General features: G+C 42.4%; 1 protein-coding gene across 3 annotated transcripts; it reads right to left on the bottom strand.

Annotated features, from left to right (window-relative positions):
• Positions 1–18,378: 18,378 nt before the first annotated feature.
• On the bottom strand, positions 18,379–53,105 carry ints8 (integrator complex subunit 8). Of its 3 annotated transcripts, none has more exons than XM_020044356.2 (27): positions 52,916–53,105; positions 52,698–52,833; positions 47,197–47,371; positions 46,918–47,058; positions 46,740–46,811; positions 46,575–46,626; positions 46,302–46,484; positions 39,449–39,556; positions 38,992–39,144; positions 36,497–36,597; positions 35,694–35,835; positions 35,539–35,609; positions 35,223–35,398; positions 34,348–34,478; positions 34,131–34,241; positions 33,730–33,913; positions 25,206–25,327; positions 24,171–24,355; positions 23,283–23,376; positions 23,121–23,182; positions 22,712–22,830; positions 22,432–22,535; positions 21,026–21,076; positions 20,842–20,915; positions 20,693–20,757; positions 18,907–18,950; positions 18,379–18,562 (listed from the first exon to the last, which is right to left on the bottom strand). In XM_020044356.2, exons 1-27 carry the CDS (start codon positions 52,970–52,972, stop codon positions 18,446–18,448), a joined length of 3,030 nt encoding a protein of 1,009 aa, XP_019899915.1. In that variant the 5' UTR covers positions 52,973–53,105; the 3' UTR covers positions 18,379–18,445. The 3 variants fall into 3 exon arrangements, 2 of the variants coding, with proteins under 2 accessions (XP_019899915.1, XP_019899914.1); XM_020044355.2 differs by having other exon boundaries at positions 33,730–33,934; positions 52,916–53,103; XR_002196306.2 differs by lacking the exons at positions 18,379–18,562; positions 18,907–18,950; positions 20,693–20,757 and having other exon boundaries at positions 20,854–20,915; positions 22,432–22,494; positions 33,730–33,934; positions 52,916–53,104.
• Between the last annotated feature and the right edge of the window lie 13,270 nt (positions 53,106–66,375).

The raw sequence follows: 66,375 nt of genomic DNA, 5'->3' as shown, positions 1-66,375 counted from the left end.
AAAATTTGGCCGGAATGCCGTACTCTGTAAAACCCTCCCTCCACAATCCAACCAATCATCGTTTGTGCGGCTCTGCGTTTCACGTACGCATAGCTACGTGCTTTTAGATGCTTGAGCTGGTGCACGTAGCCAATGCAGCCTGGCTGTGTGGGCCTGTGCGGCTCTCTGCGGTGTCCGCGGATCCTATGCAGACGCGTTGGACATTGAAGCATAAAGGCTGATTTACTGTGCTTAAGTTAGTTGCATGAAGTCGAAAACACGCTCGGCGTTGAGTAACCCATTGGTTATGCAGTCAAATATTGTTATACAAACCTGATTCCAAAAAAGTTGGGACACTGTACAATTGTGAATAAAAACAGAATGCAATGATGTGGAAGTTTCAAATTTCAATATTTTATTCAGAACATAACATAGATGACCTATCAAATGTTTAAACTGAGAAAATGTATCACTTTAAGGGAAAAATAAGTTGATTTTAAATTTCATGGCATCAACACATCTCAAAAAAGTTGGGACAAGGCCATGTTTACCACTGTGTGGCATCCCCTCTTCTTTTTATAACAGACTGCAAACATCTGGGGACTGAGGAGACAAGTTGCTCAAGTTTATGAAAAGGAATGTTGTTCCATGCTTGTCAAATACAGGCTTCTAGTTGCTCAAAGGTCTTCTTTGTCGCACCTTCCTCTTTATGATTCGCCAAATGTTTTCTATGGGTGAAAGATCTGGACTGCAGGCAGGCCATTTCAGTACCCGGATCCTTCTTCTATGCAGCCATGACATTGTAATTGATGCAGTATGTGGTCCAGCATTGTCATGTTGGAAAATGCAAGGTTTTCCCTGAATGAGACGACGTCTGGATGGGAGCATATGTTGTTCTAGAACTTGGATATAACTTTCAGCATTGATGGTGCCTTTCCAGATGTGTAGGCAGCCCATGCCACACGCACTCATGCAACCCCATACCATCAGTGATGCAGGCTTCTGAACTGAGCACTGATAACAACTTGGGTTGTCCTTGTCCTCTTTAGTCCGGATGACATGGCGTCCCAGTTTTCCAAAATGAACTTCAAATTTTGATTCGTCTGACCACAGAACACTTTTCCACTTTGCCACAGTCCATTTTAAATGATCCTTGGCCCAGAGAAAACGCCTGCGCTTCTGGATCCTGTTTAGATACTATTGAGTATTAGCCGGCAACGGTGAATGGCATGGTGGATTGTGTTCACCAACAATGTTTTCTGGAAGTATTCCTGAGCCCATGTTGTGATTTCCATTACACCCTCATTCCTGTATGCGATGCAGTGCCGTCTGAGGGCCCGAAGATCACGGGTATCCAGTATGGTTTTCCGACCTTGACCCTTACGCACAGAGATTGTTCCAGATTCTCTGAATATTTGGATGATATTATGCACTGTAGATGATGATAACTTCAAACTCTTTGCAATTTTTCTCTGAGAAACTTACAAATAAACTTTATATGCACATTTCAGGAAAACATGTCCTAGCTAGCTACAGACTCCAGTCAAGTCCCACCAAGCATATTCCATAAGTCCCACCAAGCGAGCCCTCTGACTGAAACCACGCACACAAGAAATTGTCGACTGAAGGAAAATGTGTCTCAAAAATGTGTAAATATAAAATTCTGATCCGTAAATAATCTTGAAATTTGTAAACTTATATGTAAATTTATACAGATGTGTTTTGTTTTTGAAATGTTTCTACATATTCACAAATGTTCTTTATATATGTGAAACATGTTTACATATTTACAGAATTTTAATTACAAAATATTTTATTTTTGAATTGTGATGAATATACGCAGATTTTCTAGATATATTTAAAAACAAATATTGAAACTAATTTCATAGAATACCAAAACAACAAAATAAAGGGACAGATGTCATAAAAACATCACCTGGAGATTAAATAAGATAGTTGTATAAAGCCTATCAGGATATGACACTTTCCGGCCACTGGGTTGGGTCGTTCGTCAACTCTGATGGGGGCAAACTGAATAGACACTCAAGCCCTATTTCTTGAGATCTCTCTATATAACGTTGCCGATCAATGAGCAATGACATAAATAATCGTTTGCCTGACAGGCCATTGTGTTTGTGCTCCTAATAGCTAAAATGCAATATGGTTTTCTTATTTTGTATGAATCAATTGGCAAAGATGTCAGATTTTCTGCCTAAAAAGGTGCGGGAGCATGACGAGAAGGCAAAGTACCTGGATGGGCTGCTGTCATCTAGTTCATTTCGACTGAGCACCAATTGACATGTTAATTTCTACCAACTGCGGGCTAAAGACAAATCCCACACAAATTCTCAAGAAATATGTACATGACTATGAGCGTAAATACAAGACCTAATGAGAGTAAAATACGAGACCCACTGCACAAAGAGAAACCAAGCAGCTGATTAACCTGCCTGGTTCCAGCCAAATCAAAGTACAGTAACTAACAAGGACTGAGTAGAGGCTAAACCCAATAAAACTCGGTAAAACTGCACGATATAATCACCTGGTATTTACGCTTTTATTTTAGAACACAAATGTTAGCATGACAAGAAAGTACATGTTTAGCTATCCAGTTAATTACAACCTTCCGTAAATTTAAGTTGACTAACCTTAACGCATTTTTTTTACGCAAGCCTTACAATATTAGCGATGTGCTGTTAGCGGTGTGCTGACTATTGAAGAGAAGCATGCCTCCAGTCATTTTGTTAAGAGCGGCCCTCCAGTGGGACAAGGGCAGCAAAACCGCTCTTATGTTACAGCTATCGGTCCAGCTGCAGACTGCGAGCTGAGAGGTCTCCGTCTTAAGCTAAGCGTTGAATGTACTGCAGCAATTAAACATATTTAACTAAGCTAGCAAATAATTTGTATTTAATATGTGCAATAAGGTGTTGCGGGCTCAGGCGGCCAGTCCTGGTCGGGCTCAGATGGACAGTCCTGGTCGGGCTCAGGCGGTGGTGGCCAGTTCTGGGCGGGCTCAGGCGGTGGCGCAGGGGCAGCAGGGGCCGCTGGCTGCGGCTCCAGGGCAGCAGGGGCCTATTAATTCTCTCTATATCATGGTGGGATAATAAAAAAATAAATTATAATACACAAACTACAGCACATTGAAAGAGTATGGTTTGGGTGTTGTTTCGGTTTTTCAGGGAGAGGGTTTATCCATTGTAAAATATGAGACCCTGGTGAAATAAAACCCTGCTCAACTATTTTCATGAACCAGAGGTATAATGTACACACAGTACACTGAATTTAATTACGTAACAGAGGCACCCCAGATATGGTAGTTATACATTCAGGGATGAATAACCAAACAGTTACTAAATTATTCAGTCTACAGAAAATATCAGAAGTTAACTCTTTGACGCGTACGATCACACCAGTGTGATCGATCACACCACACTATGATATTAACGAGGTAGAAAGCATAAAAATCGGGACAAGAAGTGTTACTTACGTACCAACAGACAGCTAACACTAATACACAAAAACTAATTATATTAGCGACTACTATAGAGCATCTTAACATTTCCTGGAAGAGCTGACAACCGATCAAAACCATTTTTAAAAACTTCTAGAAGTTACGTTACCCGTTGTATGCTTTTTATATAGTTTATTCATTTTCACTGCACTGAATTACTGGTCACGCTTTTTTAGCTAGCGGTTAGCTGACGTTTGCTAGCAGTTAGCTGACGTTTTCTAGCTAGCTACAGTCATACATCAACCAACTTTTCCAGCTCTTAGAATTCGAGTCAAAGAGAGAAGCTTGCAATGCAATGTATGTAGTGTTCCTTACCTGGCGACTATTCAAATGCTGGAGTGAGTTCAAGAGCCGCTGCTCCTTTGCATCGAAAGGAGCCAGTTGATGTGGTTCAGGGATCTGGTAAGGATGCCCCCAGGACTTCTCCCTAGGGAGGTGTTCCAGGCACGTCCAGCTGGGAGGAGACCTCGGGGTAGTATCCCCTTGCCCCCCTTCTGGTTTCTGTGTTGTCTGTCCGACTATGTGTGTGTCTCTCTGACTTGTGACCTGTTTCTCACAAAACAGACATACTAAATCTTTCTCTCCCCGGCAACCGCTTGAACAGGGTTTCCTATTCTCCTACTTGCTCCTTCAGTTTCAGCTCATATTACAAACAATTAATATGTTGTTTCATTGGTTACAGCAGCTTACAACAGTTCACTAACTTATACAATCAATACATCTACATTGGTTACAACAGCTTACAACAGTTCACTAACTCATACAATCAATACATCTACAATTCCCCCTTTTGATCTCTCCCCAGAGAGATCACCCCTATTCGCCAAGCTCCAGTTCTCCCAGTAACCATTATAGCACCAAATGTAGCAAGCGATAAAAGAACAGACATTATCAAACCTTTCCACTGGCCGAACATCGAGGTCATCCATTCCTCCAGCGGATTATCTATCCCGGAATGCTCGTATGTGACCCCTTGACATAGTCCAATTCAATGCCCCCAAATTTCCTCAAACAGGTGTCCTCAGGTGGGGTCGCGAACCTCTTCGCTGGGGGAACAACATACAACACACATCATTATTCCACCAATGTCCATATACCACTTCATTCTACTATCATCTCCCCAGACCTTTCTCTGTAACCCTGTCATCTTGGTACGAGTGGTAGCCACTCGGTGTCATATACCCCCTTTTGTTACAGTATTCTTCAGTTCTTTCCCCTAAGAGTCTATTCCTCTGGCGTCGTCCTTTGTCTCCTTCACTCGCTCGTAGTCCCGCCGTGTCCTGGGGTCCGCTCCTGGCACCGGTCCGACTGGTGCTGGTCCTCCTTCCGTCCACACTGGGGAAAGCTCCTCCTTCCCGGTTTGGATGAGGTCCGTCAGCCACCTCCCTGGCTCCTGCGCTGGTGTACACTGGCTCCAATGGTACCACGTCTCTCCTTTGTCCCTCAGGCGGACCGCATGGCTCGTTCTTTCCACCACCTGATGAGGACCCGTCCACCTTGGCTCCGACCACTTTCGCTTGATGACCTTCAGCAACACCCACTCCGCCTGGGGCAGGTTCTGGTCCAGCGGGTGCAGGTCCCTCCGTTCTCCGACTCTATTGGTGAATTCTGAAACGAGAGCTCGCAATTCATCAAAATACACTTTATGGTCTTTGGGCCACTTTTCCCCTTCTGGGACCGCAGGCCCCGCGGCTGGTCCTGGAAACTGTCTCCCCGTCAGCAGCTCGTATGGGGTGAACCCAGCGGTCTGATTTAACGAGCATCGAATCTTCATGAGTGCCAGTGGCAGTACATCCACCCAGTTCAATTTAGTCTGTGCACATATCTTAGCCAACTTGTTTTTTAAGTTTTGGTTCATCCTTTCTACCTTTCCCTGGGACTGTGGATGGTACACAGTGCCAAAAGCATGTTTTAGGCCCAATAAGCTCTCTACCTTCTGTAAATCACTGTTCTTAAAGTGAGTCCCATTGTCTGACCTAATTTTCTCTGGGAAGCCGTGTCTGGGAATGTACTGGTTCACTAAACACTTGATCACTGTCTGACTGTCCTCCCTTCTTGCCGGCCAGGCTTCTGGCCACCCTGTGAACATGTCCACACACACTAACATGTAGCGGCACCCCCATACGGTTTCCCCCATGTCCGTATAGTCTATCACTATCTCTTGTCCAGGTCTCGTCGTCATGGGGAACGCCCCCATCTCAGGTTTGATCGTCGGTTTTGGGTTGTGGTGAACGCAGATGGTGCATGTCCTAGTGTAGTTACGTACCATGTCTACCATTAAGGGTGCCACCAAGTTCCTCAACATCTGTACTGGCCCTACATGGCCCAACCCGTGGGCTTCTGCAAATTTATCTCCCCGCATGGCTGGTGAAAGTATTACTCTACCGTCTGGCCCTCTCCAGAGCCCGCTCGTCTCTGTTGCTCCTCTCTGTTGCCAAATTGTTTTCTCTTGTGGGGAAGCCCCCTTTTGATGTCTCACTAGCTCGTCTCTCTCAGAGCCTTCTCCCCCTTTTTTCTGAAACAGGACCCCGTTCATGACTTGACCTGTTTCAGAAACATCTAGAAAAAAAAGGTTTTGTATAGTCGGGTATGGCCAGATCAGCTGCGGTGGCTAGTTGTTGTTTCAGCAAAATGAAGGCCTGGTCAGCCGGGCAAGTCCAATTGAGAGTGGCTTTAAGTTTACGCATTCCCTGCTCCTTAACTAGCGCTCTAAGTGGCTCTGTGAGCCCTGAATAGTTTGGGATGTAATTGCGGCTGTACCCCGTGAGCCCCAGGAATGATAGCATTTCCTGAACAGTAGTGGGTTTAAGATGGTGGAGGATGGTTGTGCGGTGAGCTGGGGAAAGCCCCGCTCCCTTCTGCGAGATTACTCTGCCCAGAAAGGAGACCTGCGTCACATTGCCGACCTCTATGTGTGAAAGAAAAAATATCACAAAGTTCCTCTGCTAGTGGGAGACAGAAAAAACATTAGCCAGGTCAATGCAGGTGAACCAGCTTTACGTCTTACAGCTGTGTGAGTACCATACGTTTGGCGCCTGAGTGAGTGTCCAATCAGTACATTCGACCGCCCTTTTAACCATGGGCCCCAGGTCTTTTGCTTGGTGTTTAGGATGCAGGGCCAGTGACACATGCGGGACGGACTCCTCCGCCATCACGTACCACTGATCCTGCTCCTCTGTCAATTGTACATCTGCCGCTACCCCTTCAGGGCCTACATATATGAATTTAGACCCGATCTGCCACGTGTCCCCACACACTGCATCCCCAAACCCCTCTCTATACACCTCATCGCCCTGCCGATCATAAAATAGGGTTACATGTGGGGGGTCTGGCGGAGGAAAGTACGGCTCGAGGAGGGAGATCCACGGCCTCCACTTGAAGTACTGGGACAAAATACCCTGTTTGTCCGGCTTTTCCGGTATCAATAGTCCCCAGTATATCTCTGCTATTTCACCCTTCACCAGTTGTACCAGGTACTGCCCTTTGCGTGTGGTTTCAGGTCCGCACACCGCCGATATCCCGTCTGGTAACGGGACAGTTAGTCCATCTGGAGAACATAAGATATTAGCCCCCAGTTTTATCAACAAGTCTCTCCCCAATAAGTTCACTGGTGTGTTTGTCGACACCACATACGAATGGCTGAGAGCCTGTTTACCCAGTATTGTTTTAAGAGGAAATGTCACTGGCAAAGTCTGTGCCACTCCTTCAAACCCCACAACTTCCACTGTCTTGGAGGATAGTAGTCCTGTGACGGGAGGGGCGGTGATGGTGGAAAAAGTGGCACCTGTGTCAACCAGAAAGGGGAAGTCCTTCCCATCGACATTCAGGGACAGCATAGGGTCTGCCCTTCCCCCGCTGTACCCTCCCCTCCCTGTAGACCGTCATGCCTGGTCCCACCCTCCCTCATAAGAGAGTGGGTATTGTCCAGGTGCACTAGGTGGTGGGACGGCGTGTGGGTTGGGAACTGGAGCTGCCCTTTGGTTTGGGTATCCTCTGCCCCTTGCAGTGTTCTGTGGGCACTCTCTGGACCAGTGGTCCGGGTCACCACACGCAAAGCAGGCTCCGTATGGGACTTGGGCTCCTGGAGCCCCTCTGCCTCTACCCCGCCCCCTCCCCCTACCATAACCTCCCCTCGGAGTCCCTGGTCGAAAGGGCGCGGTGAATGCCCCCCGGCCACTGTGAGGTTGGGGTGCCCATGTGGGAACAGGGTATAAATCGGGTGTGTCAGGTTCTCCTGAGCCTAGGGCTGCCATCTGTGTTTCTTTTTCCCTTCATTGAACCTCACTTTGGCTTCACCCAGCTGTAAGCGCAACAGGTTCTCTTTCAGTTCCTGTATCTGTTTGTCTTTCTCTGTCTCCTCATCTTTAGCCCTCTGTAAATGATGCACTATGTGTCTTTCCCATACGTGTGATTCACTACCCGGCAAGTCAGGATTTGCCATCATTGCCTCTTTTATTTTCTCTGGAAGTCCCTCTAAGACCGCCCTCCTAAACCACTCCTGCTGCAGACCTCCCTTCCCCGGGTGGTGCCCTGTGTGTTTGGCCCATGTTTCTTTGCATTCTTCCAGATTCTGTCTAGGGTGTTGATCTTTTTCCCAGGGTATCTTAGGTACCGGGGCCCCAGCCAGCAAGGGGAATCGTTCCCTCAAGGCTGCGTCCATGCGTCCGACCACCTGACCGAAAGGGGTGTCGTCGGGGTTCCGCCTAGTGGCGGCCCCTTTTTCTATCTCAGTCATAGCCTGGGCGGACACGGCTCAGGCGGCTACTGCCCTCCAGTCCCCCAGTGCCAACATTTGACCGGCTGTGAGTTTATCAAATTGTGACAACCATAGTCCACCTCCCTCTCCCATTGGGGGTAATTTATCTACCAGTGCCTGTACATCTCCCAGCCCCAATGGTTTATATCGCGGTTCGCCGCCTCCCACTCTAAAGAGAGGCAGCTGAAACCCAGCACAACTAGCTTCCCCTGCTTGTGACCACGTATACATTTTATTTTGAGTCCTTTGACTCAATTCTAATGCGTCATGGTGTAGTTCTTGTTCTGGTGGGGGCGAACGCAGCAGAGGGTCTACATCTGCGTCTCCCTTACTCCAATCTCCACTACTGTCTGCGTCAGGGTCTTCGTCTGAGTCAGTCCATCTCCCTACTGCTTGCCCCGTGAGTAACACCCGTCCTCTATATGAATTTCCTTTTTTCTGCCTAGTTTATGTCCGTCTCACTGTCACTATCGTCCGATCCCAACTTTGAGTCCTCACCTAACCTGCCTTTAGTATGGCCTGATCTTTTCTTTCTGGCCCCTGTAATCTCATCCTGTTTATCCTCTCCTAGTTGTCTCCCCTTCTCGCTCCTCTCATCGTACCTCCCGTACTCTCTCTCTGCCCTTGCCTTGAACGGTTTCACCTCACCCTCAGTGTCTTTCTCGCTCTCTGACTCCGCCTTCCTACTCAACTTTCTCTTATCTTGCTTTCCTGTGAATTGAGTTATGGGCTTGCTGTTGTGTGTCTAAAGACAATATCCCACTCTCTAAACGTAACGCTGGATATAATGGTACACGGTACCATGCACCACCTGGTCATCTTCATATGCTGGGGGTTCTGTCTCTCCTCCCTTTTTCTCCTCAATTTTCTGTTCCTTTTTCTCTTTGTTCAAATGGTCTACGCCCTGACACCACACTGCTAATTTACACCATTCTTTTCTGTGCTTTTCCCATTCCTTCTCCTTTTCTCTATATCTCCCTCTCTTGACCAAATTTGCTGTTTCCTTCTTGTCTCTAACTATCTCGATTTTTGGAACAATCCTTCTCCTTATTCCACAAAATAACATGTAATGGTCTCCTTTCCTCCAACCTTAATCCAGCCTCACTCACCACTTGTCGCAATTTCTTTTCTATCCCTTCTTTTTCTTTCTGAATTGGATCCATCCTGCCTACAACCGTCATTACATTTGCCACCTGTATCCCCAATTGTTTCCACTTTCCTGTACCTGGACCCCACCCATCGTCATCAACTTCTCTCTCAAACTCCCCGTCCATTTCTCCCTGACTTATGTTACTGTGAGTCCCAGACTCACAGAATGATTAACGGGTCCCTGACCCAACACTTTTGGGACTTGAACCCAGTTCTCTTATAAAAAATTTGGGGAGTTCCAAACTCCCTGGGCCTCTAACCCAGCTGAACGCGAACCTTTACACACATTAAGTATTTCGAGGTGCCCCTAAGTCCTCAGGCCTCTAACCCGACTGGTTGCCAAGACTCTAACTCGCAGTTCTCCACCGTCCCCGTCGGGAAGTGGCGTAGGGTAGTCAACCCCAGAACCAATACCAATTGCCTCGCCCTCCTGAATTTAAACCAGTCCCACTACGTTTTTCACAGGTTCACAATTTAGTTCATAGCCAATATGCAGATTTAGATATAACAGGCACTGCTTACCTTTTTTATGATGCACCGGTGCTGGAACCTGTGAGTCCCGTATAGGTCAACTGGACCGAGTCGAATTCCTTCTCCCTTTTTCCAATCCCGGACCGAGCCCCCAAAATTGTTGAAGTCTAACACTTCCCCGAGTTGGTTTGTTGGAAAGGAGAATAAAACACCAGGAGTCAGGTCAATTACCGTACCGCATATTCCGTTTATTACAAAAGCTTTTGGAGACAAGTGTCGCCGCACAATGTCTAAGGATCCACAGTCAAAACATCCTTTTTATACTTCCACTACGCCCAAAAGATAGAGGCGTTAAGTTACAAAGCAAGTGTGCCATTGGCCCAATCCCAGTTCTATTCCTTATAAGGATAACTGCAAGTATCCCCTTGCCCCCCTTCTGGTTTCTGTGTTGTCTGTCCGACTGTGTGTGTGTCTCTGACCTGTGACCTGTTTCTCACAAAACAGACATACTTAATCTTTCTCTCCCCGGCAACCGCTTGAACAGGGTTTCCTATTCTCCTACTTGCCCCTTCAGTTTCAGTTCATATTACAAACAATTAATATTTTGTTTCATTGATTACAACAGCTTACAACAGTTCACTAACTTATACAATCAATACATCTACATTGGTTACAACAGCTTACAACAGTTCACTAACTCATACAATCAATACATCTACACATGCATGACTGTTAAACCTCAAACATTTTACCAATCGCATATTTTGTCTACGTGATTACGTAAAATAGATTAACGTGTCATTATATGAACAGGGTATAGCCTAAACGTGTGAAACACAGTGGTTTTGTGTCTGTAGCTCAAACGGTTCAAAAGATACAGCCTAATAGTGAATGAATGCTAATCACGCAAATTATCATAGGTGAAATCGATGAACGTTTCTAAATTTGAAGTGGGGAAAGCTAAACTGGTGTAACAAAGTTGGTTTTGTGTCTGTAGATCAAGGAGTTGAAAACATACAGCCTAATTGCTAATGAATGCTAATTATGCAAGTAAGCATTTGTAAAATCGATAAACATTTCCAAATTTGAAGTAGGAATAGCCTAAACTGGTGTAACAAAGTTGATCTTGTGTCTGTAGCTCGAACAGTTTAAAAGATACAACCTGACAGTTAATAAAAATTAATTTCGCTAATTAGCATATGTAAAATCGATGACTGTTTCTTAATTTGCAGAAGGGATAGCTTATACTTGTGAAACAAAGTTGGTCCATGTAGTTCTTGTTCTGGTGGGGGCGAACGCAGCAGAGGGTCTACATCTGCGTCTCCCTTACTCCAATCTCCACTACTGTCTGCGTCAGGGTCTTCGTCTGAGTCAGTCCATCTCCCTACTGCTTGCCCCGTGAGTAACACCCGTCCTCTATATGAATTTCCTTTTTTCTGCCTAGTTTATGTCCGTCTCACTGTCACTATCGTCCGATCCCAACTTTGAGTCCTCACCTAACCTGCCTTTAGTATGGCCTGATCTTTTCTTTCTGGCCCCTGTAATCTCATCCTGTTTATCCTCTCCTAGTTGTCTCCCCTTCTCGCTCCTCTCATCGTACCTCCCGTACTCTCTCTCTGCCCTTGCCTTGAACGGTTTCACCTCACCCTCAGTGTCTTTCTCGCTCTCTGACTCCGCCTTCCTACTCAACTTTCTCTTATCTTGCTTTCCTGTGAATTGAGTTATGGGCTTGCTGTTGTGTGTCTAAAGACAATATCCCACTCTCTAAACGTAACGCTGGATATAATGGTACACGGTACCATGCACCACCTGGTCATCTTCATATGCTGGGGGTTCTGTCTCTCCTCCCTTTTTCTCCTCAATTTTCCTCCTCAAAAATCGATAAACATTTCCAAATTTGAAGTAGGAATAGCCTAAACTGGTGTAACAAAGTTGATCTTGTGTCTGTAGCTCGAACAGTTTAAAAGATACAACCTGACAGTTAATAAAAATTAATTTCGCTAATTAGCATATGTAAAATCGATGACTGTTTCTTAATTTGCAGAAGGGATAGCTTATACTTGTGAAACAAAGTTGGTTTCATGTCTGTAGCACGACGTTCAACAGAAACAGCCTAATAAATAATTAATGCTAATTACACAAATTGCATAAATCAAATAAATGAACGTATCATTATATGAACAGAGGATAGCTAAACTGGTGAAGCAAAGTTGGTTTCATGTCTGTAGCTCAAATGGTTTCAAAGATATCATAATTAATTAACGCTAATTTCGCTAAATAGCATAAATAAAATCGATAAACGTTTCATAATCTGAAGTGGGCATAGCTAAACTGGTGAATGAAAGTCGGCTTCTAGCATAAATTAGCATACATAACAGTTAGATCTCAAAAGTTTTATGTAGCTCGAACAGTTCAAATAATACAGTTCAAATAATAATTAACACTATTTACGTTAATTAGCATATGTAAAATGGAGCTGCTGCCCCCACGACCCGATACCGGATAAGCAGATGAAGATGAGATGAGAGCATATGTAAAATGTATAAACATTTCAATAATTTCCAATGGGGATAGCTTCTCATCTCATCTTCATCCGCTTGGGGATAGCTTAAGTGTGTAAAACAAAGTTGGTTTTGTGTCTGTAGCACGAACGGTTCAACAGAAACAGCCTAATAGATAATTAATGCTAAACAAGCAAATTGCATACGTAAAATAAATGAACGGGTCATTATATGAACAGGGGATAGCTAAACTGGTAAAGCAAAGTTGGTTTCATGTCTGTAACTGGAACGGTTTCAATGATATAGTGTAACAGTTAATTAACACTAATTATCATGTGTAAAATCGATAAACATTATATTTCATGTCTGTAGTTTGAATGGTTCAAAAGATCCATCAGTTAATTAACGGTAATTACGCTAATCAACATTTGTAAAATCAATTTCCGTTTCATAATTTGCAGTGGGAATAGTCTAAACATTTGAAATAAAGTTGGTTTCGTGTCTGCAGCTCAAACGGTCCAAGGATACAGCCTAGTAGGTAATTTACGCTAATTACGCAAATGTAATTATGTAAAACCAAATACTGTTTCATAAATTGCAGTGGGAAACAAAGTTGGCTTTGTGTCTGTAGCTTGAACAGTTCAAAAGATACAGCCTAATAGTAAATTAACAGTAATTACACAAATTTGCATATGTAAAATCAATTACTGTTTCTTAATTTGCAGTAGGGATAGCTTAAACATGTAAAACAAAGTTGGTTTCGTGTCTGTAGCATGAACGGTTCAAAAGATACAGCCTAATAGTAAATTAACGGTAATTAGGCAAATGAAGATATGTAAAATCAATTACTGTTTCTTAATTTGCAGTAGGGATAGCTTAAACGTGTAAAACAAAGCTATAGATTTTACATATTCTAAATTGCGTAATTAGAATAAGTTAGCAATTAGGCTGTATCTTTTGAACCGTTCATGCTACAGACATGAAACCAACTTTGTTTCAGACGTTTAGGCTATCCCCATTGCAAACTATGAAACTGTAATTGATTTTATAAATGCTAATTAGCGTAATTACAGTTAATTAACTGTTAGATTATATCCTTTAAACTGTTCGAGCTAAAAAACCTATATTGAAAAAATATGAGGTGTACCTTTCAGAAGAGAGGTAACAGAACAGAGCACACGTTTGTAGATCTCTAACTCATATGGATAGTGAGCTATTAAAAGAGTGGTAAATGTACTGTTCCTGTAAAAGTACTGTAAACTGAAATGGCAAATCTAAGGGAGGTACTCTTGACAAGGAAGGTCTGTAAACAAAATGCAAGCGGTTTAAGAGGTCCATGTCATCTAGATTGGAAGCTATTAAAAATAGTTCATGTGAATTAGGTAATAGAGTTGTAATAATGCATGTAATTAAAAGAAAATACAGATAATGAACTTGGAAAAAAACAAGAGGTGTACCTGTCCATATGGAGGTAAAGGAACACAAAACACTTGTTTGTAGATCTTTAACTCATATGGATGGTGAGCGATTAAAGAAAAGTCGTTTAGAAAGAAAAATTCCTGCAAATTAACCAAAATCTAAAATGGCAAAAGAAGGGGTTGTACGCTTGACAAGGAAGGTCAGTTAACAAAATGCAAGTTGTTTTAGAGGTCCATGTCATCTGGATTAGAAGCTATTAAAAAAGTTCATGTGAATTAGTTAGAGATGTAATAATGCATGCATTTATAAAATGAAATTCAGATAATGATTATTGATAAAAAGCGGTGTACCTTTCAGAAGAGTTATAGGAACAGACCACACTTGTTTGTAAGTCTCAAACTCATGTGGATATTGAGCTATTAAAAACATATTGTAAAGAAGGATAAATTCTGATATAATCACCGAAATGTAAAAGAGCAAATCTAAATGTCAGTGACCAATACATAAGTGGTTGTAGGTGTATGTCACCTCTATAAGAATATATTATAAAGGGAAAATATAAAGTCTAACAAACCAAAATAAATGTAAAACATTTGTGTTGTTTAATAACACAAAAAGTATCTGTACCTATGATTTTCCTTTACAGGGGCAGCTATTATTAGGTTGGCACAAAATAAAATATATGTTTTTAGTCACATTGAATATCAGCGGTATTTCACTTTCAAGACGGTCCCTAAACTGCTGAAAAGACATTCGACTGCATTTTGCAAAATTTTTGGCTCTGCTAAACGAAAAGTTGTACCTTGCTCTCTACCCTAATCCAGTTGTAAATATTCCACTATCCCGATATCTTTTGGAAGAGGTATTGACGATCAAACTCCGAATATCAAACTTACCCCGTCCCCACACACACCTTTATAGCCTACACATGTACACAAGCCAGGTAGACCTAATTCGTGCTAAAGCTCCTACTCAACAAATAAATGAAAACGCAAACATTAGAGGATTCTAATGTAGAGAAATTTCAATAGCTCAGACCCAATAAAACATCTGTTGAAATAACCAACTGATATAGCTTCAGGGACAGCAGCTCTACCATCAACACCCTTTAGTTTTACAATTTTGGATAGTGTTCATAGTTTTTTAAGCATCTTTTTATCACAATTCCTCAATAGCTCGGACTCACTGAAACTTACATGAAAATAATCAACTGATATAGCTTCAGGGGGAGCTGCTCTACCATCAACATCCTTTAGTTTGGCTATTTTTCAATGTAGGAAATTATTAATCGTTAATAAAAGAAAATTAATAAAAGCATTTTTGACCGTGTACATTGGAAAATTTTAAAACTAAAGGCTGTTGATGGTAGAGCAGCTTTCCCTGAAGCTATATCAGTTGATTATTTCCATGTACGTTTTATTGGGTCCGAGCAACTGAACGATATTAATGAAATAATACAGGTGCTGGTCATAAAATTAGAATATCATCAAAAAGTTGATTTATTTCAATAATTCCATTAGAAAAGTGAAACTTGTTTAGTTTATACATTCATTCCACACAGACTGATATATTTCAAGTGTTCATTTCTTTTAATTTTGATGATTATAACTGACAACTAATGAAAACCCCAAATTCAGTATCTCAGAATATTGGGATATTGTGAAAAGGCTCAATATTGAAGACACCTGGTGCCACACTCTAATCTGACTTGACAGCTGTCCAAAAGACAACCATTGACACCTTGCACAAGGAGGGCAAGACACAAAAGGTCATAGCTAAAGAGACTGTTCACAAAGCTCTGTGTCCAAGCACATTAATAGAGAGGCGAAGGTCAATGCAGCTGTCTACCAGGAAGTTTTAGAGCACTTCTTGCTTCATGCTGCTGACCAACTTTATGGAGATGCAGATTTAATTTTCCAACAGGACTTGGCACCTTTATACAGTGCCAAAGCTACCAGTACCGGGTTTAAGGACCATGGTATCCCTGTTCTTAATTGGCCAGCAAACTCGCCTGACCTTAACTCTATAGAAAATCTATGGGGTATTGTGAAGAGGAAGAAGCGAAACGCCAGACCCAACAATGCAGAAGAGCTGAAGGCCACTATCAGAGCAACCTGGGCTCTCATAACACCTGAGCAGTGCCACAGACTGATCGACTCCATGCCACACCGCATGCAGTTATTCAGGCAAAAGGAGCCCCAACTAAGTATTGAGTGCTGTGCATGCTCATACTTTTCATGTTCATACTTTTCAGTTGGCAAACATTTCTAAAAATCCTTTTTTTGTATTGGTCTTAAATAATATTCGAATTTTCAGAGATACTGAATTTGGGATTTTCATTAGTTGTCAGTTATAATCATGACAATTAAATGAAATAAACATTTGAAATGTATCAGTCTGTGTGTAATGAATGAATATAATATACAAGTTCCACTTTTTGAATGGAATTACAGAAGTAAATCAACTTTTTGATGATATTCAAATTTTATGACCAGCACCTGTATTTTATAAACTAGTAAATGTCAAAAATGGAACAATTGGAAAATTAAAGGATGTTGATGGTAGAACAGCTCTCCCTGAAGCTATATCATTTTCTTTTTTTCATGTAAGTATTATTGGGTCCAAGCTATTGAGCATTTTTGATGGATAATTTCTTCTTCAAAAGTAGCCTCAGAGGACCGACATAACATCCAGACTCACTCAAGCTTCCTACTCATGCTGGTAATTACATCAGACTCATTTGTTAAAATCTCCTCAATTTCAATGTGTCTGTGATTTTGTCTAAGTTGTAGAAAAAGAATGCCAGGTGGATGAATTGGGATTGTTGGCACAAAACATTGGAAATCTCTGTTTCAGGACAAAGCACGGCAGAGGGAGCTGGAACATAAGTTTATAACCCCACCCAACAGCACAAAGAAACCCATGACAAATGGAGCCTGGTGGAACAAGCAGTCTGAAGCTTTGAACGAACACTGGAAAGATGAACTAATATTGTAAATAGGACATCATAGAGCACACAGACAAGCTGTTATTCTAATCCAAACCACTACAGGACAGCATGTTGATTAAGCACCAACTGTTGAAATGAAAGACAGAGTGATCTGTCTGCAATAAGTCAAGTGTTTGAACTAAGCATTGCACCTGGCTGTTAAGCCAAAGAACCTATAAGCTGGTTGTCCGGTCCAGTTTTAAGAACATTTGAATTGGAGTATTATGGCTTTTAATGTCCTGTTAGTTGTAGTTAATTATTTTCAACTATAACCAGGACATTGCCTAGGAAAAGTTGTATTTCAGTATAAGATGACAATATAAATTGCAGAGTATGGCATTGACTTTATGTACTATATACATCTTCTTCCACTTCATCCAGGGCCGGGTCACGGGGGCAGCAGTCTAAGCAGAGATGCCCAGACTTCCCTCTCCCCAGACACTTCCTCCAGCTCTTCCGGGGGGGCGTTCCGGAGGGTTCCGGAGGCATCTGAAACAGATGCCCAAGCCACCTCAGCTGACCCCTCTCGATGTGGAGGAGCAGCGGCTCTACTCTGAGCTCCTCCCGGGTGACCAAGCTTCTCACCCTAAGGGATCGCCCAGCCACCCTGCGGAGAAAGCTCATTTCGGCCGCCTGTATCCGGGATCTTGTCCTTTCGGTCATGACCCAAAGCTCATGACCATAGGTGAGAGTAGGAACGTAGATTGACCAGTAAATCTACGTTCCTACTTTCACCACAACAGACCGATACATCGACCGCATTACTGCAGAAGCTGCACCGATCAGTCTGTCAATCTCCCGTTCCATCCTTCCCTCACTCGTGAACAAGACCCCTAGATACTTAAACTCCTCCACTTGAGGCAGGCACTCTCCACCAACCTGAAGTGGGCAAGCCACCCTTTTCCGACTGAGGACCATGGCCTCAGATTTGGAGGTACTGATTTTCATCCCCACCGCTTCACACTCGGCTGCAAACCGTCCCAGTGCCTGCTGAAGGTCCTGGTTAGAAGGGGCCAACCCGACAACATCATCCGCAAAGAGCAGAGACGAAATTGTGTGGTCCCCAAACCTGACACCCTCTGGCCCCTGGCTGCGCCTAGAAATTCTGTCCATAAAAATTACGAACAGAACCGGCGACAAAGGGCAGCCCTGCCGGAGTCCAACATGCACTGGGAACAAGTCTGACTTACTGCCGGCAATGCGGACCTAGTCGTACAGGGACCTGACAGCCCTTAGCAAAGGACCCTGGACCCCATATTCCCGAAGCACCCTCCACAGGATGCCACGAGGGACACAGTCGAATGCCTTACCCCGTAGAGGGTATAGAGCTGGTCCAGAATTCCACAGCCCGGACAAAAACCACACTGTTCCTCCTGAATCCGAGGTTCTACTATATGGTTTTATATCTACTTTATGTTGATATTGGATATTGTATATCCAATTAAATGTAAATGACCGAGGTGAAATCTAAACTTCAACACTGCGGAAAGGTAATTCATTGATTTGTATTTGTTAAAACAGGACATCATGTACCTCACTGAATTACCATCTGACTACAGGGAATAACACATTTTAGGTTTTCTGTGTACAAATGGTGAATTACTTATTTGAAAAAGTTTATTTGAAACCACAGAAATGCACATTTTCCCCAGAAGTTTCTCTCTTTTTATCTAAAAGTACAGCTTGGCCATAGCTTGCAGAAATTTCTTCTTCCTCTTCTGGGCTGCCAGCTGCAAAACTTCCTCTGGGTTACTGGCATTCAGCTCTGTCTGTCCAATTGCCTTGATCTGTAGAGTGATTTGATTGTTATTCAGCAAAACCCTAAAGGCAGTTCTTAAACATATACCTAGTTCAGGGCCTATAGCCACAGAAGCTCAGCATTGAACTGCTGATCTACAACCATTTTAGCCTTTTTTTTTTATCACAATACACCAGATCATAGATCAGCACTTTGATACAGGCCCCAGGGACCCATTAACTCAGCAATAAAGAATCTCTATTACGAAGGTGTTTCAGTCATTTGGAAAAATATACACCCACTAATATTTACTTGGTTAGGCTTTTTAATGCACAGCTGTCAGACGAGCTAAGCTGGCAGGTAACTACTTTTTTCAGTGGAAATATGACTTACCGCAATTAGTCTCTTCTCAGTCTCACCCCTTTTATGGTGGATGTCTGCATTTATGCAGTCAAGGTCAAAATTGAATGTTTTCATCAACTTGCCTGCTAAAATACAGTGGGTATAGAAAAGAATCACCCCCCATTAAAATAATCACATTTTGTTGCTTTGCAGCCTGAAATGAAGACAGACACAGTTTTTGTTTCATTCAGCTGTATTTACTCAGTGCAAGTGAAAGATAACACCAACATGTCAGAAAAAAATAAATAAAACAATCACTGAGTTGGAAAAAGGATCACCCCTTTGTGTCAGTATTTTTGTTGAACCACCTTTTACTTTAATTACAACCTTTAGTCTGTTGGGATATGTCTACTAACTTTGCACATCTAAACATTGCAATATTTGACCACTTCTTTGCAGAACTGCTCAAGTTCAGTAAATTTGGTGGTGACCGTTTGTGGACTGCTGTCTTCAAGTCATTCCACAGATTTTCAATGGGGTTTAAGTCCGGGCCCTGACTAGGCCATGCAAGGACATTCACTTTTTTCTCCTTCAACCACTGTGTGGCCAGTTTTGCTGTGTGCTTTGGGTTATTGTCATGTTGGAAGGTAAATCTTCTTCCCATTGACAACTTTCTGGCAGAGAACAGCAGATTTTCCTCAAGAATTTGACAGTATTTTGCCGCATCCATTTTTACTTCTATCCTGACAAGTGCTCCAGTCTCTGTTGCAGAGATACAACCCCATAACATGATATTAACACCTCCATGCTTTACTGTAGGAATGGTGTTATTTGGATGGTGAGCTGTATTGGATTTTCGCCAGACATATTGTTTGGCGTTGAGGCCAAATAATTCAATTTTAGTCTCATCTGACCATAACACCTTTTTCCACGTGGCCTTCAAGGTGCATTTTGGCAAAGCTCAGTTGTGACAGCATGTGGCTTTCTTGAGGAGTGGCTTTTTTCTCGCAACCCTCCCCATACAAGCCACATTTGTGGATAATTTGTGATATTGTTGTCACATGCACACAATGACCACTCTTTGTCATGAATTCCTGCAACTGCTTCAGAGTTGCTGTAGGCCTCTTGGTAGCCTCTCTGACCAGTTTCCTCCTGGCTCTTTCGTCCAGTTTGGAGCAACTTCCTGACCCAGGGAGGGTCTGTGTTGTACCAAATACCTTCCACTTCTTATAATACATTTCACTGTGCTTCTAGGCACTGATAAAGCCTTTGAATTTTTTTTGTATCCATCTCCTGACTTGTGCCTATTCCACAACTTTATCCCTGAGATCTTTTGACAATGCCTTGCCACCCATAGTTGATTGTTGTCTTCAGTTGCACTACCAAGGACTGAAATGCTTCAGGAAAAGCTTGTTTCATGCTGAGCTAATCAAAATGACACAGTATAGCTGATCACAGTTGAAAGTCAATTGGCTTTGTATGCTATTGAGAAGGTGATTAACTACACCTGGTTGGGTTTACAAGTCATTTTTAGGAGGGGGGTGATTCTTTTTCCAACTCAGTGATTCTGTTTTTTCATTTTTAATTTTTTTTTCCTGACAAGTTTGTATTATATCTTTCACTTGGATGTTTTAAGTTGTAAATACAGCTGAATAAAACATTTTTTCTGTCCGATTTCATTTAAGACTGCAAAGCAACAACATTTTATTATTTTAAAGGGGGGTGATTCTTTTCTATACCCACTGTATGTGCTGTTAGGCTTGTAACACCATAACTCCAAATCTTGTCACACTTGGTCAAAGACTAAGGCAAAGAAAATCACTGAGTGAAAGGATACAAGTGAGATATTCAAGGATGGTGACATCCCAGATGTAGTCATAGAAGGAATCCATGGCATCGTGACTGTAATGGCAAGATGGCACACTTAGGCCTACATTTGTCTTTCCAGGCTATTCTTCAATTAGGTGTTGTCAGTACGCACTGTACCTGTTCTGTTCTTGAAGAGCTTTGAATGCTGTCATGTAGTCCACCTCCCTTAAAAACTGGCAAAGAACTGCAACCTAATCAGCAAGACAACATGGCAAGACAACAAGCCTTTAAAAAGTTCAAAACAAAATGTCCACATGCTGAATAAGAACTGTTATGTTTCTGGAGAGGGAAAATGTCAGACCTGTGTGTGACAGTTCAGCATCGAACAGCACTTGATCATTCTTTTCAGGACCTACAGAGAAAAGACAGGGGTAAATCCAGGATTGTTTGTTGTTTCAAACAAAGACTGCACCTACCATTGAAGTTGGAAGTTTACATACACCTTAGCCAAATACATTTAAACTCAATTGTTCACAATTCCTGAACTCAATTAGTATGTGAACTCTCAATAAGTATTTGGTAGCATTGCTTTTAGATTGTTTGACTTGGTTCAAATGATTTGGGTAGCCTTCCGCAAGCTTCCCACAATAAGTTGGGTAAACCATTTTGCCACAACTTTGGAAGTATGCTTTGGGTCTATTTGGAAGACCCATTTGCAACCAAGCTTTAACATCCTGATTAATGTCTTGAGATGTTACTTCAATATATCCACATAAGTTTTATTTTGTGAAGTGCACCAGTCCCTCCAGCAGCAAAGCACCTCAACAACATGATGCTGCCACCCCCGTGCTTCATGATTGGGATGGTGTTCTTCAGCTAGCAAGCCTCCCCCATTTTTCTCCAAATATAACCATGGTCATTATGGCCAAAAAGTTGATTTTAGTTTAATCACACCAGAGGACATTTCTTTGTTCCCATAGGCAGTTGCAAACCATAGTCTGGCTTTTTTTATGTCGGTTTTGGAGCAGTGGCTTCTTCCTTGCAGGGCAGCCTTTCAGGTTACGTCAATATAGAACTCTTTTTACTGTGACTATAGATACTTTTGTTCTGGGATTGATTTGCACTTTCTGCACCCAAGTATGTTAATCTCTAGGAGACAGAAAGCATCTCCTTCCTGAGCGGTATGACGGCTGCGTGGTCCCATGGTATTTATACTTGCATACTATTGTTTGTACAGATAGCTTCAGGCGTTTGGAAATTGCTCCCAAGGATGAACCAGACTTGTGGAGCTCTACAATTTTTCAGAGGTCTTGGCTGTTTTCTTTTGATTTTCCAATTATGTCAAGCGTCACTGAGTTTGAAGGTAGGCCTTGAAATACATCCACAGGTACACCTCCAACTGACTCAAATGACGTCAATTAGAATCAGAAGCTTATAAAGCCATGACAACTTCTGAACCCCTGGAATTTTTATATGGTGAATTATAAGTGAAACTGTGTCATGCACAAAGTAGATGTCCTAACCGACTTGTCAAAACTATAGTTTTTTTTACGTGAAATCTGTTGAGTGGTAGAAAAATTTGTTTTAATAACTTCAACCTAAGAGTATGTAAACTTTCCGACTTCAGCTGTAAAATGGCACCCGATTCCCAATACAGGCATTCCCTATTTTGTCCAGCGCCCCCATCTGCCCTATTCAGATGTAGTAAACTACATAGGGACTACTAGGGTTGCATTTGAGGCTCCAGTAAGAAAACTGTTACGCTACCTGGTCATTGTAGATATCTGGAGCCACAGCCTTGGTAAAGAAGTCGGAGCAAACTACCCCAGCCTGGAGGTAGAAATGCAACGCGGCAGAGTATAGGTTGGTCACTGGGGGAAGGGTGGAATGATGGACATTATTTGACTTGACAACTAGCTATTTACTAAATCTTTACTGGGTCATGTTTGTGTCAAGCCATTCTGAGATTAACCTAACCCTAAATCGAGATACTTGTTACAACTAGCCCTAGGTTAGTTTCTTGCACCACAATTTGCATGCTGCTTACCAAAGTAAATGTCAGCCTGTGTGATGAGCCAAGACTGGTTGTTTGGGTTCAGTGTAAGTGCATGGGTCACAATCTCTTTGACGGTCACTGCCACTGCCTCCACATCCACTGCCTGCATGCTACAAGACATCTTATTAAGTCTTCATAAACTGTGAATTTACAGAATATCAGAATATATAATTTTTTTAAACAAGTGTCAAGACATTAGACGTGTTTGAATTCTGTCTTGTCTACTTGAATGACATACTGTATACTAAGAATGCTATATAGTATTTAAATCTGCTTTTAGTAAAAATATATGCAATAAGCAACACATTTCAAAATACAGATTTGTTCATTTCTATAGAACATTTCCACTATTTTGATTATTAGCTGGGTGTAAATTAAAAAATAACAGTTGTTTTTATACTTTGCCAAGGTTGATGGCCAAATGGCAAGGTGTTCTGCGGTCACTTCATTGACAATATCATCCTGTGTAGAGAAGCAAAGGGTTTCAACCATGAAGGAATGTTTGTTATAAGCAGGCACCAGTGTGAGGAAGGGATTGTAATCTGCAGGTGGCTGAACTTACCCGCACTATGCTATGGAACCTCACAAAAAGAGAGATGAGGGTGGTCAATACGAGTGGCTCCCGGAGCTTCTTGACAAAAGTGATGAATCGGCTCCTGAAGAAATAATACATGGAATATCAGTAACGTAAGGAGGTGACTTACGTTACTGATATCTACCTATATTTTCATTATGTACAAGGACAATTGCTACACGGAACAATAATTTACTGTAATGCAACAAGTATAGTATTGGTCCCATGTTTCATTATCTGAACTAAAAAATCCCAGACATTTTTCATAGGCACGAAAAGCTTATTTCACTCAGATTTTCAGCAGAAATGTGCTTATTTGCCTATTAGTGAGCTTGTGCTTTGCCAAGATAATCCATCAATGTAACAGGTGTGAAGAAGCTGATTAAGCAACATGATTAAAGGTGCACCTTGTCCTGGGGACAAAAAAATAATATCTAAAATCTGCATTTTTGTCACAACACAATGTCACTTTCCAAGCAAAGTGAGTGTGCAGTTGTAATATTCACAACATAAGTTGTGCATAAACAGTAATCTGCACTCTTCATCATACCAGATAGCATTCTATGCCACTACCTTTTTATAAGGTATATATGACCAGTAGATGTATATCGATAATTCCCAGTCATGTGAAATACATATTAACTCAGTAATATATTTAAAATGTTTACATGCTGCACTTGTATTTTATGTTCAGTACACACTCATTACTCAGAACTTCCCAGTTAAAATGAACACAACATTTTATCAGAATAAACAATGGTTTATTTACGATACTTTTCAAAACCTGGGTATCGTCTATGAGCATTATCATGTTTCTCTTACATAGCACATCTTCTGTAGTAGACACTGACTATCTCTGACTACCGTCCAGTTTACCTTTGCAGGATGCCCATGTTGGACTCTCTCTGTTTGATGAGGCTGACACGTCCATCACTGTTTCTCTTGTGTTGGTTGGAGACACTGCAGATTTGCACAACAACCTCCCACAACTCTTTGGCTGTACGCCGGCTCTCTTTAGGACCGGGCAGTTCTTTACAGGTGGAGGCCAGAAGCTGACCCAGCTATTGGTTTCGAAAAGTGTGCCAAGGGAAGAGAGAAAATGGAGAAACATTTTAAATTAAGTTTCAAGTTTATTTATCAAACGTATAACATAACACAGCATCATCCTGCACAATGAAATTATTGTGACATGGCACCCGACTTCTAGGTAGTAAGAATTAAGAACATGATTTAAAGCAAAATGTATAGCAAAAAAAATGCGATAATATACATAACTGATAAACTAGCAGAGTACTGAAAAACTCAAAGCAAATACTACAGGTAGTAGTATTAAATATTAGATACGGCAAGTATGGCAATAAAATAATATACATAAAGAAAACTAGCAGCAACTTAGGAGTAGTAGGATTGGGAAAATGTACAGTATGGGTAGAAATACTGAATATTATGGCAGTCAAGTAATATTGTCAGGTCCTATCAATAGTGATGCTCCTAGCCATCTCTATGTTGGTCCAGGGGTGCAAGATCCACCCTGAGCCTCCAGTGCCGGTCCCCCGTTGTTGTTGGTCCCCAATTAGAGGCAGCTGCTCTGCGTTGTCTCTAATTGGGGATCCTATTTAAGTTGCCCTTCTGTGTGGTGTGGATTATTGTTTATGACATGTGCATTTAGTCATTGGTTGCTGACACTTCTTTTGTCTGTTGTTTTTGTAAACCAAATTAAAGGAATGTCGTACTCCAGTTCTGCACCTTGTATCCTGCCTACCCTCAACTGTGAGAAATATGGATGAATTCTCCAAATCAAGAATCAGTAACCAATCTGGTTGTTTTGATCCATCTGGAAATGTATAAAGATTAACATATACTTTTCAAAGTCAGACAGAGAGGTATTATATCATTTTATTAGGTTCGTACCTTGATATAGGGGTTGTTCATGACTAGTTGCTGAGGAACCTGCAGGGTCAGGTACTCATTCTCTCTCCAGTTCAGCATAAAGGCAACACACTCTTCGCCTACTATCTGGCGGAGAGGGAGATCTGAAAATGTGATACCATTTTATTCAAAAAGGTATCAAATAAAAAGTAACGGCAGCAATTTCAGTATGCTCCCATGAGAATTTGTCAAACATTTCCAGAATTGCGGGTTTGAATAAATCACCAGGGGTGCATATCAGAGTTGCAGACATTACTATTTACTTAGAAACCATCACAGTAGGGACAGAGGGACCAAATTTGACACAACCCATATTGAAAAGTCAGCCTTTGCTTATGAAAAGACTGAAAGACTAATCATGTCAGACCTGTTTTACCGTTAATAGGACCGTGTAAAGACTATTAAAGTGGAAAAAAGCTGGGGGGGTGCCTTTGTTGCATAAGTGTGTACACTATAACAGGTGTTGTTACCATGTTCAGATTTTACCAACCACATGCCAAATCAAGCACAAAGGTAATTTGCCATCACCTGACATTAACTGAAATGATTCTGATTAGGCCTGTTGTGTACTGCAGATATGGCCATGGTCACAAAAAGCTAACAAAAATCGAGAAAATATTGTTGAAAGGTACAGATCAGGGTAGGGATAATAAAATAATTTCGAAGACATTACATAACACAAAACACTGAAGACCACCATGAAACAAAAAGGAGGCATCACCAGGACATTGCAGAAATCAGGATGTCCCTCAAAAAAATAATGACATGTCAAGGAACAGCTAATAAGAGAGGCTATCTAGAGGTCAACAGCAACCTTGAAGAATCAGTAGGAATTTTTGTCAGGAATTGCATTTAAACGTTAAGAATACTCTCTACCAGTCAGAGCAGTGGGGTTCTATTTCTCGCAAAAAGACACTTAACATTCCAAGCATGTTAAGTGTTTCCTCAAGATCTTAAATTTTTTTTCTGTAAACTGTTTAAATATTGTTGGTTACAAGATCTTGTTAAAAGGTGAGCAATCATCTGGCTAGGGCTGTCGCAATAACCTACAGATGCATCTCAAAAATGTGAATATGGTGGAAAAGTTCTTCATAAGTTCTCCATAATTCAAATCAAAAAGTGACACCTTCATATATTCTAGATCAATTTCACATGAAGTGAAACATTTCAAGCCTTTTATATTTCAATCTTGATGATTGCGGCTTACAGCTAATGAAAAAAAAAATACAATTTCAAAAAATATTAGACTAAAAAATGTATAATATAGAAATGTTGACCAAAGAAGAGCTCTAATCAGCTAATGCTAATGTTAACAATACACCTGCAAAGATTTCCTAAGTATGCTAATGTTTGCACTTAATACTTGGTCAGGGCTCCTCTTGAACAAATTACTGCATCAATGCGGCGTGGCATGGAGGCATTCAGCCTGTGGCACTGCTCAGGTGTTATGGAAGCCCAGGTTGCTTTGATAGTGGCCTTCAGCTTGCCTGTGTTGTTGGGTCTGGTTGTTGGGTCTCATTTTCCTCTTGACAATACAGGTCAGGTGAGTTGGCTGGCCTGTATTGGCACAGTAAGCACAGTAATACCATGGGCAGCAAACCAGTTACCAGTAATTTTGGCACTGTGGGCAGGTCCAAAGTCCTGCTGGAAAAGGAAATCAGCATCTCCACAAAGCTTGTCAGAAGAACCAGAGCATGAATTGCTCTAAAATCTTCTAGTAGACAGCTGCATTGACTCTGGATAAAACAAAGTGGACCAACACCAGCACATCACATGGCACTCCAAATCATCATTGACTGTGGAAACTTCACACTGGACTTCAAGTAACTTGAATTCTGTGCCACTCCACTCTCCCTCCAGACTCTGGGACCTTGATTTCCAAATGAAATACTAAGTGTACTTTCATCTGAAAAGAGGACTTTGGAACACTGAGCAACAGTCCACATCTTTTTCTCATTTTCTCAGGTAAGACGCATCTGACGTCGTCTCTGGTTTAGTGGTGTCTTGACACTAGGAACGCGACACTAGTAGCCCATTTCCTGGACGCATCAGTGTGACTTTTCTGGTGCTTTCCCACTGCATGGTACCGGCTCGACTCTACTTGCCTCCACCCGCTTCTACTCGCCTCGCCTCCACCCAGATCGCCTCGGAACTGCCATGACTCCACCTCCAAGAGCAATCATTGACAACACTGATTTAGTAGTCCCAAAGCCAAACAACTGCACCGCTCTGGGCATATTTTGGTTAAGCCAAACGAAAGAGGTGAGTCCAATAATTTGGAGAAGGTGAATTGCTGGATTTGCTCCAGAAAGTATGTTTGCATTTCTAGCCTGTAAAATTAAATAAGGAGGAGCAGGAGCTAGATGCTTTTCTGTGGTCTAGCTTGCCTCAGTTGCACCATCGCTTTTTTTCAGAGAACCAACTGCGGAGTAGTGTGCTGTAAGGTTTCTGCCGGAATGTGTGGCTTTTGAATCTCACACCATGCTTAGTCACATGACCAAACACTCAGTAATGTCTTAGCCAACTGTACCAGCGAGCGGTCTTGCGGTTTTCTTGGTAACATATCATACTCATACTCAATATTAGGCTAATTAATATACAATTAATCAATTTATTCCTTTGTTTGGCACATTTCCCACTGGACATTTTGGCCGTTGATATTTTCATCTACTTAAATGAAAAGCTGCATTTTCAATAAGGGTCTGTATACTTTTCATATCCACTCCACATTCTAAGAAACTGATGGGACAAAATAGAGAAACAAAGGCCTGAAAACAAAGGTTTGATTTCAAGTACCTCTTAATGAACAGTTGTGCTCAAAAGTTTGCATACCCTTGGAGATTTGGTAATATATGTACCACTTGTAAAGAAAATATGAGTGAGCAGGCAAAACATGTCTTTTATATATTATGGGATTCACATTCAACTGTAGGTCATAACAGAATGGCACAATCATAAAACAAAACATGGAAACAAAGAAAATAAATGACCTGATCCCCTGTTCGAAAGTCTGCATACCCTTAGTTCTTAATACTGTGCATTGCCCCCTAGCATCAATGACAGCGTGCAGTCTTTTGTAATAGTTGTCTGTGAGGTCCCGAATTCTTGAAGGTGGTATAGCTTCCCATTTATCTTCGCAAAGTGCCTCCAGGTCATGCAAAGTCTTTGGTCATCTTGCATGAACTACACGTTTAAGATCTCCCCAGAGTGGCTTGATGATATTAAGGTCAGGAGACTGTGATGGCCACTACAGAACCTTGACCTTTTTCTGCTGTAACCACTGGAGGGTCAACTTGGCCTTGTGCTTAGGGTCATTGTCGTGCTGGAAAGTCCAAGAGCATCCCATGCAAATTGTCTGCCAGTATTTTCAGATAACATGCTGCATTCATCTTGCCATCAATATTCACAAGATTCCATGTGCCTTTCACCCCCGCCCCCCCAAAACATCAGGAGCCATCACCATGCTTCACAGTGGGAATGGTATTCTGTTCACTATAGGCCTTGTTGACCCCTCTCCAAGCATAGCGCTTATGGTTGCGACCATAAAGCTATATTTTGGTCTCGTCATTCCAAATTAGTGTGCCAGAAGCTGTGAGGTGTGTCAAGGTGTTGTCGGGCATATTGTAACTGGGCTTTTTTGTGGCATTGGCGCAGTAAAGGCTTCATTCTGGCAACATGACCATGCAGTATCGGCGTACTGCGCTCATTGAAACAAGCCCACAGTCTTTTTCCAGAGCAGCCTGTATTTCTCCTGAGGTTACCTGTGGGGTTCTTTGTATCTCAAACAATTTGTTTCCGTTTTGGCTGAAATCCTTCTTGGTTTACCTGACCTTGGCTTGGTATCAAGAGATCCCCCCAATTTTCCACTTCTTAATAAGTAATTGAACAGTACTGACTGGCATTTGCAAGGCTTTTGATATCTTTTTATATCCATTCCCATCAATATGGAGTTCCAGTACCTTGTTACGCAGGTCTTTTGACAGTTCTTTTCTGCTCCCCATGGCTCAGTATCTAGCCTGCTCAGTGCATCCACATGAGAGCTAACAAACTCATTGACTATACACAGACACTAATTGCAATTTAAAAAGCCACAGGTATGGGAAATTCACCTTTACTTGCCATTTTCACCTGTGTGTCACCGTGGGTGTCTGTAACAAGGCAAAACATTCAAGGGTATTTAAATTTTTGATCAGAGCCATTTGGGTCATTTTTGTTATCATTAGGGTCAGTTCTCCTTCTCCACTATAAATCCTTGCATATCTAAGGAATGCATTTTCTAAATTTTCTCTGTCTCCTGCCTTACAACTCCGGAGTACCAGGTCTGAAAGACTCATTGCTGTCCCTGTACACCTGGTTATTATGCAGATCAAGATGATACCCGACGATTTCTGCGGCCACTCTGCTGAACCCTAATATTTTCACCTGGCACAGCCAGAAGAAGACTGGTCATCCCTCAGAGTCTGGTTTCTCTCTAGGATTCTTCCTAATGTTCAGCCTTCTTAGGGAGTTTTTCCTAGCCACTGAAATTCAACACTATTGTTGTTTGCTCCTTGGGGTTTAAGGCTGGGTATTTGTAAAAGCACTTTGCAACAACTGCTGATGTAAAAAGGGCTTTATAAATACATTGATTAGTTATAATTATAAAAGCCAAACAACTATGTGACGTTAAATGGCTTCATATGATCACTATCCTTAAATAAACCTTTTTTTTGCATGATCAGTCATATTTTGAAAATCAATGCCAAAATTTCACAATTTCTGCCAGGGTATGCAAACTTATGAGCACAACTGTATGTCCTGAAAGCTTAAGAACAGCGTTTCTCAACAGTTGGGTTATGTTTTCAAAAAGTCGTGGACACGCCAAAAAAAAGTAAACTTAAACATATTTTATTTTGAAGGGTTACTGCTACATATACACAGGTACTCAGTCCATTTTTTTTTTAATTGTTGCTGGAGATGTAGATGAGTCGAGCGCAGTCCATTGACTAACACAGGCTGTTAATTATGTTATTTCTTTACATAATATAATAAGAACATCTTAGTTAATTTAATTAGCCGTTGATGAAAAAGATTTTGTGTCCTGTGACGTCGCCTGGCATGGCACAGCCGAGGCCCCACCCTGGAGCCAGGCCCGGGGTTGGGGCTCGTTCGCGAGCACCTGGTGGGCCCAGCCCGAACGAGCAACATGGGGCCGCCCTCCCGTGGGCTCACCACCCACAGGAGGGACCATAAGGGGCCGGTGCAGAGAGGATCGGGCGGCAGTCGAAGGCGGGGGCCTAGACAACCCGATCCCTGGACACGGAAACTAGCTCTAGGGACGTGGAACGTCACCTCGCTGGCGGGGAAGGAGCCTGAGATCGTGCGTGAGGTTGAGATGTTCCGACTAGAGGTAGTCGGGATCACCTCTACGCACGGCTTGGGCTCTGGAACCACACTCCTTGAGAGAGGATGGACTCTTCACCACTCTGGAGTTGCCCATGGTGAGAGGCGGCGGGCTGGTGTGGGTTTGCTTATAGCTCCCCAGCTCTGCCGCCATGTGTTGGAGTTTACCCCGGTGAACGAGAGGGTCGTTTCCCTGCGCCTACGGGTTGGGGATAGGTCTCTCACTGTTGTTTGTGCCTACGGGCCGAACGGCAGTGCAGAGTACCCGACCTTCTTGGAGTCTCTGGGAGGGGTGCTGGAAAGTGCTCCGACTGGGGACTTTATCGTTCTACTGGGGGACTTCAACGCCCACGTGGGCAACGACAGTGACACCTGGAGGGGCGTGATTGGGAGGAACGGCCCCCCTGATCTGAACCCGAGCGGTGTTCAGTTCTTGGACTTCTGTGCTAGTCACAGTTTGTCCATAACGAACACCATGTTCAAGCATAAGGGTGTCCATCAGTGCACGTGGCACCAGGACACCCTAGGCCGCAGGTCGATGATCGACTTTGTTGTCGTTTCATCTGACCTGCGGCCGTATGTCTTGGACACTCGGGTGAAGAGAGGGGCGGAGCTGTCAACTGATCACCACCTGGTTGTGAGTTGGATCCGATGGCGGGGGAGGAAGCTGGACAGACTCGGCAGGCCCAAGCGTACTGTAAGGGTCTGCTGGGAACATCTGGCAGAGTCTCCTGTCAGAGAGATATATAACTCCCACCTCCGGCAGAGCTTCGACTGGATCCCGAGGGAGGCTGGAGATATTGAGTCCGAGTGAACCATGTTCTCCACCGCCATTGTCGAAGCGGCCGCTCGGAGCTGTGGCCGTAAGGTCTCCTGTGCCTGTCGAGGCGGCAATCCCCGAACCCGGTGGTGGACACCGGAAGTAAGAGATGCTGTCAAGCTGAAGAAGGAGTCCTATCAGGCCTGGTTGGCTTGTGGGACTCCCGAGGCAGTTGACGGGTACCGACAGGCCAAGCTGACTGCAGCCCGGGTGGTTGTGGAGGCAAAAACTCGGGCCTGGGAGGAGTTCGGTGAGGCCATGGAGAAGGACTATCGGCTGGCCTCGAAGAGATTCTGGCAAACCATCCGGCGCCTCAGGAGAGGGAAACAGTGCCCTACCAACGCTGTTTACAGTAGAGGTGGGCAGCTGTTGACCTCAACTGGGGATGTCGTCGGGCGGTGGAAGGAGTACTTCGAGGATCTCCTCAATCCCGCAGTCACGTCTTCCATTGAGGAAGCAGAGGAGGAGGGCTCAGAGGTGGACTCGTCCATCACCCGGGCTGAAGTCACAGAGGTGGTTAAGAAACTCCTCAGTGGCAAGGCACCGGGGGTGGATGAGATCCGCCCTGAGTACCTCAAGTCTCTGGATGTTGTGGGGCTGTCTTGGCTGACACGCCTGTGCAACATTGCGTGGCAGTCGGGGACAGTGCCTCTGGGATGGCAGACCGGGGTGGTGGGATCTCTATTTAAGAAGGGGGACTGGAGGGTGTGTTCCAACTATAGGGGGATCACACTTCTCAGTCTCCCCGGGAAAGTCTATGCCAGGGTTCTGGAGAGGAGAATACGGCCGATAGTAGAACCTCGGATTCAGGAGGAACAGTGTGGTTTTCGTCCAGGCCGTGGAACACTGGACCAGCTCTATACCCTCTACAGAGTGATGGAGGGTTCATGGGAGTTTGCCCAACCAATCCACATGTGTTTTGTGGATTTGAAGAAGGCATTCGACGGTGTCCCTCGCGGCATCCTGTGGAGGGTGCTTCGGGAATATGGGGTCCTGGGTCCCTTGCTAAGGGCTGTCAGGTCCCTGTACGACCGAAGCAGGAGCTTGGTCCGCATTGCCGGCAGTAAGTCAGACTTGTTCCCTGTGCATGTTGGACTCCGGCAGGGCTGCCCTTTGTCACCGGTTCTGTTCGTAATTTTTATGGACAGAATTTCTAGGCGCAGCCAGGGGCCGGAGGGTGTCAGGTTTGGGGACCACACGATTTCGTCTCTGCTCTTTGCGGATGATGTTTTCGTGTTGGCCCCTTCAAGCCAGGACCTTCAGCATGCACTTGGACGGTTTGCAGCCGAGTGTGAAGCGGAGGGGATGAAAATCAGTACCTCCAAATCCGAGGCCATGGTCCTCAGTCGGAAAAGGGTGGCTTGCCCACTTCAGGTTGGTGGACAGTGCCTGCCTCAAGTGGAGGAGTTTAAGTATCTAGGGGTCCGGTTCACGAGTGAGGGAAGGAAGGAACGGGAGATTGACAGACGGATCGGTGCAGCTTCTGCAGTAATGCGGTTGATGTATCGGTCTGTCGTGGTGAAGAAAGAGCTGAGCCGCAAGGCGAAGCTCTCGATTTACCGGTCAATCTACGTTCCTACTCTCACCTATGGTCATGAGCTTTGGGTCATGACCGAAAGGACAAGATCCCGGATACAGGCGGCCGAAATGAGCTTTCTCCGCAGGGTGGCTGGGCGATCCCTTAGAGATAGGGTGAGAAGCTCGGTCACCCGGGAGGAGCTCAGAGTAGAGCCGCTGCTCCTCCACATCGAGAGGGGTCAGCTAAGGTGGCTTGGGCATCTGTTTTGGATGCCTCCGGAACGCCTTCCTGGGAAGGTGTTCCGGTCCCGTCCCACCGGGAGGAGGCCCCGGGGAAGACCTAGGACACGCTGGAGGGACTATGTCTCCCGGCTGGCCTGGGAACGCCTCGGTGTCCCCCCGGAAGAGCTGGAGGAAGTGTCTGGGGAGAGGGAAGTCTGGGCATGCCTGCTTAGACTGCTGCCCCCGCGACCCGGCCCCGGATAAGCGGAAGAAGATGGTATGGTATGGTATTTTACAACTAATTAGTGTATTGTGAATCAAAGATTGAGGAAGTTTGACTATCACAACAGCAAAAAAAAAATATTTACCTGATTAATGTACTTGTTAGCTAAATCACTGCTTTAGACATTTTGAGCAGAGTAGTCTTATATTGACAGAGAAGTGACAAAAAAAGGAGACTTTAGGTCAACAATATTATGTCGTGATCAACCCCATGCTGCAGCAGTATGTGTGTACCAGTGACAGCAACTGCTACACCCCAGAGAAAAAATTCAAATCACCCACCATGTATCCTCATCTCCAGGTAGCCTCGCACCCTGCTGACCAGGTCTGATTGGGGTTTAACATTGCTACCCTCAGCTGCAGCAGACTCATGGGCCCGCACCTCCAGAAGCAGCATTTCGTTCAGCATCACCTGCCTCAGCTTTGGAGAGAACTCTGTCACAAGCTCCAGGCAGGCTGAGAAAAGCTGTCGGGCATGGGTAAAGTCCTGAGATATCAACAACATTACAAAAATTAACCCAAGTTCTTTGTGATCGCACAAGTATTACAAACACATGGTTAGTTGAAAAATAAATCTATTCTCATCTTCTACCAATTTTACCACTGTATTAGACCATGAACTTCAAATTCCCAATGCTTGTAATTTTTTAGGACGTTTTTTAAAGTGACAGGCCATTACAGACCTTTATGGCGATGCAGTGCAGCCCTTTGGCCATGAGGATGTATACTAGATCCTTGGTCAGGTTGTCTTTGATGCTGAGAATCACATTGATGTAGTCTGAAGGCACCTCCCACTGTAGATACAAGGATACAATGTTTCAGGCAAGTGCCATTCAAACAAAATTAATTCTGCCAATTACATAGGCACTGTTTGCATCCAGGTGATCTATGAACCCAGACCTTGCTGTTGATCCTCCAGAATGGTCTTTCGGCCATGCTGTGCAGCTCAATGAGGATCTGTCGGATGCGGCGGGCGTCCAGGCAGAGGATGAGCTGCTGCTCTAGCTGTCCTATATTGATACTGGCAGTGGCTGGAGAGTAACAAGGAAAACAGAAGCATAGGATCCAAGGGTTAACCACTCTGGACTCACAGTGGGACCGGACTATTTCCACTGCACTAAATTATGTTGGACTTGAGCATCTAAGTAAGAAACATTATGGACCTCTTAGAGCTGAATTACTGAAATGTAAATGTAGATAAGCATGTTACTGTACTGCTTACGTTGGCTGTATTTCGTGCAAATGACAGACAGTGACTAATATATGGAACAGACTGTCTGACGATAGGAATGTTATATCAAAACTACTAAATTGGGCTGTCAAATTGATATTCGATGTACAATTATCCTTCATCAAAACATAATGGAATTTATGATGGATTTTAAGATTTTGGTACATCAATCTAATCCAGACTTATTTATTTGATCTTATTTGATAAAACAAATAATGCAGATATTTAACTTGATGGGTAAAATACATTTAGGCTAAGCAAGGCAAGGCAAGTTTATTTGTATAGCACATATCATACACAGGGCAATTCAAAGTGCTTTACATTATAAATAATATAAATGTATCATAAAAGACAAAGCATACAGAGAAAAACACCACGTTTAAGATGGCTAAAAGATTATTAAAAGGCAGAAGAAAACAATGCTCCCAAGTTTTACAAGACCTCTAGCAAAATTCTCTTCACAGCGTTTCAGCCTGTACTAAATCAATTCTTAACATTTCTGGCACCTGTGATTAGCCAGAGGGTGGTAAAATCTGCACCGTACCTGGGATGTCATAAAAGGAGGGTAGAGGCTTGACGCTGAGGTTGATATTGGCAGACCTCTTCCTGACCTGATCCACCAGCAACTTTCTCTGCTCCTCTGTCAAAAGCTCAGTGAACAGCTTGTGGGTGGTTACCATGAACACTAGGTGGGGCTCTGCCAATCTCTCACAAAGGGTTCTGCATTAAGGTGGGAACAATGATGTGTAAATATTTGATTGTATTAAAGTCTGATTGCAACCCAAGCTACACCTACACATGAGATTGGGAGTTATTACAATCTAGCAGAATGGTTGTAATCAAACTAAACTAAATCTTACTTCAGAAAAATAGAAATGTTTCTCTTGGTGGTCTCAGATGAACAATCCTTGTCTAATGACCTTGTGCATACCTGTAAAGATTTTAGAATGATGAGTGTAAAACAATGGTGCGCACAATATTTAGTGTTATAACTGGGTTGAGTTTATTGCAGCACCTCTAGCATGAATTCCACCAAATATTTGTTTGGCTTATGGAGCAGCTGAAGAAAGCGTACACTGGGGATCTCTCCTTGCAGAGTGTCTCGAACAGCGTTGCACACACACAGCTTGTGAGACACTTCTTCCAGTTCTCCCTCTCTGTGTATATGGAGCATTAATGTAACACCGCAAGCATTTACTCCCCCTAAAGCTAATCACATTGCTAGCAGTCAAGACTGATGTTCCATACATACATACACATACACACACACACTACTGTTCAAAAGGTCACATACAAAGGTCCTTGTGTTTGAATGAAAGGCACTTTCTTGTCCATAAAAAAAAAACATTAAATTCATCAGAAATACAGTGTAGACTTTGTTAATGTTGTAAATGCTTCTTCAAATATTCAACTGAAAATCTGCAGTTTCCAGCTCCAATAGTCATTTACAAAATTAACATGTCTAATCTATGTTATGTATGTTATTTTAATGGGCAATTTTTTACATTTTCATTCAAAAACAAGGAAATCTTTAAATAGACCCCAAACATTTGAATAGTGTATATTTCCTTAATTTTGCTAAGAATGTTTATGCATTATTTGACTGGAAAGTGGTGAAAGATAATTGTTGAAAGACCAGTGGGCCTAATTAAAACCCATACTGCAGCAGTATATAGTATGTGCAACAGAGGCAGCAATTTAGACTGGTACACAAACTCAGGCCACAGCCTTAAAACCTCATTACCTAACAGTAAAGTGGTGCATGTACAAAGATTACATTTTTCTAGACAGAATAATTTAACCACCAAATGTACTCACCCTTGCTGGACTTTGTGCAATAATTCCCTCAGGACAGACTGTCTGAAGTGGTTGGGCAAACTGAGTGACACATTGTCTTTTATGAAAGCTTCTACAAGAGCCTAAGGATAAGAAGACAGGGATAAAAAATAGCTGATACTGTAAAAATCCTGTCTCAATCTTATTTTCATTATGCACTGCTCAAAAACACTAAAGGAACACTTAAATCACAAATCGGGTCTCGATGAAGGAAATAAATGTAAGTTCAAAATCATTATTGTATTCCTCATTATATAATTCATTGAGAACAAAATTACATAAAAAACAGTCAATGGAAAACAAAATCAACAACCTACTGAGGGCAGGATTTGAACTCACACCGAAAATCTAAGTAAACAACTGAAAACACAGACTGTTCCAACCTGAGTGAATTTCTTCACTGCAACTCATTGTGACTTAGTGTGTACACGACAATGTATAGGCATGCTCTTGATGAGACGGCTTATGTGTCCTGGGGGATCTCCTCCCAGACCTGGATCAGGGCATCAGTGAGCTCCGGGACAGTTTGTGGCACTACTTGGTGGCATCGAATGCACCGATATAAAATGTCCCAGAGGATCTCAATTGGATTCAGGTCTGGGGAATGTGAGGGCCAGTCAATGAAATCAACGCTTTTGTCATCCCTCTGGATGCAACATCAGTACAAGAACTGATGATGCTGTCACCCCTATCCTAAAGAAACCTGGATAAGACAACACCATCCTTAACAATTTACACCCCAACTCCAACCTCCCCTTCTTTCCGGCCAATACATAGCACAGAAATTGCACTTCTCAAAGATGTCAACGACCTCATTTTCTCTGCTGATGCCAGTTCCCTCAACTTCCTGATTCTCCTCGACATGAGTGCTGCCTTTGACAATGTTAACTACCAGATTCTGTTCACCAGACTCGAGAGGGTTGGCGCTGAGGTAACTGCACTCTCCTGGCTGAACTCCTATCTCACTAACCAAACCCATTACATTTCAGTAAAAGGCCTAAACTCAGACTCAGCCACAGTTACTCAAGATGTCCCCCAGGGCTCAGTACATGATCCCCTACTCTTCATCATCTACATTGTTCCCCTTGCTCAAATCCTAATATCTTAATATGTTCACCCAGCACAGCCAGAAGAGGACTGGTCACCCCTCTGAGCCTGGGTCCTCTCTAGGTTTCTTCCTAGATTTTGGCATTCTTAGGGAGTTTTTCCTTGCCACTGAAATTCAACACTACTGTTGTTTGCTCCTTGGGGTTTAAGGCCAGGTGTTTTGTAAAAGCACTTTGTGACAACTGCTGATGTAAAAAGGACTTTATAAATATATTTGATTGATTGTTTTAATAAACAATATCACCCCTGCCTACCTCTCCAACCTTCTTCCCCCATATCAACAAACATACTCACTGCGGCCCGCTACTCAGGGCTACTTCATAAACCCCAAGTCAAAGCTCAAAGGCTTTGGTGACAGGGCATTCTCAAGGGTTGCTCCTAGGCTCTGGAACACTCTCCCCAAAACCATCGGTGACTCTGAGACTATCAATATCTTCCAGCAACAACTCAAGACTCATCTGTTGAAAATCGCCTATCCTAGCCATGCCCAAACCCATTCCCTCAATTATTTTTCTCTTTTCTCATGATAGTTTTTGTCTGTTTCTGTTCCATGTTTCATTTTGTAAAACATCCTTGGGTCCTTGAAAAGCTATTTGTATAATATATATAAATTGAATACATTATTATTACTATTATTATTAATAACTGCATCAGGAGCTTCACGGAATGGGTTTCCATGGCCTCACATCAACATGCACAATGCGTCATCAACATGAACAAATGTCGGCTGGAGTGGTGTTGAGCACACTGCCACTGGACTCTGGAGCAGAGGAAACGTTCTCTGGAGTGATTAATCACTCTTCAGTGCCTGGCAGTCCGATTGACGAATCTGGGTGTGGCGGATGCCAGAAGAATGCGACCTTCCAGAATACATAGCGCCTACTGAAAAGTTTGGTGAGGGAGAGATAATGATCTGGAGCTGTGTTTCAGGGTTTGGGCTAGGCCCTTAAGTTCCAGTGAAGGGTCATCTTAATGCTACAGGATACAAAGACATTTTAGACAATTGGGTGCTTCCAACGTTGTGCCAATAATTTATAGATGTCCCTCTTCTGTTCCAGCATGAATGTGCTGCTGTGCACAAAGTTGGGATGTCCAACAAGCGTATATAGGGGGGATGGTCAGGCGTCCACATACTTTTGGCAATATAGTGTATTAGATTTGTTAATGCACTCCTACTGGTGCATTAACACTTTTTTGATTATTACATGATTCCATGTGTTATTTCATTGTTTTAATGTCTTAACTATTATCCTACAATGTGGAATATAGTCAAAATAAATACAGTTAATTGAGTAGGAATGTCCAAACTATCAACGGGTACTGTAGGAGCTAACTTGTTTTCGTTGCTCTAAGTTCTTGAGGTGACTGACCGGGTAGTTGTGAGTTTTTATGAGGCAGTTGATCTGTCCGTAAGGGTTGAACAGGGTGTCACTGGGGTCGGAGGCTCCAGTCAGGGCTTTGCAGGCATTCCAGTATCCAGCCAGACGTTTCTCGTCTAGGTGAACGCGAAGTGTTGAGTCCAGCTACAATAGAAGAACAAGGAATTGTGACCAAAGGAATTGTGAGAGGAATTGTGACCAAAAGACCAAAAGTCAAAAAAAGTTAAATGCTGATAGATGACTAAAATAGTTTGGCATGTGTGTAACCTCGTATTAATAACCTAGTAAAACCACAAAACATCAATAGATCATAATAACTGAGATGTAACTGAAAATATATACCAAAGGGGAGATGCTTTTATTAGATTTGGATTATACCAAAAATTGTGATAGACTTTCAAAAAAATAAGTATTTCTTGACTAAGAAATTGACAGTTCATTACTCTACCTTCAACAGCAACTCCCTGGTGTGTTTAAAATGCTCTCTGGCCTTCTTGTATGCTAGTTGGTCTGAACAACCTTGTTGAAAGAAAATACCTCCCAAATCATAATGCACCTGTTGGAGAAAAGATGTTTACAAAATACTTCAGCACTTGAGAGTTTTTACACACATTTACAGAAACAGCATGGTATGGGTGCAATCTGGGTTAATTGCCTTGCTCAAATTAATTTTCACCTTGCAGGCTCTGGGATTTGATTTAGCAAATGTTTAGTTACTGGTCTTGTGATTTAACACTAGAACCGCTAGGACAAGAGCCGAACACCATTTGGCGTCATTAGCATGTCCCTATTAGCATGGACATTCTCCTCAACGGTTGATGAATTTGAAAAATACAAGAATGTGTTTGTATTGAATATCTCATCATACAATAAAATGTAAAAAATAATACACAGAAAAAGACAAGGTCTGAAATTAATAGGCTGGGAACAGAGTGTCTTTGCACATCTCTCCCAGGTGTTGTAGTGGAGCTATCGAGTTGATTTCAAAGACGTAAATCAGAAAAACGAGAGGAGTTATTAGAAAGAGGAGCAATCGTTGGAATAATTATTTAGCCTAATACATTTGTAGAATATTAATCTTCAGTGAAATAAGCAGAGAAAATTCAAAGAGAGACAATAGTATGTGTGCGGGTTTCTCTTTCCCTCATAAAATGTCGATTTACATTTGATGAATTAGCCAACACAATAAGCTGAATCTCCAATTGAAAAACAGTAATCCATGTGATAAGTAGCCAATATCATTTGTATTATGTTTCAATAATAGCCTAATTTAGTTTTCATTCATCTGGGAGTATCACAAATTCATCCATTGACGTCATGCATTCATTGAGGGGTGATTAGTGCCTGGGTACCATTTGGGTACCAACGCTAAGAGTGGATTAAGTCGGAAAACAGGGTAAAAAAGGCAGATAAATAGTCTCTAGTTTTCTGTTCGTCAGATTAGAATTCCTACAATGGAACAAAATGTAATACATGCCTATTTAGGAAAAGTCATGGAAGGAGGAGGGTGTAGCTTTCAAAATGGCAGTTTTATTTTAATTACAAACTTAAACGCCAATTGGCATAGGCATTTGGCGGTTCTAGTATTAACCTCTAGGCTATCTGCTGCTGTTTTCTCTGGTGACACTACACTCAATATAAGATGCTTCAATTTAGAGTAATATCCCGATTTCATTAAATTAACTAGGTCCTAACATATGTATTCAAATGACCATTGAAAACAGGTTTGTTGGTCACAGATAGCATGGAAAAGCATAAGGGCAAGCATGCAACCAACACCCAGGGGCGTAGAATTGGGGGGGACGGGGGGTAAAGATTTATAAAACCATGACAAAGGTTTTATAAATCTTATTGTATCATTGTGATGGCAATTCCATCCCTTAATCTTTTTGAGCAGTGTAGTTACTCTTTAATTCACCTCATCTGCTGAAATGCGCCATTCACAAATCTAATGCAAACTTATTGCCAGGGAAAAGCAGAAAACAGTGGAATGTTACCTTTTATTTATTTACAGTACCTCAGATTGACAAAAACCATTCATCTGCGAGATAAAGGAGAAGCTAGATGAATTGCTTTATTTTCTGAAACTTAAACATTTGAAACAATTTTCTTAGTTTCTTTGTGTTTACATCATAAGATACAGTATGAACAACCTAGGGAACTTGACTTTACATTATTCATAAAATGTATGTTTTATGAATAGGCTCACAGATTAAAGTAGCTAATTACAACAACATACGATATGACATTTACATACATGTTAAGAATGGCCAAAGGGTTCACAGTTCCCAGTAAGCGCCACATCATGACTTAGTCTTCATGACTGCATGTGTAAATTAAAGATATCTTCCTTTAAAGTATCACAAAAACTACCCAAAACAGGCAAAATGTATGCAGAACTCGTTATGGAATACCAGTGCACAATTACTCCACTCCCAGCCACTACACCCTGTGATATTTTTAAAGTTATTGTGGCCACTTCGGTTTCTCTGACAAGTCTCCTTAGGTGAGCACAGAGTTCTGAGGGAAGGCCTTTCCTTGGTAGCGTCTGGTGGTGTGATGAACTCTCCCCTTCCTGACTACTGATGACTGTGCAAACTGGAATATCCAAACACTTACATACAATTTTATGTCATTTTCCTAATTCATCAATTATTACTTTCTCCAAACTCTGTACAATGTTCTTTTATTAAATGTATGATGTCTAATGATATGGGGGGGGTGGAATCTCAGCATTAACAATTACAATGTGAATGTACGTTTCATTTGAAGTGGATGTGCCTAGATAATGAGAACAACAGAAACCTCTCTGATTAGATTGTTTCTCTGTAGGATGCGCTCTGATAACCGCAGGAATGTTTACATTGACCAATTGGCATGGGGGTTACTGTCTTGGAAACCTGATCTTTGCTAGGTAGACACACCCTTCAATGTATACACTCACCTAAAGGATTATTAGGAACACCATACTAATACTGTGTTTGACCCCCTTTTGCCTTCAGAACTGCTTTAATTCTACGTGGCATTGATTCAACAAGGTGCTGAAAGCATTCTTTAGAAATGTTGGCCCATATTGATAGGATAGCATCTTGCAGTTGATGGAGATTTGTGGGATGCACATCCAGGGCACGAAGCTCCCGTTCCACCACATCCCAAAGATGCTCTATTGGGTTGAGATCTGGTGACTGTGGGGGCCATTTCAGTACAGTGAACTCATTGTCATGTTCAAGAAACCAATTTGAAATGATTCGAGCTTTGTGACATGGTGGAAGTAGCCATCAGAGGATGGGTACATGGTGGTCATAAAGGGATGGACATGGTCAGAAACTATGCTCAGGTAGGCCGTGGCATTTAAACGATGCCCAATTGGCACTAAGGGGCCTAAAGTGTGCCAAGAAAACACCCCCCACACCATTACACCACCAGCCTGCACAGTGGCAACAAGGCATGATGGATCCATGTTCTCATTCTGTTTACGCCAAATTCTGACTCTACCATCTGAATGTCTCAACAGAAATCGAGACTCATCAGACCAGGCAACATTCTTCCAGTCTTCAACTGTCCAATTTTGGTGAGCTTGTGCAAATTGTAGCCTCTTTTTCTAATTTGTAGTGGAGATGAGTGGTACCCGGTGGGGTCTTCTACTGTTGTAGCCCATCCGCCTCAAGGTTGTGCGTGTTGTGGCTTCACAAATGCTTTGCTGCATACCTCGGTTGTAACAAGTGGTTATTTCAGTCAAAGTTGCTCTTCTATCTTCTATCTTGAATCAGTCGGCCCATTCTCCTCTGACCTCTAGCATCAACAAGGCATTTTCGCCCACAGGACTGCCCGCATACTGGATGTTTTTCCCTTTTCACACCATTCTCTGTAAACCCTAGAAATGGTTGTGCGTGAAAATCCCAGTAACAAAGCAGATTGTGAAATACTCAGACCGGCCCGTCTGGCACCAACAACCATGCCACGCTCAAAATTGCTTAAATCACCTTTCTTTCCCATTCTGACATTCAGTTTGGAGTTCAGGAGATTGTCCTGACCAGGATCATACCCCTAAATGCATTGAAGCAACTGCCATGTGATTGGTTGATTAGATAACTGCATTAATGAGAAATTTAACAGGTGTTCCTAATAATCCTTTAGGTGAGTGTAAATCAGCTTGTAACTAACATTACAGTGAGAAGATAATGGAACGTTCACCGAATGACATCTGTGCTGCAATTTTCCAATAAACTTGAGCGAACTTCTCCCTCGATTTGATACAGGTTCTACATTATTTGACCGTTTGGCCTTTATAATAGTTCACCATAGTAGCCTGTTAGTAAGGTTTAAATTTGAGTGTTCAGTCTGGTCTGATCTATGGTAATTTCACCAACACAAGCATATTCAGTTTTGGGATAAACAAACATTAAGTGAAAGCTAAATATATTTTCCTCTCAAAAGCTTTAATGTTGAAATGTAGGATTTTGAAACCAACTGAAGTGAGGGTAGAGAACTAAAGTCATCCCCCATTGTTGATGATAGAACAAAGAAAAATAGATCAAAGTTGTGATTTAGGGTTTGGTTGATAGCCACTATTTGGAATATAAATTAATCAAATTCTGTGAATTCCCTAAATTTAGGAGGTTAATCAAGACAATGTTTGTGTTTGCCATGAGGTAGTTTGGCCGTTGCCTGTACAAATGTTACATTTGTATGCTGTAGCTACGCTAATACAATTGCACGGGTGGTTGCAACAGGTAAACCACTGCACATGGGCTGGGCTTTCACTCCTACAATTTAGTTGCGCAGCTTATCCCTAGGGGGCCAAACAATTTAGTGTGCCAAGAAACTACAGAGTATTATAAATGCATGATAGCCAATTTCACAGACCTGTGTGATGGTACTGTGGTACAGTCAAATTTGAGAGCTGTTTAGCTATGTTAGACAAATTTGTTAATAGATTATATGGTTTATAATGCCTACGCACAAGTGACTGTGTTGCACATTGATGTCTTTGATGGTGTTAGTGAATGTTCGTGTTTTATAACTTGTTCACTTTGTTTCGATGAATATACAGGATGCAATTACTTATCGAATGGATTATAGATCCATCCCTACTACCAATTCTCTAGTTTTCATGTCCGTCCTGAAAAGATGGCCAGTGCTGGTTCAGGATGGCACCACCTGTGGCCGTATTTGTCACTGTTCTGCATTCACTCATGATGTCACTTTCCATTGACTTAATGAAGTGAAGGCAGGGGGGGGATGTATGATAACAGATTATGATTGGAAAGAGTTGAGCTTAGGGCTCAAGGCAAATCAAACTGGTATTTATAAGGAGTTAAGTAAAAAAAAAAAGTAGTTTTTCCTATTTGCATAGTTATAACGGAGCATTGGCATCTGTTATGTTTTACATTTTCCATTTATAGGATGTTTTTAATTGGTTTATTTGGAAGTTCTTTTGTTTGATGTAATGTCTAACATTTTAATGGTTGAATAAAATACATCTAACCATTTTTGATTTGGCTAAGCAAAGTCAATTCTGACAATTTTATTCCACTGCTAGTTGCTATTGGGCAATAATATAGCACAAGGAACCTAACATCAACCAAGCCAGTTCTGGATGGAAAAGGAACTTTGACATAGATTTTTATGGAAACTTGTCTGAGTAGGGTGTACGCTTCACTCTGATGATGGAACTTCTGAGATCCACAAGTTTTCAGGAATTATCTATTGTTTTCATTGTTGGGAGTTGACGGAACAATACCCATTGGATGAAAGTCTGATGGACTGTTGAACCACACTAATCATTGTTTTAAAGTTATATTTTCAACAGATCAGGACATCACAACCCCTTTTCTGATGATACATCACTTTACTGACTGGACACAGACAACTGAGTGTGTAAGTACCAGCAACATGTTCAAGAAGGATTTCTATAACTACACTGGTTAAATCTGTTTCAAATCTTACTGACCACTCACATGGCAGTACTATGCCAGGGTCAGATCACTTGGCTTCACACTCCATTTCTAAATGAATCATCGACAGCGAGATGGACTCTGCATACTACAGGTCAGAGTACCATAGGCCAGTTGACTGGAAAGGTCACATGGTCCCAACACAGTGGAAGACACTATTGTGGTGTTAATCTTGAATTAGTGAAGTATTGGAAACTCAATGTTCCATTATACACCTACACTGAATTGTTAGGGCAACCAGGGAATTTGCTGGGTCCACATCACACTGACTGCAATAACTGATTTTGGAACTTTCATCACTGATGCAAGACAAAGAAAACTGAAGTCAAGAACTAAAGGGCACTTGATTGGTAGTTAACTTCTTTACTTGGAAGCTAACTCCTAAATGAACTGATATTGTGATTTCATTTGTATGAAGGTTTGTTTCTCGCAAGACAGGTGGGAAACTTTGTACGATGACAATACCAATATTGAACTTTGGCATATTTTGTGATGATGCTTAATGATCTACATCATGATGGCTATCATGATATGTTTGGACAGTGAATTGTTCCCTATAATAGGTGGCTCCTGTCAAAGGTAGATTTTTTCCCTATTGTAAAAGTAGAATCTGTCACAGGTACAACAGGATATGCATAAGTCTTTTGTATGATATTGTAGCATGGATCATGATACGGACAAGGGGGGTTTTGATTGTTCAATGGACTTTGGGGGGGGTCATGAGGTCATGTTGAGACAGATTATCTGCTGAACACTGATAATAACCTGTTAAAGTCAAAATGTTTCTTGACCTTTATGATCTGAGGTGGGGACGGGATTGATGTCTGTCATACACTGAGTCATGTGTCAGAGTGTGGTGTGTCAATTGTCTTGTTTACATTCATTTTCATTAGAGCAACGATAAGACCTGATTGGTTAGATACTCCTTTTGTTGCTTCGTCTTAGTCATTTGTAACATAAGTGTATGGGCTTTTTCTTTTTATTAGGAATTGAATTGTACTTGTAATGTTTTATCAAACATGTAGTTTTTCTTTAAATATTTGATGGTGGGAGTGTGGAATCTGAGCATTAACAATTACAATGTGAATGTAAGTTTCATTTGAAGTAGATGTGCCTAGATAACGAGAACAACAGAAACCTCTCTGTTTAGATTAGCTGTATCTGTAGGTTGCGCTCTGATAACCAAAGGAATGTTTAAATTGACTATTTGGCATGGGGTTTACAGTCTTAGAAACCAGATTTTTTGCTAGGTAGACATTATTTGACCACTATACGTAGCCGCTGACTTCTAACAGGGGGGTTGTAAATGTACATTTTTGTAGTTGTCTATGTGACTGCACCCACCTGACAGTGCAGCTCATCAGCACTGATCTTAAGGCCTGCTGTGGAAGATTCGGTTTCCCCATTAGCAGTACTGGGATCGGCAGCCAGCAGGTCCAGAGTCCTCATGGTGTGGATGTAGAAATCCTTCTTCAGGCCTAGAGCTCCCTCTAACACCATTATAGAGTCTGTGGCCTGCTCTTTCAGCTGTGATTAGAGACAGTGACACAGCCATTCAATAAATATCCCTCAATCAACTAATGTTTAAAATCATTGTTTGACCCCCGGAAAACTCACCACACTCAGGATATTTTCAGTCAACTCTTTTTCCTGTTGCACAACATTCAACCTGCAGAATATATGGAATGTAACAGAATATTAACTATGTAAAAAAATGTATAATGTGTGACATACCTACAGCAAGACAAATTAAGTGGTGAAAATCGGAAAAAAATAACCTACATGGTCATCTGGTGAGGCCCAGGTTTGGTCTGTTTCTCTGGAAAACTGCTCAACACAATGGTTCGTATGGCCCTTTGAAAAACAAAATATGGATATTATATGGATAAAAAAGTATATTAAATCATACTCAAATATCTTTTATTACAGTTAATTTGTGCTCTCCAGTGTCCATCCTCACCAGCGGTTGTAGATAATGACAGCCATAGTGGTGGTGGGAGGCAAAGTGGAGAGATCTAGGTCCACATGTTTCACACCAGGTGGAACCTTACTCACACACAGGAGTTCATTCAGCAGCATGTTCAACACAGGGATAGTTAAGCTGAGGAGAGCAAATAATGTTTTAATTTAATGAGACTCCTCAAAACACAAACGCTTTCCTAGCTTTCAGGATTGTGGAATAACAGCGGTTTCTCAAATAATTATTTAATGGAAACAGATGTTCCTACACCACTCTCACCCTTTCTCCAATACATCCAGATCCCATTTTAGGTGTGCTGCTGCTTTGAGAGCCAACAGCTTCAGAGTACGGTTCTTGCAGTTGTCTGCAGGAGGCTGGACTTGGTTCTGCTCATTTACAGAGGGTTTGGACGCTTGTTCAAGGAACTGGATGATCAGCTGCACTGGAACTGGATCTGAGAGAAGGGAAAGTTTTCAAATGAAATGAACTTGATTGGACTCAAACAGTTTAAAGGTTTTATTAGTCAAATGCACCGAACAACACAGCATCATCCTGTACAATGAAATTCTTATGACATGGACTTGCCGCCTGCAATGGAGCAGCTGCCGTACCAGGCAGTAAAGCAGCCTGAGAGGATGCTTTCAATGGTGCACCTGAAGAAGCTGGTGAGTTTTTACATGCCAAAAGTCTTGAGTTTCTTCAGGAAGTATAGTTGTTTTTGGGCAGTTTCACTGCAGAGTTCACTTGTCTGGACCAGGTGAGGTCATCCTTGACGAACACACTGAGAAACAAAAATTTGGAGACTCTCCACTTCAGCTCCATCAGTGTGTATGGGAGCATGGCCCCTTCCTGACATCCACAATCATCTCTTTAGTCTTAAAGACGTTGAGAAAGAGGCTGTTGTCCTGGCACCATATAGCCAGGTTCCTTATGTCCTCTCTGTAACCGGTCTCATCACTGTTGGAGATGTTGAGGTGTACGCTTATGTTTAGATAACAAAAGACCATCTGTTTATACGTACACAGGAAGTCATGGCTGAGGTCCGACCGGAAGTTTCTTTGAGATTGTGTGAGACGAGGTTAAGTTAGTAAAACTGGGTATGAAGACAAGAGTCTGTAAAATCACGAACAACATGCTGCAATAAATAACTGAATTACTTGACGACCGGGTACACGATAACTATTTCGACCACTACACAAAACATCCGATTTCTAACAGAGACGAGACCAAAAACAGTAGGGTCGTCCCCAGATTTGGATGATGTTGGAGCTGTGTGTGGCCATGCAGTCATGTGTGAACAGGGTGTACAGGAGGGGACGGAGTATGCAGCCCTGTGGGGCTCCAGTGCTCAGGGTCAATGTAGAGGAGGGGAGGTTGCCTATTCTCACCACCTGGGGTCAGGCCACCAGGAAGTCCAGGATCCAATTGCAGAGGGAGGTGTTAAGTCCCCGGCTCCTGAGCTTAGGAACATGCTTGGCGGGCACAATAGTGTTGAATGGAGAGCTGTAGTCTACAAAGAGCATCCTCATGTATGTGTTGCCTTTTTCCAGGTGGGAGAGGGTGGTGTGTCGTCAGGGCAATGGCATCATCCGTTAATCTATTGAGGCGCCATGCAAATTGAAAATTGTCCAAGGTGTCAGGAAGGGTGGAGCAGATGTGAGTTCTGACCAGCCGCACAAAGGTCAGTGCTATAGGGTGGTAGTCGTTCAGGCAGGTGATGGAATGTTTCTTCGGTACAGGGACGATGGTGGTCTGTTTGAAGCAGGAGGGGACTATAGACAGGGACAGGTTGAATATGGAGTTTTTTTTTTTAACTCTCCTCACATCAGCCGTGGTTAGGGACAGAGTGTAGTCGTCCTGGTCCTCAGCAAGCCTCACTGAAGGAATTGTGTTGGCAGCCACAATGCCGTGCATAGAAGGTGTTGAGCTAGTCAGGGAGCGAGGCGGCGGGATGTGCATCAATGCTATTTCTCCCTTTGTATTCTGAGATGTCGCAGTTATCCCCACATGTGTCTGGGGTCAGAGCTGTGGTAATTTGACTCCAATGTATCCTCTTTTTCCATCCCTGATAGCCTTCCAAGGTCATATCTGAATATCTTCAAGGCCTCCAGGTCGCCAGAGCAATTTATTACTCCATAAGACTTCTAGCGTGCGCATTTTATCCACCTGTGGGGGCATATAGACTGCTGTGATAATAGCTGAACTGAATTCCTGCAGAAGGTAAAAAGGCCATACCTTCACAGACAGTAGCTCTAGGTCAGGGGAACAACGCATAAATAGCACTGCAACATCCGTTCCCCAGCGATAGTTAATCATAATGAAGACCCCTCCACCCCTTACTTTTACTGGACTCAAACTTTCTGTCCTGCTGGTGGATAGAGAAGCCAGCATGAGTGACACAAAAGTCTGACACCGAAGGATCCAGACATGATTCCACGAACGCTAGCACACAACAGCTTGCAATATCATATTGAAAGTTAATCAGTGCATGTAGTTCGTCCACTTTATTGTCCAGGGATTTAACATTTGTGAGTAGAATGGTCAGTAATGGGAGATTGCAGTATCTCGTCCGAGATCTGCATCGGACACCGGCATTTTTGCCCCACTTCTTTCTCTTCTATCGGCGAATTGGTAAACAGATCGGCGGCAGAACAAAAGAATTGCAGCAATCGCTCCAGTGAGCAGTGTAACAGTCAGTGTTCAATGATGAACAAACATCCAAAAGCGCTTGTGGATCATACTTTGAGAGACAGTACAGCATGAACAAAAATAATAATAGTACTTTAAACAATAAAAACAACAGTAAGCAAAGAACCACGTAGTAAATGCGGCGCCATTGTCAGTGCAACCTTACTCTCTCTGGCGCACTGGTTGTCTAGTTTGATTCCAATAGTGTGTAACGCAATCATAATTCAAGGCTCGACAATAATGATGGCAGGATGATCCAGGACCGGTAAAAAGCCTAGTCGGGACTAATAAAACTAGCAAGTCACTGTCCCGATCGGGTCATTGCAAAAAAAACTTCAGATTGCAAAACATTTTTAATCACATTATAAAGTCGACATCCTCCAGTTGTTTAGTTATCTGGCACACGCACAAATAACTACCTTGCAGATCTTTGCCCGCACTGTTGGCCAGTCAAGAGTTGAGCAGTGATGTGACACGTGGCTGTCTGTTATTGTTTTCCAATAAAACATTTAAAAACTTGCAGGAGTAACTTGAAGGCAGCGAAGGCTAACTATGACTTCAAACGAAAGCAATTTTTACCTCAGTGCAAACAATAATTTACCTGTTTCGACTTCAATGGAACTCAGATGCACTGTGTCGTCTGTTGTAAGTTCCCGGCTACAGCAGAGAAGTGTAGGTCTTTTAACAAAGGCACTGACAGCTTTTGCAAACAGTCCCTGACCAGCCATGCCAATAGCAAACGGCACCTGGTCTGAATGACTGCCAAGCGGGTGGCTGACAATCCATCTTCAGGGCCCTAGACCATACTGGTCAGGAATTTAAATGTAGATGTCCATTGGGTGATTGCAAAACGTATTAAAACTGCATACAGTGAGGGAAATAAAATGTTTATCCCCTGCTAATTTTGTACGTTTGCCTACTGACAAAGAAATAATCAGTCTATAATTTTAATGGTAGGTTTATTTGAACAGTGAGAGACAGAATAACAACAACAAAAATCCAGAAAAACACATGTCAAAAATTGTATAAATTGATTTGCATTTTAATTAGTAAAATAAGTATTTAATTCCCTCTCAATCAGAAAAATTTCTGGCTCCCAGGTGTCTTTTATACAGGTAACAAGCTGAGATTAGGAGCACGGAGTGCTCCTTATCTGTATAAAAGACACCTGTCCACAGATGCAATCAATCAGATTCCAAACTCTCCACCATGGCCAAGACCAAAGAGCTGTCCAAGGATGTCAAGGACAAGATTGTAGACCTATACAAGGCTGGAATGGGCTACAAGACCATCGCCAAGCAGCTTGGTGAGAAGGTGATAACAGTTGGTGCGATTATTTTCAAAAGGAAGAAACACAAAAGAACTGTCAATCTCCCTCGGTCTGGGGCTCCATGCAACCATGAGAACAGTGAGGAATCTGCCCAGTACTAAACGGGAGGATCTTGTCAATGATCTCAAGGCAGCTGGGACCATAGTCACCAAGAAAACAATTGGTAACACACTATGCCGGGAAGGACTGATATCCTGCAGCGCCCGCAAGGTCCCCCTGCTCAAGAAAGCACATATACAGGCACGTCTGTATTGTAGTATTGTGGTCAGTTGAGACCAAAATCGAGTTCTTTGGCATCAACTCAACTCGCCGTGTTTGGAGGAATGCTGCCTATGACCCCAAGAACACCATCCACACCGTCAAACATGGATATGGAAACATTATGCTGGGGGGGGGGGGGGGGGGGGGGTTCTGCTAAGGGGACAGCACAACTTCACTGCATCAAGGGGAAAATGGACATAGCCATGTCAAATCTTGGGTGAGAACCTCCTTCCCTCACCCAGGGCATTGAAATGAGTTGTGGATGGGCAATCCAGCATGACAATGACCCAAAACACATGGCAACAAAGGAGTGGCTCAAATAAACCTACCATTAAAATGATAGACTGATCATTTCTTTGTCAGTGGGCAAACGTACAAAATCAGTAGAGGATCAAATGTTTTCCCTCACTGTACCAGAAGACGAACCAGCCATTCACCTTGTTACCCCGAAGATGAACGAGTTAGTGTTTAAAAGTAAAATGTTTTGTTGACTTATCTTTTTTATAAATTTTTATTATTATATTTATTATATAAATATTATTTATTTATATATCCAGAATGCATTTCATAAAGGATTAAACATGTTAAGTTACAAAAGTATTTGGTTCTATTGTAACGCTGATAAATTACAACTTTTGGAAGGAGGGACAGTTTAAATGTTTTGAGGCCAGTAAATTTCAGACCCACTGGCCCCATGTCAAAAATAAATGTACGTTAATGCACCAATAATCAGAGAGGATTCCATGTAATGTTAGATGTTACATCCCCTGGACTTGTCCCTGTGTTTGTATTTGTTTGTCCTTTGTTTCTCTCTCTGATCCTGCTGACACATTAGTACGCTTTGGAATCCTTTAAATACATATACAAACATTCTGACATTCAAACAATTAGACATTCAGACTTTTATACATTTAGTATTTTAGTGGAGAGAGTTCATCCTGTGTTTCATGTGGGTATGTAGTACATGTTGTCTCTGTTACTGCCACTGCATTGTGTTTACTGGCGTTTGACATCCTTGTTCTTTGACCTGTCTAACCCATCTGTGTTTACTTGTTCCTCATATGTCATACGCAAACATTTTTGTTTATCCATGGGGGAAGGGGACTGCATATAAGGAGTACATATAGACAAGACGCCCATGGGCTTACATTCTACCCCAATAATTTGTCTGTGAAAACTAGGTAAGATTCTGGAAGGACCACTCTCAGTATTATGATTATAGAGACTAGACAGTCTACAGTAGCAAAGTTAAGTTAGAAGGAATTTTCACTTATACTTTCTTTGCTTCGGTCCCGCTCAGTCCCTTTTCCCATATTACTGTGTTTTTTAAAATGAACCTTTGTTTAATACTGTACTTTTGGTGTCTGTCCTCCCTGTTGGCACTTGTGGCTCTACTGCATAACATACAAACTGTTGTGTACCAGCACCATAGCGTGTAATGATTCCCCTCCTTAGGGGATACGTAACATATGTGCTATTACAAAACTTTTAGTGTGCAAACCTGGATGGGACTTCTGGAGGTGGATCTCCAGCAGCATCTCATCCAGGAGAAACTCAAACCAGGAGGTTTGAGGGGGAGTGGTCGGCCGACTGCCACTCACAGCCACACGGTCAACTGCCTCTGCACTCATCTCGACCTGTCAGTGAAACAAAAACAACTTCGTTTCATGCATACTGGTTACATGTAGCCTAGCCCATTCATAAACGACATCTACTTTCCTCGCCTATTGAAGCTCGATGTGAAAACACGTCGTTTTGCGGCACATAATTTGACATCGGTTGAGAACCATAACAACAAAAAACCCAATGATGAGGGTATTCCTTTCAAGACCAATAGTTGATTACTGGTCTGAATGCTAACACTGCAGCAAGCTGCTGCTGTTAGCTGGCAAGCTTGGTGAGTCTCCGTAATAAAATTCTAACCAAAAATAAACAACAAGAAAGTAAGCTGGCCAAAGTAAATGCACGGTTTTACCTTTGAAAGCTGTATTCCTAAAACATAAAATTCCCCCCAAATAACTAGAAAGGTTTAATGTATTGAATAGTAAGTTAGCTACTCCATGATGCCGTCTTCCTTTATTCTTCGTTTTCTATTGTTTCGTTGGCGGTTGGAAAGCAGGGTTAATGGTGCATTACCGCCACCCACTGTGTTGGAGTAGTGTGGACCAGAGCTCTAAGTAATGTGCCTGAGCTATATACCATACCGAAAATAAACCCACACACCATTTACTAAACTGACAGGCTGAATCTCCAATCGAATACTTGCATACTATATCGTTTTTTCTGTATAGGTCAATATGTATTTAATATCCATTGAGTTACATAGTGGCCAATGGTATGGGTGGAGTAAAATGTCAGTAACAATTGCAAATTCATAGTGCCTCTTCATTTTTTTGCATATAATAACCCTATACAGTCTCCTACTGTATAGGGCAATATGTATTTCATATCCATTCAGTTACATTGGTATGGGCGGAGTAAAATGCCAGCAACAATTGCAAATACACAGTGCCCTTTGATTTTCCAGCATACTTTGAATCTACAGAGTCTCCTGAACATTTCCTACAATACATTCACTGCAGTGTGTAGAATAGTATTTTCTGTATGAGTTTAATGTACCATGTATCCCATGTACAGTATATTATAGGGTTTTGCCATGGGGGCCGAAGACGGTGTGGAAAATATTGTGTAGATGGATTTAGCACATAGTGCCCAGCAAAAACTCATTTTATTTGGTTAGTAAACACTCTCATGAAAATTTCCTACACTGCATTGACTGCGGTGTATAAAGTATTTTTTATTCTAATATGCAATGTGTATCCCATGTACAGCATATTATAATGTGTTGCAATGGCAGGAGGAGGTGGAAAGTACTGTGTTACTGGATTTGGCGCAGAGAGCTCATATATAACTAATGAGCACCAGAAAACTTATAAGAAATGACATCATAAAGGATTCATCAACTCATTTTTAAAATATGAAATGTTTACAACAGTAGTTTACTCCATTTCCATTTCTCAATGTGCTCCACCTTAGAATAATATTCATCCTTTGTTTTTATTTGTAGATATTCCTTTTATTATCTATATCGTTACAATACATGCTAAGTAAAGTGGCAAAATAAATTAATTTAATATTATTAAATTATTAAAATATCGCGTTTTACCACAGACTTTTATTTTGAAGGCAAAATCCGAAAACAGGAAGTCTTATTGTTGCTACCGAATCTCTAATGTTGCCAGCATGACGCTAATCCGCAGACGGGCACTATCAGGCACTGGGGGCTGATGGGCGGGACTTGGGCTCTGTGGAGCTTTTGATTGGGATTAATGACGATTAGCCATAACATTATGACCACCTGCCTAATATTGTGTGGGTCCCCCTTTTGCCTCCAAAACAGTCCTGACCAGTCAAGGCATGGACTCCACTAGACCTCTGAAGGTGTGCTGTGGTATGTGGCACCAAGATATTAGCTGCAGATCCTTTAAGTCCTGTAAGTTGTGAGGTGGGGCCTCCATGAATCGGACTTGTTTGTCCAGCACATCCCACAGATGCGCGATTGGATTGAGATCTGGGGAATATGTAGGTCAACACCTTGAACTCGTTGTTGTGTTCCTCAAACCATTCGTGAACCATTTTTGCTTTGTGGCAGAGCGCATTATCCTGCTGAAAGAGGCCAATACCATCAGAGAATAATGTTGCCATGAAACGGTGCTCACGGTCTGCAAAAATGCTTAGGAATGTGGTACGTGTCAAAATAACATCCACATGAATGTCAGGACCCAACATATCCCAGCAGAACATTGCCCAAAGCATCACACTGCCTCCGCCAGTTTACATCCACGTGACGTAAAAGGAAATGTGATTCATCAGACCAGGCCACCTTCTTCTATTGCTTCGTGGTCCAGTTCTGATGCTCACATGCACATTGTAGGTGCTATCAGCTGTGGACAGGGGTCAGCAAGGGAACCCTGACTGGTCGGCAGCTACGCAGCCAAATTCACAAAAAACTGCGATGCACTGTGTGTTCTGACACCTTTCTACCCGTAGCATCATTCCCTTTTTCAGCAATTTGATCTACAGTACTTGTCTGTTGGATCGAACCAAAGCAGAGGTTGGAGATGCTCTGACCCAGTTATTTAGCCATCACAATTTGGCCCTTGTCAAAGTCGCTCAGATCATTCCTTAAATGCATTCCTTAGATCTACAAGGATTTATAGTGGAGAAAGAGAACAGACCGTATTCCCCCAGCACAATAATATAGCACAGTAAGACCTTGGGGCTGAGACAGGAGGGTCCAGTGACACTGTGGCCCTATCGGGGGGAAGCCCCGGACAGGGCCAAACAGGCAGGAAATCAATCCACCCATACTGACAAGCATCAACCAAAGGGACACCCACCAACCGCAACCCTGAATGAGGGCCGAGTATTGTGAGCAGAGAACAGCCCAATTGCGCAACAGAGAGACAACAACAATTTGCAATGTTTAACAATCCCTGTTTGAGATTGGCACAGGGGGACTTGGAAACAGTGGAGGGGCAAACCAGGCAAAAGGTGGTGTGGTGTGGGGATTTTAATGCTCAAAGTAATTTGTGGGGTGGGTTGGGAACGGATGGCAATGGGCAAGTTGTGGAAGGGTTCATGGAAGTAGCTAACCTGGTGTGCCTTAACAATGGTAGTGGGACTAGGACTGATGTCAGGACAGGGAAAGAGTCGGTATTGGATCTGACGTTGGCTTCCAGTAGGGTGGCAGGAGGTTGTGTGTGGGAGGTTTTGGGGGCCTATACGATAGGGAGTGATCACTAACATAAGGTGTACAGTAGGCCGGAGGCTGGAAAAGGAGGAGTTGGAGAGTGGAGTGGGGAGGTGGATGTTTGATGGAGCAGATTGGAAACGGTTCCGGGAGGTGAGTGATCAGCTGATGGGTGCTGGTGATGGGGGCGGGGAGGTGGATAGGGGGGAGGAGTGGCTGAGGGCAGCAATAGTTGGGGCGGCTTTGGGGGCTATGGGGGGCTCTGGGAGGAGAGGGAAGAGGAAGGCAGTCCCATGGTGGACAGATGAGTGTGGGAAGGCAGTGAAGGACCGTAATAGGGCGTTTAGGGTGTTAAAAAGGACACACAATTTCCAGAGTATGATTAGGTATAAACAGAGTCAGGCCCTGCTGAGGAGTACTATTCGGCATGCCAAGAGGGCTTGTTGGAGGAGGTTTTGTGATTCTATTGGGCGGGAAATGTCGGTGGAGGAGGTATGGGGTATGATCAAGAGGGTGAGTGGGGTAAGGAGGGAGTGGGATTATCCAGTGCTTGGTGATGGGGATGAGGTTGTGGTGCCTGATGTAAAAAAGGCAGAAATGTTGGCTAAAGTGTTTGTACGGGTCCATAGCTCATCTCATTTATCTGGGGATGAGCAACGGGAAAGGGATGAAACAGTGAGGGACTATCCAGGGGCAATGGACAGGAGGGTGGATATGAATACACTGTTCACTGTGGCTGAGGTGAGGAAGGCTTTGTATAAGGTGGGGAATACGTCACCTGGGAAAGATCAGGTGTGTTATGTAATGTTGGCCCATCTCAGTGATGGGGTGTTGGGCAAGGTTTTGAGCCTGAGTGTGGGTAGAGGGGAAGTTACCGGTGGCATGGAAGGAGTTGGTGGTGGTGCTTATTAGGAAACCTGGGAAGGATCCGACAAGACCTTCAAACTATAGGCCGATAGCACTGACATCACATCTCTGTAAGGTTATGCAATGGATGATTGTGGGGAGATTGGTGTTTTTCATGGAGAGCAGGGGGTTGGTGGCTCCATTTCAGAGCGGATTTAGGAAGGAGTACTATGGACCCTGTTCTGTGTTTAGAGGCAGAGGTCAGGAAGGCACGTGAATGGGGGGCAGTGGTGGCTTGTTATTTTTGACGTGGAGAAAGCATATGTTGTGGAAGGAGGGGCTGCTGATTAAGCTCGGAATCATGGGGGTTGGAGGCAGGATTTACAATTGGATTAGAGACATCCTGTTTGGTAGGTCAATTCAGGTGAGGGTGGGGACGACGATGTCCAGGAAATTTGATGTGGAGAATGGAACCCCTCAGAGGAGTGTGATCAGTCCGGTGCTGTTTTTGATAATGATTAATGATGTGTACTGTCGGGTTCAGCAGGGTGTAGGTAGGTCACTGTATGCTGATGATGGGGCATTGTAAAAGAGGGGTAGAAATGTGACGTATGTTGTCAGGAAGGTTCAGGAAGCGGTAGATGGGGTAGAAAGATAGGCAAGACAGTGGGGTTTTAGGTTTTCAGTAGAAAAGACAAAGGTGATAATTTTCGCAAGGAGGAAGGTGGGTGACGAGGTCAAAGTAAAATTGTATGGGAGGACTGTGGAGAAGGTTTAGGTTTTCAGGTTTCTGGGTGTCGTCTTTGATACCAGAATGACATGGGGAGAGCACATTGAGAGGGTGGTGGTGAGGTGTAAGAAGGTTTTGAATGTGATGCCCTGCCTGTTGGGGAAAAATTGGGGGGCTGGTAGAGCTGTGATGAGAACCATGTATTTGTCATTAATTAGATCAGTGGTGGACTATGGGTTTATAGTTTATGGGTCAGCAGCAGTGAGCACTCTGGAAAGGTTGGATAGAGTGCAGGCACAGGGGCTTTGAGTTTGTAGTGGGGCATTTCAGACATCTCCTGTATCAGCACTGCAGGTGGAGATGGGGGAGATGCCATTACACTTGAGGAGAAGGCAATTGTTGATTAATTACTGGGTTAATTTGCAGGGACATGGGGGTTTGCACCCTACAAAAAAGGTGTTGTTGGGGTGCTGGGAACATGGTGGGAGGGAGATCATGAGCTTTGGGTGGGTAGGGGATGCCCTGGCCAGAGAGGTAAGTTTTGGAGGGAGGAAATGTAGTCCTACAGTGACTACATTTGACATTGAGAGCTCCGTGGGTGCTTTTGCCTCCAGTGGTGGATCTTGGAATACTGGAGATGGTGCGAGAGGATCGGTTGGGCCTCTGCTTTGCCAAGGTGGTTAAGAGGCACCTGGAGGGTGGGTACCCGGAGTGTGTAGTTCAAAAGACCCAGGGACGGGGGCAGCTTTTGTAGTTAGGGGAGTTAGGGGTGTGAGTGTCACTAAAAGGGTTACGGATCACTTGGCGGAGCTTCTGGCGGTGCAGTTTGCATCGAGGTGGGTGGAGGACACGAAGCTGGATAGGGTGGTTATTTGCTCTGATTCATGTGAGGTGTGTAGATATATTGATTGTATAAGTTAGTGAACTGTTGTAAGCTGTTGTAAGCAATGAAGCAAAATATTAATTGTTTGTAATATGAGCTAAAACGGAAGGTGCAAGTAGGAGAACAGGAAACCCTGTTCAAGCGGTTGCCGGGGAGAGAAAGATTTAGTATGTCTGTCTTTTGAGAAACAGGACACAGGTTAGAGACACACACACATAATCGGACAGACAACACAGAAACCACAAGGGGGGCAAGGGGATACTTGTAGTTATCCTTATAAGGAATAGAACTGGAACTGGACCAATAGCACACTTGCTTTGTAACTTAACGCCTCTATCTTTTGGGCGTAGTAGAAGTATAAAATGATGTTTTGACTGTTGATCCTTAGACATTGTGTGGCGACACCTTGTCTCCAAAAGCTTTTGTAATAAACGGAATATACAGTATGATAATTGACCTGACTCCTGGTGTTTTATTCTCCTTTCCAACAAACCAACTCGGGGAAGTGTTGACTTCAACAGGTGTCAATTAGTTTGCAGTCTTTCAAGTCCACTAGGCGGCAGGACATTTTAAACAGGGTGTTTGAAGCACAGGATAGAGTAAGAAGAGATGGGATGCAGGTCTCATTCATGTGGGTTCCGGCTCATGCTGGGGTGGCTGGAAACGAAGTAGCCAATAAATTAGTGAAACAGGCCCTAGTGAGGGGGGTGGTGGACGTGGTGGTGTCCTTGAGCAGGGCAGAGGCTAAGGTGGTGGTGTGGAATGAGGTGAGGAAGGTGTGGAAGGACCAGTGGAATGTGGACACCAAAGGAAGGCACTTGTTCCAGATACAGGGTGACATTGGGGATGGAAGGAGGGCAGTAGGACGGAGGAAAGGATTTTGACTAGATTAAGAACTCCTAAGAGGTCTTACATCATCTGGACAAACAATAGATGCAGATTTACGAGTAGCCCTATAATCTGCTGATACCAGTCAATAATGACCCTAAACACCAGATCCCCCTCTCCTATATTCCTTTTCTTATCTAAACATGGGGACTCAGTACCTTTAACTAGTAACCCATTTATATATGTATAGAACTAAGTAAACATCAGTTCACAAATTTCCATAACAATCCATCCTCTTGATACAAAATAAACCCATGGTATCAATCCTGAAACAATTTACTCATTAGGATATAGACTGTAACAAAACAGTACTCTTTAACAACATGACCCTGTCGATATCATTACCCTAATGATTAGAGAACGGAACAAATCTGAAATGTCTGGATCCTCATTTACATGCTTCTAGACCATTACCTTCGTTGTAACTCCAAGACCACACATTTTCATTACACAGAACTATAACACAGTACAGCAAAAGCTTTTATGTCAAAAACATTGGTCAAAGAAAGTGATTTCATGTGACACATATATAGACGGTACGGGGCAAGTTGCATCGACACGTGGGTGTTGTGGAATCTGAGCATTAACAATTACAATATGAATGTACGTTTCATTGGAAGTGAATGTGCCTAGATAATGAGAACAACAGAAACCTCTCTGTTTAGATTATCTCTCTGTAGGTTGTGCTCTAATGACAGGAATGTTTACGATGGCCATATGGCATGGGGGTTGAGCAGCAAATAATTATGGAAAGTTATGAGGAGGTAAAGCATATAATATGCAGAAAAGGAAATACGGCTGCTTTTATTAAGAGAAAAAGTCTGGCAGACAATAGCGGACCGACTGAATGCGTAAGGATTTAAAAAGATCTACTAACTAGCAAAGTTGTACACTGTTTTAATTGCTTTTATGCTTGTTTTATGTGTTGGTTTCAGTGCTGTATCTCGTTGTGTGCTAAATGTGCTGGTTGTACTGTAACGTGTCTTTGAGTAGCCTAACATTTAAAGCACAATATAAATAACATTTTATTTAGCCTACTTTGCCATAAGTGAGCAGAAGGAATTAATGTTCCTCGGGAAGTTTACCCTAAAGACTAGGCTTAATTTCAAACCCTTATTCACAATGCGAAAATATGTTTTACAACCATGTGCACAAATCTCTAGAAGCCATGTCTAATTCTAAATATCTTCCTACAATTAATGTTCATACAGAACAAATGTGACTGGGCAAAAAAGAATCTGGCAATAAGTCAAGATCAAATATAAAAACCGTTTGCAGGCTGGTAAGTGCCTTAATTCTTAACAGTGTGCAAATGGTATGTAGAAATAACTTACAAGATGCCTGCTCACATTTTATCTAAATGGATTTTAGCAGTTAGAAGACTCATTTGTCTGGCACTGGGGGGTGGCATCCAGCTCCAGACTTCACCCCAGCTGAGGAAATGGCCCTTGACTTAAACCAAGGAAGGCCTGTGATGGAAGGGACTCAGGGTGGGACAGCTACAGGCTCTGTTCCACCAGCCCTCTTCATACAAGGTACATTTTCCAGTACTGCACATCAAACCCAATCAACCATTTATGGGCATATGTGGACTGTCTGACCTTGTGTCTTGCAGTGTCCGGCGACGCAGTTACTCTCCTGCCACCAGACGATGATCCAGTGAGTATTATTTATTAAAAGCATATGGCTTGGCACATCCTGTCAATACAAATTCTATTTAATATGGCAGGGGGAAGGGGCTTATGTAGCATGGGAAGGGGCTGCTGCAGCTGATGATGAGGAGACTGTGTCACAGGACAGAGGCCTGAGGTATCATGTCAATCTTATGGAAATGCATATATAGCCCATAATGGAAGAGAATTCAGTGATGTAGCACTCAGAAATGTATGTATGTAACAGGATCCAGACGCAGTACAGTCTGACAGCCTGCCTGGCAACATAGTAAGTATGGGCTAATGGAAATCTAAATTATGCACAATTTCTGCTGTGATAATCAATGGGTGGTTTACAGAATTAACAAACTGTAAGACATCTGAAAAAGCAAATAGAGCTGGTAGATGCACAGATTGCTGTAAGCAAAAGGACTCCCAAGGATCTGGACCTTGGTATAGAAATCAAGAAGAAAACACTGAGGAAACTGGATCTGGAGATACAGAAACTAGAAAAGAAGTTAGTGACTTCAGTCAACACTAAGCATATCTGTAAAACAATGTATTAATCATGTTTTTCGTTCTCTCTCCCAAGCTCCAAACTGACAAGTGACAGCAATAAAATAAAAAACTTAAGAAGCATTGTGGTGTTCCCTGTGTGATGAATGTACACTACACTATGCAAAGTTATTGGTTCAGTGAGGTGAGACGAAAATTTAGGTTATGAAACCAAAGTAAGCTAATATAATATTGAATAAAACATTAGGCCTAATTAAGGAGTAACACAAACTATCCTTTATTAGAGAAGGACAAGACAATGAAATCACTCATCTGAAATAATGTATTGGTCTCTGACCAGCCTGCCATTAATGTCATCTGGGAATATAGCTGCATTGTCCCACTCAATCTCCGGTGCCACTGCTGGACCCCTTTCCTTCCTCAGACAGGCAATATTATGTAGACCCAGGCCACTTTGCCTCCACATTGGTAATGATTCAGGCAGCATCACAGATCATCTGAAACAATGCAGTGTTTCCTATTCAGTATACATTTCATGCACAGAATACATTTGGGCTAGTTGACAGTAACAAAATGTTTACCTGAACATTGATACTATGGAAGGATTTTCTGTTGACATAATATCCCTTGTGGGCCCCTGAGGGGCGTTTAATGCGGATCTGTGTGCAGTCCAGCGCACCAATGACATTAGGGAAAGCTGTTACACAAAATAGTCTGAGTATATCCTGTGACTGTTGTAATGTAACACGTTTTTGTAATCTGTAATTCATGTTACCTGCAATTTTGTAGAAATCCTCTTTGATGAAGCACATTCTTCTGTGGCCAGGGAAGGAATAATAAAGATGTATGCCACGGACTTCAGTGCCAAACACACACTTCTGACACAACGGCAAATAGTGCCTTTATTTAGAATTTCGGCATCTCCCATGGCATATAAAAACATGCCGCTTGCAAAGAAACGCAGTGCCACACAGACCATCTGTGGGATGGCGAGAGCATGGCTTCGTGCTGTGCGGTGCTGAATTTTGGGACAGCAGTCTGCACAAATAACAGATTCCATCTCCAGTAAATCAATTCCTCTCATGCAGGTACTCGTCGGGAAAAGCTAAAGGGTCTGATCTGTCCCGAAACACCCTCTCACGTCTGAAAGCACGTCTCAATATCATCGCTTCTTCATCCAAAACATCATTCGGAAATGGGCATGCCATGGTGCAGGGAAAAACACAGGTGAATGGGACTTCATATATTGCCTTCATCACTAACTTCATTGAAATCACTGTTGCAAATTCATCAACCATTTCCAACCATCTAAACTGCAATTTAAATCACAATAAAGCAGAACACATTCAGAAGACAACGGAACAACTGTTAAAGACGTTTATTTTGGATCAGAGCGGCAGCTGATTTAACACATAAGACTCCATGATTAATCTTAGACTGGCTGTTAGCCTGCTCTGGAGCAGGCTAGCTGCAAAGAATAAATCGCCATGGTTACTTGGCTGGGTTTAATTCAGCCTGCTTTTGTGCAACCAAATCAAAGCTAAATTCATCCAGGATAACTTGAATATCCCGGCTTAATCCCTTATCCTGGTTTTGTGCAACAGGCCCCTGGTCCGTAACCTCATGAACAAGACTTTCTAATGCTGCAATAAATAATATAATTTCTCTCTCCCTTGACAAATGGATATGCTAATTATTACAACCACTATACGAAATGGCCGATATCTAACATGATGCTGCTGCAACCCAATGGATATGTTTTAACGATTCTGCTGAACTTCGGTTGGAGAGCTTAGGGGCTCGATTTGCAATCGCGAGGAAGAAGTTGTTTTTCCCGGTGTTGAGATAAATGAAGTTTAAATAATGCTGATTTAATAACCATGTATTCTTATGTTTTTGTTTTATTAAATTGTATGCTGCAGCCAGGTTAGGGAAATATGATTGAATACAATAACCATCAAAGTTTAAAACTCCATACATTACACTCAGCCAACACTCACTCAGACTTCACACCTGGCTCAGATAGAGAGACAGGATTAAAACCCCACAATTAACATACAAATGAAACTGCCCCCTATACAGCAGGATAGGACCTTCTGTCTCCAACCCCCTGATGTTCTAGTCTAGGTTAGGACAACAGAATGTAAATGACTGTACCCTGGTTAAGATTTCACACCTGTATGCAAGAACCTGTTGATCTATGACCAAGGGTAACCCCAAATGGGAAGAGTTTAGAGCATGCCCTTCTTCATTGGACAGCGAAAACAAAGAGATTCGTCCAACAGGTCACCATGCCAACAAAGAGCCAATAAGGATGGGTTTTACTCACGAGAGTGAAAAGTAACCGCCCCTGTGGCGGGAGAATCAAAACCGATGTTCGATCTTGATTCGGGGCGAATATTTTGTGGAAGCTCGAAGGTTAAGCAAATATTTGACCGCTGCAGTGTAATTCATGTATCTTGACTTATCATTTTCTATTAATAAATCTTTGTGCTAAATTTCCATTCGGACCGAAGCCTTGTCCTTCTTCAGAGATTCTGATACATGTAAAATTCTTAACAATAGTCTCTCTTATTTATAGTTACCAATTTAAAACCAACGCCTGATACTCGTTAATTAAGTTTAAATTCTAAAATGGTAAATTGACTAATGAACGAATAGGGTATTGATGTAACAGTGTTTAAGGCATACATTGAGTTTCCTTTGGATTACTTATTGTACCTTAATTTTAGTGACGTCATACATCTGTTTTCTGTTTACATCGCCATTCCTAAGAGTTTTCTTTATTTCCTAATGTTGAGTTGTTGTGTAGATAATGATAAAAAAATATTAGATGGGTTGGATACTAAATCAATATCTCCAGTTAATAAAGGATGTTGGCTAAATTGATAGGATAGTCTGAGGACCATAAACAAACATTTGTCCTTTTTAATGGCTTGCCATAAATGGGTGGAGCTTCAGGAAGGGGGGCAGACCCCTAGGATGACCCCAAACAACCTCTCCCATTACATCAGAGTAGCCTATGACTAAGGGTTAAATTTGAGTGTTCAGACTGGTCTCATCCATGGTAATTTTATCAACACAAGCATATTTAGTTTGGGATAACAAACATTAAGTGAAAGCTAAATATATTTTCCTCTCATTAGCTTTAATGTTGAAATGTATGATTTTGAAACCAACGGAAGTGAGGGTGGAGACCTAAAGTCATCCTCCATTGTTTATGATAGAACAAAGAAAAAGCATAAAAGTTGTGATTTAGGGTTTGGCTGACTATTTGGAATAAAAATGAATCTAACTTTGCGAATTCCCTAAAATTTAGGAGGTTAATCAAGACACTGTTTTTCATGAGGTAGTTTGGCCGTTGCCTGTAAAAATTCTAAAGTTGTATGCTGTAGCTATGCTAATACAATTGCCCTGGTGGTTGCAACAGGTAAACCACTGCACATGGGCTGGAGTTTTTCACTCCTACAATTTAGTTGCGCAGTTTATCCCTTGGGGGCCAAACAATTTAGTTAGGCATGTGCCAAGGAACTACAGGATATTATAAGTGCATGATAGCCAATTTCACAGACCTTTGTGATGGTACTGTGGTAAAGCCAAATTTGAGAGCTGTTTAGCTATGTTGTAAAATTAGTTAATAGGTTATATGGTTTATAATTCCTTCGCACAAGCGACCGTGTTGCACATTGATGTCTTTGTGTTAGTGAATGTTCGTGTTTTTTAACTTGTTCACTTTGTTTTGATGAATATACAGGATGCAACTCCTTATCGACCGGATTATAGATCCATCCCTACTACCAATCCTCTATTTTTCATGTCTGTCCTGAAAAGATGGCCAGTGCAGGTTCAGGATGGCGCCTTCTGTAGCCGTTTTTGTCATTGTTCTGCATTCACTCATGGTGTCACTTTCCATTGACTTAATGAAGTGAAGGCAGTGGGGATGTATGATATGATAATTGATTATGATTGGAAAGAGTGTGGGCTTAAGGCTCAAGCAAATCAAATTGGTATTTATAAGGAGTTGTGTACAATATTTTTTTTTTCCTGTTTGGATAGTTATAACAGAGCATTGGGATCTGTTATGTTTTATATTTTCCAATTACAGGATGTTTTTAAGTGGTTAATTGGGAAATTGTTTTGTTTGATGTAAGGTCTAACATTTTAATGGTTGAATAGTATAGATGTAACCATTTCAGATTTGGCTAAGCAAAGTCAAGTCTGACAATTTTATTCCACTGCTAGCTGCTATTGGGCATTAATATAGCACAAGGAGTCAAACAACACCCTGCAAACAAGTGTAGATGTATTGATTGTATAAGTTAGTGAACTGTTATAAGCTGTTGTAACCAATGAAACAAAATATTAAATGTCTGTAATATGAACCGAAACTGAAGGAGCAAGTAGGAGAATAGGAAACCCTGTTTAAGCAGTTGCCGGGGAGAGAAAGATTAAGTATGTCTGTTTTGTGAGAAACAGGACACAGGTTAGAGACACACACACACATAGTCTGACAGACCAGACAGATACCAGGAGGAGACAAGAAGATGTTTGCGTTTATCCTTATAAGGAATAGAATTGGAACTGGACCAATAGCATACTTGTTCTGTGAATTTAACGACTCTATCTTTTGGGCGTAGTAGAAGTATAAAAATGATGTTTTGACTGTTGATCCTTAGACATTGTGCGGCGACACGTGTCTCCAGAAGCTTCTGTATTAAATGGACGTATAACTACGGTAATTGCCCTGACTCCCTGTGTTTTATTCTCCTTTCCAACAAACCAACTCGGGGAAGTGTTATACTTCAACACAAGCCTGCACTGGCCCTTTACAGGCCCACTTAGGGCTAGCCTAAGGGCCCCCAGCGGGCTGCCAGCGCAGGCCCCATGAGAATTTGCTCATTGGCAAAACGT

This window comes from Esox lucius, chromosome 10, assembly GCF_011004845.1.
Source record: "Esox lucius isolate fEsoLuc1 chromosome 10, fEsoLuc1.pri, whole genome shotgun sequence".
Classification (NCBI taxonomy): domain Eukaryota; kingdom Metazoa; phylum Chordata; class Actinopteri; order Esociformes; family Esocidae; genus Esox; species Esox lucius.
Note: the sequence above shows the minus strand (reverse complement) of the source record. Positions and strands in the feature narration are given on the sequence as shown.

Excerpts from the sequence above, each read along its gene's own strand:
- ints8 (XM_020044355.2), bottom strand. The coding sequence starts at position 52,972 with ATGTCAAATTATGTGCCGCAAAACGACGTGTTTTCACATCGAGCTTCA. Across the intron at positions 24,356-25,205 it reads TGAACAACCCCTATATCAAG|CTGGGTCAGCTTCTGGCCTC; the intron begins GTACGAACCTAA and ends CGAAACCAATAG. Across the intron at positions 20,916-21,025 it reads TGCTGAACTGTCACACACAG|GTTGCAGTTCTTTGCCAGTT; the intron begins GTCTGACATTTT and ends CTTGCTGATTAG.